Genomic DNA, 57,673 nt, shown 5'->3' with positions numbered 1-57,673 from the left:
TACGCTTTTCGAGTGTATGAAATTATTTTATTTATTTTTATGTAGCTGCTGTGCTTCTTCGGCGATAAGTTGCAGTGTAGGGGGCAGACAGTTGAAGTGGATTAAATGCGGATTGAATACGCGTAGGGCAGTTGCAGCTTACAGTATATAGGCCTTAGCACCTGAGTATACAATAATTTTTTTCTTCTTGAATTCTCTCACACCACAACTGGTAATTAACATTTTCCAAGAAATTAGTGATAACTTCGAGGGTTCTTCTTTGAGTCTGTCAACAATGAGTTTGCCAATGAAATGTCCACATATGTTCATAGTTTCGTCGATGGCTATCCACATATGGTAATTACTTTTATAGTGCCACACACTTTTCAAAACCTTGTGTTAACAAAAATCTAGTTTTCTTTTAATGTTGATTCATTAGGAATCTGTTGACCGCAGTACTTTTGTAAAAACGTGAGAAATTCAGACACTTGAGTTTTGTGCCCCGAAATGTTCGCAGCAAAAATGGAAAAATTCATTTATGGAGTTTGGATTCTTTTGTGCTTACGTCAGTAACATTTGTTCCTCAGACGCTTGCGCTGATTTGTTTTTCATGGGCTCATCACTACGCATATATTCCTGAAGTTGAGGCTTACAGACTCGGCATAGAATAATCTCTCCATCAGTAGTGCAAGTGTCGTCCATCCTAATCCAACAACTTAGACGATAATTTTGATGCAACAGAAGGCATGAAGGACGCAAATAGTCATGAACTCTTAAGAAGTGCGTATATAAAGCAAAACAGCTTCCCAAGGCCAGACTGAAAGTTGTTGACTTCATAAAATGGATTTCTCAACAAAAGTCTTAATATATTGTTAAATGCTAATATTTTGTTGCTGTGAGGAAATATTTGTGAACTGGTAAGTTTTGTTTGGAACTAAGCTATAGTAAACAAATGGAAAATAATTTACTTATGGTAGGTAGTAGTGAACTGACACATGGAAGACATGAGCAAATGTTGTGCATTATTTTTTATGCATAAGTCTTCAATTGTTATTTTCCGCATTTTGACAGTTTGTCATTTGTCATATCACTGTGTCACAAGCCAACGTTGTGTTGAAGTTATTGTCATCATATTTTGAAGGAAATTAGGAAATGTTTCTTTTATTTAACAGGTTGCAATGAATAGTACTGTTACATATTAAACCTAATTAATGGTTTTGAAGTCAAGTACAGAAGTGATGCGAATTCAAACGATGTTACTGTCAGTATGAGTGCAACAGAGGGAAGTCAGGAAATAGGAGTCTTGACAACACAGTTTCACATAGAAAGCACATAGATATAAATCACTAGAGTAAACTAACAATTATCAAGAACATGTTTCGACATGAGAAAATTTGAAAAATCTGTATCTCATGGTAAAAAAATTAAAAAGCGTGAGCAACACAATTAACATATATAATTTTACAAATTAACCAAAAAACGATCTGTTGCAATAACGTGCAGAAAACAAATAACAAATGTAACCAAAATCAGATTCACTCCATCATAGTAGTGGCCGACTAACTCTATTAATTATTCCTAGTAGTGACAGAAGGGGCAGCCGCTAGGCACTGAACATAAGTCATAAAATATTTTCGACTGCTGTATTATGACTAACAGACAGCTGCTTTAATTGAACAATATTCAATAAAATTACTGAAATCGTTAGAGTAATAGTTCTGATAAAAAAGAGAATTTTCCAAAATTTGAGAGTACAGACCAGTTTTTCACACACAACCTTATTTATGATCCATCAGTGTACTTTTGGAAGTGCTACTCCACAGAAAAGAGCATCCCGAAATTAAATAAGGAAAATCATAGAGCTAACAAGATCTGTAGCGTCTGTTAAAAAACTAAAGTCTTATGGTATCAATACCAACTCCTTGAACTGGCTGCTGCATTATGATATCAGTGAACAATCAAATGCTCATGTGGAAATATCTCTCAATGCAAATAAGAATCATCTACTAATGGGGAAAAATCAAGTATGAAATCATACAACGTTTGACATTTTATCAGCTCCTGTTCTCAATAAAAGTTATAATAAAGATATCAAAAGACTAACTTAAAAGACTAATAAATGATAGTGATTCATTCATAGTAATTCATTCATAAATGTATTCATTGTATATTTAAATATATAGTAGTTGAAATTTATTTACAGAGGACGAATAAGTGTGATAAAATATTCCAACGTTTTCTAGTTTTTGATAAAGTAAAATTTAAGAGAGTACTGACCAGTTTTCCAGGCACAGCCTTATTTATGATCCATCATGTACTATGTATACTTACCAGACACTGCAATGATAATAACTACTGAGACATACAAATAGTTCATCGACTTTTGATGTGACCTGTATAACGAAACGGTGGTGTGGATACAGTTTAAAGAATAAAGTGGTTCAAAACTAACAGAAAATGTAAAAAAAAATCAATAATTCAAGATATAACGCTAATAAAGGGAGTTTTCCAACAACGCACAAAAATAGGTATTATGTTTAATAGTGAGTAAATTAGTGTGTGAAAAAGTAAATATAAGTGATACTGTAGATCTTCCAGAGTTAATCTTAATCTGTATATAGCTACATGTGGTGAACAACAAAATGGAGTACGATTTAGACAGGCCACAAGTAATGCCATAAACGATGTGATTTTATGACTTACGGGAAACATAAAAACACACAATGGTGAATGCGTTACACCACTATACAAACTAGTCATTCAATTGAAACAATAATAGTCGCTTAAACTTAAACTTTTATAGAAATAACTTTACACATTGTTTAGAGATCTCATTCCTCTAACATCTACATCATGATGCATACAACTATTTTAGCTTCATTGGGTTTAATTTACGTGTATATTTTGGAACGTAGTAGTCGAAACTCTGGTACAAAATTCCTTGGGTCCTAGCAACGGCCAGCAAACTAAAATGCAAGAAGAAAAAAATATAATTAAGATAACCGAAATACTTAGAACAACTTACATTGAGACTAAATTTACCTTTATTCTGTTATGCAGCAGAGAAACCTAATATTGTTTGAAAAAATGGGTTTCTTGTTTGTCGAAGCGATAATTTTACAGGGAAATTCAGTTAGGGTCGATAATACACACATTATGCAAAGAGACTAATAACGCTATGTAAAGCTGACCACTGAATATATGGCACCTTCTAAAGACATTCACATGACAAAATATTTAATTTCCAATTGAATTCATCTAAATAAAGTAAATTACAGATTAAGAAATAGTCATAAAGCATGATTGATTGGGAGTTCGTGGATACCACTTCAGCGACTTCCATGACTTAAGCCGCCACCAGCTTGCTACCAGGGGAAGAGGATGTACAGTTTTACGTGGAATACCAAGTTGTTTTGTTCGTGATGTTCGTTCATATAACTGAGAGGTGAAGGTTAGGGTAAATACACACTCAAAAATTTTAATACCTGACCAGGATTAGATACCATCACCTTTCGGTTTCCAAGTATGTGCTTTACCTCTAGTCTACCGAGACCAACAGGTAAACTGTACGAAACAAACGTGACTCCAGATATAAAAATAATTTCAACGTTTTCGTCTAATGTTGAATGCAAAGTTTGGTAGTCCTATGTTGAAAACATGCTAGCTACAGACGCATATGATGTAACCGGAAACCTTGGGAATTTGATAAATTCAAACATTTTTTAAAAAAATTTTCTCTGTGTAAGCGCTCTTGAAGTAGAAGCACTTGTTTGTACTGTAGGGATAGAGCCACACCATCAGTAAAACCGACCTCCCTCCTTGCATTAAAAAATAAGTACTTACAACTAACAGCTGTGTACACTTCCAGTATCCTTGAAAGATAAAATCAGATAAATGGTATAGCTAGAAAGAGGGAATCTTTATACGAGGCACTAACGTTTCCGATTGTTCGGATGTCCTACTTATAACGTTTTACGAACCTAAATTACAGCGAACGTTCAATTAATACAGACCAAAATCAATGACGTCTGTTGGTGTAGTTGCTTTTCTCTGCTATTGTACTCCTTGATTAGTTTCATATCGGTGGAGTTCCTCCTGCATGACAAACTCTACAAATCGTTTATGTTGAGGCATTTAGTGCCAACTGATAACTACTTCGAATGTCAACTGGCTTTTCTGTCCACTGTGTTCAGTGATCTGTTATATTTTCTATAAAATAAGAGACAAATTATTAGTTCCTTGTTTCAGTGTCACAAGCACTCCAACTATCATCTGTGATTTTCACAAAATAATAATTTCATATAAAGTTATTGTTTCCTTAAAACCAATTCTTTCATATTCATAAACGTCAACTGTATATGCTCACAATGAACCATTTACTGATGGTCAATGGATTCTATTTGATTTCGAACTCTTTCTAAGGATAAGGTACACCTGATGTTTATGTAGTCAGCTGTATGATTATTTACAATTTAGAGGTATTATTTTTGTTGTCTGAAATAATGGGAAGTAAACAAGAGTATTCAGTAGATCAGTAATGTCGCTGGTGTTATATGAGTCATACGAGCTGAAAATATTTTCTTTGTCTGATTCTAAATTTGTTACTCATTTTATTTCACAAGAGTACATACGTATTTTTTAAATTTCTTTTTTGAAATGTTCTTTCTTTAGCTTTATTTTTGCCAATTAATATAATTCAGGACATGTGCACCTTCCTTCTGCACCGGTGAAGAATCTGTAGGTAATTGTTCGCCTATACGTTTCTCCAGGCATCAGGATGCAACTCGGAAAATTTTTCTGAAAAATAAGAAAAATAATACGAAATTGAATTTGCAGTTGATCAGTTAATTTATCACTGATAATGAGGCACCGTCTTTCGGGAAGAGGAACATGAAGATTTTTATAACACCTGGTGAATAACAGTAATCAAATGGCTAATAAAAAGATAATTGATTAGAAGTGCTTTCCTTGGCTTAATGTAATCATTGTGGCCTGAGCAAAGCACAGAGCTGGGTTTTCACATGCAGCAAAATTGAGGTTATTTGGCGGTGACTCGAGCGGCATCACTGAAGCTGCGTGTGGAAACGCCCAGATTCCTGTGGCGCCACTCGAATGACGCCAGTTTCCCCCACGTCACGAAAGTTAAAGACGACTTTATAACGCAGCATTCCTACCCCACCATCAATCAGCTTCCTACACCCACCACCAATTAGCGTCAGTCTATATTTCAGTGTTTTTGAAGGTAACATGTGAATTTGGTAGTTTTCGTATTTGCACACACCAAAAAAAAGTTTTGCATCACCCCGGTTCCGAGAACTCCTGAAGACAGACACTGACTGTGGATATTGTACCACAGACACAGTCCCTTTGACTATTCAGAGATGTCACTAAACCCTTCCAAAGATGTAAACAACCATGCATGAGCAGCGCCTATTAGACGGAGGGTGTCCGACAGCCGATCAGTTCCAGTCATTCCACCAGGAAGGAGGTACACAGCCTGTGTTGTCTGTAGTTCAATCATGCCTAGACGGTCAATATAGCGGTTCGATCGCTCAGGATTGGCATCACGTTCTTTTCACCGATGAGTGTCGCATATACCTTCAACACGACAATCGTCGGAGACGTGTTTGGAAGCAACCCGGTCAGGCTGAACGCCTTAGGTACACTGTCCAACGAGTGCAGCAAGGTGGAGGTTCCCTGCTGTCTTGGGTGGCATTATGTGGGACCGACGTACGCCACTGGTGATCATGGAAGGCACTGTAACGGCTGCACAATACGTAAATGCCATCCTCCGAACGATAGTGCAACCATATCGGCAGCATATTGGCGAGGCATTCGTCTTCATGGACGACAATTCGTGCCCCCATTTTGCACATCTTGTGAATGACTTCCTTCAGGATAACGACATCGCTCGACTAGAGTGGCCAGCATGTTCCCCAGACATGAACCCTATCGAACATGCCTGGGGTAGATTGAGAAGGGCTGTTTATGGACTACGTGACCCACCAACCACTCTGAGGGATCTACGCCGAATCGCCGTTGAGGAGTGGGACAATCTGGACCAACAGTGCTTTGATGAACTTGTTGATAGTATGCCACGACGAATACAGGCATGCATCAATGCAAGACGACGTGCTACTGGGTATTAGAGGTGTGTGTACAGCAATCTGGGCCACCAATTCTGAAGGTCTCGCTGTATGGTGGTACAACACGCAATGTGTGATTTTCATGAGCAATAAAAATGGCGGAAATGATGTTTATGTTGATCTCTATTCCAATTTTCTATATAGGTTCCGGAACTCCCGGAACCGAGGAGATGCAACACTTTTTTTGATGTGTATATAACTGCGTATTACGAAAATATGAAGTTTCAAACAAACATTACATTAATGATCTCTCATAAATGCGTCGTTTTTAGTCCACTTCGTTGTTATACAGTGACAGGAAGTGCGACTTTGATATATAAAAGCTTTCAGAGCACATAATGGTTAATTTGCGTGGCGAAAAGAATCTGCTGTTCCTATTTTATGATGTATGGATAAGAGTTGGGTGTGAGGAATCATTACTGAGTAATAAGAGAAAGTCGATTTGTAGTTTCACAGCAGTTCACTTAAGTCAACAAATGGTGAAAATGGATGCAATACTAGCAGCATATTCAGATTCTAATATACACTCCTGGAAATTGAAATAAGAACACCGTGAATTCATTGTCCCAGGAAGGGGAAACTTTATTGACACATTCCTGGGGTCAGATACATCACATGATCACACTGACAGAACCACAGGCACATAGACACAGGCAACAGAGCATGCACAATGTCGGCACTAGTACAGTGTATATCCACCTTTCGCAGCAATGCAGGCTGCTATTCTCCCATGGAGACGATCGTAGAGATGCTGGATGTAGTCCTGTGGAACGGCTTGCCATGCCATTTCCACCTGGCGCCTCAGTTGGACCAGCGTTCGTGCTGGACGTGCAGACCGCGTGAGACGGCGCTTCATCCAGTCCCAAACATGCTCAATGGGGGACAGATCCGGAGATCTTGCTGGCCAGGGTAGTTGACTTACACCTTCTAGAGCACGTTGGGTGGCACGGGATACATGCGGACGTGCATTGTCCTGTAGGAACAGCAAGTTCCCTTGCCGGTCTAGGAATGGTAGAACGATGGGTTCGATGACGGTTTGGATGTACCGTGCACTATTCAGTGTCCCCTCGACGATCACCAGTGGTGTACGGCCAGTGTAGGAGATCGCTCCCCACACCATGATGCCGGGTGTTGGCCCTGTGTGCCTCGGTCGTATGCAGTCCTGATTGTGGCGCTCACCTGCACGGCGCCAAACACGCATACGACCATCATTGGCACCAAGGCAGAAGCGACTCTCATCGCTGAAGACGACACGTCTCCATTCGTCCCTCCATTCACGCCTGTCGCGACACCACTAGAGGCGGGCTGCACGATGTTGGGGCGTGAGCGGAAGACGGCCTAACGGTGTGCGGGACCGTAGCCCAGCTTCATGGAGACGGTTGCGAATGGTCCTCGCCGATACCCCAGGAGCAACAGTGTCCCTAATTTGCTGGGAAGTGGCGGTGCGGTCCCCTACGGCAATGCGTAGGATCCTACGGTCTTGGTGTGCATCCGTGCGTCGCTACGGTCCGGTCCCACGTCGACGGGCACGTGCACCTTCCGCCGACCACTGGCGACAACATCGATGTACTGTGGAGACCTCACGCCCCACGTGTTGAGCAATTCGGCGGTACGTCCACCCGGCCTCCCGCATGCCCACTATACGCCCTTGCTCAAAGTCCGTCAACTGCACATACAGTTCACGTCCACGCTGTCGCGGCATGCTACCAGTGTTAAAGACTGCGATGGAGCTCCGTATGCCACGGCAAACTGGCTGACACTGACGGCGGCGGTGCACAAATGCTGCGCAGCTAGCGCCATTCGACGGCCAACACCGCGGTTCCTGGTGTGTCCGCTGTGCCGTGCATGTGATCATTGCTTGTACAGCCCTATCGCAGTGTCCGGAGCAAGTATGGTGGGTCTGACACACCGGTGTCAATGTGTTCTTTTTTCCATTTCCAGGAGTGTACATACTGGGAACTTCAATGCTCTTAAACACTTGTCCAGAGGATTTGAGAAAAGAAGTACCAAAGTTTCTGGTATAACTTGAGACTGAGTGTAGATTTCAGTAAAAAAAATAAAAACTACATTACATTGTCTTTTAGTGCACTTGTACAAAGTGTAATACTAGATTTCAGTACCAATATAGAATAACGTTTTTCGCCTCTGTAGCTGAGGGTTCAGCATGGCTGACTGCCATGTGGAGGACCCAAATTCGTTTCCCGATAGTGCCAGGAATTTTTCCGTGGTGGTAGGACTAGAATAGGATGCACTCAAATGCTTCAAATGGCTCTGAGCACTATGGGACTTAACATCTATGGTCATCAGTCCCCTAGAACTTAGAACTACTTAAACCTAACGAACCTAAGGACATCACACAACACCCAGTCATCACGAGGCAGAGAAAATCCCTGACCCCGCCGGGAATCGAACCCGGGCGCGAGATGTGAGAACGCTACCGCACGACCACGAGCTGCGGACAGGATGCACTCAACCTCGTGAGGACAACTGAAGAGCTACTTGACTAAATAGTAGCAGTTACAAAGTCAAGAAACCCGACAACGACCGGGAGAGTGGTCTGCTGACTACATGTCCCCCCATACGGCATGCAGTGACGTCATTGGCGGACGACCACACAGTGGTACATCAGGCCTGAATAGTCTGTCTAACGCCGGAAAGCGGAACTGTACCGTCACTTTTATAGAACAGCTTTAATATTTTGTCGTATTTAATTGCCGTGGGGCATACGTAAAAAATATTAGCTTTCAGATGAATATTTAGGATTTTTTTAATAGGATCCAAGACGTTAGACAAGAACAATGGAATTGTAGTTTTGAGAATGTGGTATAAATATTGGAGAGATGACACGTAGTCGCCAGATGCCAAGTATCAGTAGTGTCACTCGAGCAAGTACTGCAACTCTAATGTGACTATTTGAATTCTTAATAGAGTTCGATACACAGCTCAAAAAGTGAATAACATTTATTTTTTGTTATCCAAAAGTTGTTCAAGAATTGATTTTCATTTACGAGTGTTACTTCGACATGAACGAAAGTTAGTTGAGGCGGTTCTATATCTGAAAGACGATGCCTATTCGAATTTCTCGGCAGTCACATAAGAGCGGCGCTAGCAGTGTAACAGAGCTACGCAAACCTGGAAGTTCCTTCTGCGGTATTGCAGAGAGACTTGGCGGGAATGTAACACTGCACATGGTTTCTGGTAGCGGTGGTCACGTGGATGTGCGGTCGCAAGACGACCGGGCTCCGGACGAGCACGTGCCACTACCGAGAGGGGACACCATCGTGTTCTGAGCATGGGTCTGGGGCGTCGTACTGCATCTGAAGCATCAATCTGAGCAGCAGTTGGCGCCACAGTGACACAACGAACTTTACAAATCGATTACTTCAAGGACAGCTCAGAGCCAGACGTCCAGTTGCGTGCATTCCATTGACACCGAACCACCGCCATTTGGGACTTCAGTCGTGTCGTGCGAGAGCTCACTGAGAGGGTGGAGGCCTGTTGAAAGCTGGTTCAGCCTCGGAGGCACTGACGGCCGTGTGTCGCTAAGAGGAGGGCAGCTGCCGGCCTGTTTATGTGCTAGACACACTGAAGCTACACCTGGAGTTATGGTCTGCAGTGCGATTTCGTATGACAGCAGGAGCACTCTACAGGGCTATTACAAATGATTGAAGTGATTTCATAAATTCACTGTAGTTCCATTCATTGACATATGGTCACGACACACTACAGATACGTAGAAAAACTCATAAAGTTTTGTTCGACTGAAGCCGCACTTCAGGTGTCTGCCGCCAGAGCGCTCGAGAGCGCAGTGAGACAAAATGGCGACAGGAGCCGAGAAAGCGTATGTCGTGCTTGAAATGCACTCACATCAGTCAGTCATAACAGTGCAACGCCACTTCAGTACGAAGTTCAACAAAGATCCACCAACTGCTAACTCCATTCGGCGATGGTATGCGCAGTTTAAAGCTTCTGGATGCCTCTGTAAGGGGAAATCAACGGGTCGGCCTGCAGTGAGCGAAGAAACGGTTGAATGCGTGCGGGCAAGTTTCACGCATAGTGATGTGAAAGATTCAGTGTTTAAACCTCCTCTACCAAGAAACGTGCCAGAACTGCGAGCTCGCATCAACAATGGTTTCGAACTCATTGATGGGGACATGCTGCGCCGAGTGTGAGAGGAACTTGATTATCGGCTTGATGTCTGCCGAATCACTAAAGGGGCACATATCGAACATTTGTGAATGCCTAAAAAAACTTTTTGAGCTTTTGTATGTGTGTGCAAAGCATTGTGAAAATATCTCAAATAATAAAGTTATTGTAGAGCTGTGAAATCGCTTCAATCATTTGTAATAACCCTGTACTTGTTACCCCACGCACGCCTACTGCAAATTTGTGCGACAGTCTGATAATTCGACCTGTTGTGCTGCCATTCACGAACAGGATTTTAGGGGGCAGGATAACTCCCTCCCACATACTGCTGTTGTCACCCAACATGCTCTACAGAGTGTCGGCATGTTGGCTCGGCGTGCTCGATCACCAAATCTACCTTCAATCAAGCTCATATGGGACGTCGTCGGACGACACCTTCAGCGTCATCCACAACCAGCGTTAACCGTCCGTGTACAAAAGTTGCAATGTTTGCCGACGTGGTACTAAATATGCTTTTCTCTGAATCCAGCTGTGAGATACAAGTATGCACTCAGTGTGGTTAAACAGCTGTGTCGAGGAAAAAATTCAAAGACAAACTGGTGCCGGTAGTGTCTGACATAATTTATGGTGGCTGGCCACCGGTAGCCCATTAACACCCAAAAAGCAAACCTGCATTCATTTTTATGAAATTTTGACAGCCAATGCCTGTGCTGAAAAATGATTCAATCCTATTGTATATGTGCCTGAATAAATGTACCCTTTTTTATGAGTTACAAAAATCACGAATGTTGTGTGTAACGAATTTCGTAATAAATGGACATTTCTGAGTTACAGTTGCTGTACGGTCATAAGTACCATATCGGCGTACATTTACTTTTTCTTGAGTGTACACCGTCAGTATTTTTCATAAATTTCCGCTATTTTCGAGATTTATATTCTGCATTTTTTTTAGTGGTGACGAAATAAAAAAGAGTGCCAAGTAACTTGTATCCCTGATTTCTCTGTTTTCATAATAGAGATCTTTTTTGCTGTGTGTAAATCGCGTCAGTTCGATAGGGACATGGTAAAATTCTTGTACCATAATAGACGCAGAAATTAAGAGATTCAGAGAACCTGTTTTAGAGTTATTTTTACTGTTCAGCAAAACACAGTACCAGGCCAAAATGTAACCTCGCTCTTAATGCTGATCTCGGGCCTGGGACGAGTTACTTGCTGTTTATGAGCAGCTGGAAATCGCCATAGCTACACTGTCCAGTCACATTAATGTGATCACCTGTCAAAAGCCCGAATAACCACCTTTAGCAGCACTGTAGTGCCTGGAGAATTTCGACGCAAATTCTAGAGACCCTCCGCTTTTCACCGACTCGAACACCGCATATTTTACGTACAAGCGTGAGAAACCGGAGAGTATCTACCTCACGCCGGTTTTCTGTGTGCGCAAGGTGCACGTGTGTCAAGGGAATGCCACAAGGTGAACGGTTGATCGACGCGGACAAGTGGTTGCCTCGCTCGTCACAGAAGTTACATGACCAGCAGTAGGAGCAAGAGCGCCTTACTCAAATCAAATGGTTCAAATGGCTCTAAGCACTATGGGACTTAACATCTGAGGTCATCAGTCCCCTAGAACAACTTAAACCTAACTAACCTAAGGACATCACACACATCCATGCCCGAGGCAGGATTCGAACGTGCGACCATAGCGGTCACGCGGTTCCGGACTGAAGCGCCTAGAACCGCTCGGCCACAGCGGCCGGCGCGCCTTACTTCATGACGGAGCAACGTCAGTCATTATTGTGAACAGCTGAATTGTCTAAAAGAAAAGAAAAGATACTTACTTTTACTTACGTACTTACTGATTCTATAGAGTTGCGGATGGTAGACTTGTGAGAACCTTGAGAGATTATTTGGAACTGGATTTATTGTAATAGTAATCAATAGCTTCTGACGGACCTGGAGTCATTGGATTTACGAAAGATGATTGATTGATGTGAAAGTGTTATGTGGTGTTCTGTTTGTGGAAGTGAAATATAGTAGGATTGATACAAAAGTATGAGTGTACGCAATCATTTTAAGAGTAGAGAAAATTCCTCCAAAAAGCATCATATCTTTGGAGAAGAAGTTGGGCAGATGATCGCAGCCGACTATCCTGAAAAGAAGATCGGCAAAGCACCTCCAAGCAAGTCCAATGATGAAGGGGAGATGTGAGTCTTGCACACCAGCACCACATTGCTTCCTCTAGTCGCCGGAACCGCCAGAGCACCTACCGCCGCCTGACGCACAGAAGAGAGTCAATGAGGTTCTGGAAGGTACCGACACAGATGTGGAGCCCTGCGCTAGGTTTCTCGGTTGATGATCGATGGCGCGAACAGTCCATCAACGTGGTCCTAGAGATTCTAGACTGGATTTAAATCTATAGAGTTTAGTGGCCAGGGGAGTAAGGTAAAATCCCGTTTATCTTAGAGATACACATTTACACTGCGAGCTATGTAACATCTTACACTGTCCTGCTGGCAGATGCTATTGTGCCGAGGAAAAACAAACTGCATGTAGGGGTAGGACAGATGCACACTTGCGTTGGTCCACTGTGCCTTCCAGAATCACAAGAGCAACCATGCAAAGGCTGCAGCCTGGACCGTTTCGACGATCGTTCCAGGGTGTTTGCTTTCAGACGTTTCACGTCATACCCCAACAACGGCCATCTTTCCGATGGAGCACAAAACGTGATTCATCAGGAAAGGCCACTTGCCGCTACTCAGTGGACCTCCAATTGCGATACTGGCGTGCATATTCCAGCCTTCGTCACTGATGAACAGCAGTCAGCATGGATGCACCAACCAGGCACCTGCTGCAGACGCCCAGAGGCAGCAACATTCGCTGAACGGTCGTTGAGGAGACACTTTTGATAGCCCTTGGTTTATCTGGGCGGTTAGTTGCTCAACAGTTGCAAGTCTATTCAGCCGTTTACATCTCTGCAGTCTTCGTTCACCCCTGTCATCTATGGCCCACGTTACAGCACAGGAGCGTCGGATTTGGTTAGCGACATTTTGCAGTGCACGGTGCCCTTTTGGACGTCAGATAAATCGCTCTCGACTGCACTATTTTCCGCGACCCCCCGACACGCCCTACATGGCTTCCCCTGCTAGTGCTGCCACCTGATGTCTGTGAGTGATTAGCCTATTGCACGTTGACATCGAACATAGGCGGTGGTCACATTTATGTGACTGGACCGTGTATGTTCGGCGCTTGCGAGCTGCTGTGTATGGCTGCATTCAGAGGCTACTGGGAGACATGTACCAGAGATACCTAAGGTATTCCAAATACTATTTCGTCTACAGGAAGTACAAGATCTATCGCTACTCGTCTATGTGACTGTAGGTGGCCTATCAATGATAGCGTTGGAGTTTCTATACAGGGAAGGCAGATCACGCAGAACTCTGGTTATTACACTCATTCCCCCAACCTCAAAGTAACAGTGGAAGATCCGAAGAAATGCCCCATCCCCCAATAGGCAAGAGTACTAAAATCCAAGTGATCAATTGCAAAACAATTTGTAGCGCACCCCGAATTGATAGCGGCAGATTTTTGGGGACACTTCTTCTGTTTATCGAAAGAACAGGTTAACCGCAAATGGAGGATATGTATTTGTATTAATAGGCAAGGAACTCAAATCAATCGAAATAGAAATTGAAGCAACATATATGACTGTTTGGGCAAAGATTCAGTACGGAGGAAGGACAGAAACGTATAATTAGATCCTACTTGCAGCTAGGAAACTTACCCCCAGATATAGACAAAAAAATTGGGGAATACCTCAGTTCCCTAGTATGTGTGTTCCCAAATCATACTGTATTCATTGTAGGAGACTTCAATAGTCCGAAAATAATATGGGAAATTACTGTGTCGCAAATAATAGATGTGACAAGACATCCTGTGTAACAATCCTAAGCATCTTCACTGAAAACTGCCTAGAGCAGAATGTCAGATCCTGATGGAGATGTATTAGATCTGCTGGCAACAGATAGACCTGTTTTAGGATGTCAACTTGAAACTGGTATCAATGAGTATCAGTCAGTTGTAACAACAACGTTTGCAAATGACAACTGAAACAACTAGAAGGATTTATAAGTTCAACAAGATAGATAAAGAGGCAGTAGTGACGTATCTCTGTTAGGAATTTGAAACGTTTAGCTATGGACAGAAACATGTAGAAGAACTGTGTCTCAAGTTTAAAAGACTAGTTGACAATGCACTGGATAGACAGATGTACCTAGCAGAACAGGGGGAAAGGGGGGGGGGAAGGATCATCCATTCATTAACGGTAAAGGAACTTCTGAAGAAACAGAGGTTATTGGATAACAGTTGTAAAACAAAGCATGGGGTTATAGATAGACGGTAAATGAAACGCGTTTGGCTGTAAAGGGGCAGTGCGTAACGCCCTCAACGACTTCTGTAGCAGAATATTATAGAAAGATCTTTAATAAAGCTATGAGAAATTCTGGTCTATGTAACGGCTGTTAGTGGTATCAAAATTTGTGTCCAAACACTCACAGATGACACAGAAACTGAAACCGAGGATAACATAGAAAAAGCAGAAATGCCAAACTCCGTTTCTAAACGTTCCTCTGAAAGGAAAATTCAGGAGTATTGCTCAGTTTAATTCTCACACCATTTCAAAGACGAATGAAATAGATATTAGTGACAGATGCTCTAAGGAACATCTCAAATCGCTAAAATTAAACAAAGCTCCAAGGCTCGATTAAGTTTCTATACCGAATTTGCGGCTGAGTTAACCCGTCTTTTAACTATAACATACCAAGATCCATCGATCCAAAAGCTGTGCCTAGTGCTTGGAAGAGAGCACTGATCAAACCCGCCTACAAGGACAGAAGAAGTGATCCACAAAACTACAGTCTAACATCATTGATGCCAGTCTATTCTAGTCCCTCAGAAAATAATTTAAGCTCAAATTTACGGAACAGAATAACCTCCTCCTTACCAACCAGCATGAACATCTGTCATGTGGAACCCAACACGCACATTTCTCACATGACATCCTGAAAATAATGGATACTGCCAGGCTGCTGGATGCTGTATTCCTTGACTTCTGAAAAGCATTAGGCGCAGCATTACCTACGTTTAATACTAGAAGTACAATTGTGGAGGGTATGAAGGGAAATTTTTAACTTAACTGAGTATTTCTTGGTAGGGAGATCGCAGCATGTTATCTTAAATGGGGAATGATTGACAGATGTAGAAGTGCCCCAGGAAGTGTATCAGGACTCTTGCCGTTCTTGTTGTACATCAATGATCTGACACGCAGTATTAATAGGAATCTCAGACTTTTTGCCATCTGAGGAAGCTGTCTAAATATTTATACAGATCTTGGTAAGATTTAAAAGTGGTGTAAAGATTGACAACTTGTGAAACTGTGCACTTCACAAAACGAAAAAATGTCATTTCCCATTACTTTAACAGCGGTGTATCCTCGATGTTTCTAATTGTTCGCCTTATCTCAAGGTCATAAATGAGAAAAGATCCACTTCCCACCCCCCGGACACAGTACCAATACTGGGAGAAAGGCACCCACGCTTCGCTCCCCCCCCCCCCCCCTCCCCACCATCTCTCTGGGCATGTGGCAAAGTCATCATGCCACAGTGAGAGTAATGGAACCGATAACTACATGCCCTCTTGGGTCTACAGGATTCAAGTTCTCCCTCCCCTCCCACTTCTTAATATAAATGCAATTGTACGAGCGTCATCACACCCTTGTAAGTGCCAACAGCTGCAGAGATCGGCCAAAAACAGAAGAAGACTTTCTGGTCGCATCTTGAAGTAGCTAATCAGTCTGTGTTTGAGTGTACAGGAGGCAGACATCTTACTCAAGGTACAGAGTAAAACACATCTCTCATGCACAGGAAGAGAGTTTGATATTGTATAAGAATGTTCATTTCTGTGTTTTCTAGAAGCATGTATGAGGTCCTCCTTGACTGTCAAAGATTCCAAACCATATACAACCGATGTGTTCCGAAGGAACCCACATTTCGGATGAACTGTTGTAGTCGAATTCGTATTGTTGCCTCTGGTAATTTCAATCTTCACTGCACAATGCCCTACTACGAGTTGTATGTAACTTTTACGTAATTGTTAATGAAAAACCACCACTATCACAGCACGGGCTCAGACAGTGTGCCATTGGAGAATGCACTTGCAGTTATTCCACCGGAGTCCTCTATGTATGTGAGGGGGCTTGAGAAAGAGAAGCGGATTAAAGACTTCTTGCCGGAATGTGAAGTGCATAGTACTGAGGACAAGGGGTGTCTCTCTCTTCCTGCACTGCGATCGAAACTGCACGTCATCAAACACGAAGCAGTGACTGGAGAGTTAAATGTGACAGTGTTGGAACAACGGTGGCGTAAATTCCACGTGCGAATTTTCCCGTATGATGGCAATGAGTGGAATGGAACTAGTTGAACAATGAAAGAAATGTAATGTTCAGAATGATTGTAAATATCAGATAAAGTACAAAAAACGATAATGACTCCTACAAAATTGTTATAATATCTCGCCAACCTGCCACTAAAACGTTTTATGTAGCCACATATCGCCGTTGAGAGACAGAGACAGAGACAGAGAGAGAGAGAGAGAGAGAGAGAGAGAGAGATCGAGCGAGAGAGGTGGTGGGACACTTGGTCATTACGGCATGTGGCAGAATTACTGTAATAAAATGACGCCATAACTTATTCTGCAGAAGGTGATATAATTTGCGATGAAAGAGATATTGACGTTACAGTATTTTGCTGAATTATCATAAAATAAAGTCATTACGCCATTTACTCTAAGCACAAATGTGCTATAATGTTCCCAAAATATCCCAACATCCATTCTAAGGTGTCTGTGAATATATGACTAAACAACTAGCACAGCACAATACTTAAGCAAAATATTCTCTTAAACAAACAGCACAGCCTGATATAAGTGAATACATAGCTTAACAGCTAGCACAACGCGGTATTTCGACAAAATAGAGCATTAAATGAAATTATACAACACAACAAAATATAGGTAGCCTGTGTTTTTACTGTGAGACTGCCCCTGGTAGACTCGTAAATAACCACACACAACATATTGATGAATCTATATATTAAGTAATTTTTATCGTCGTGGGAAAGGAATGCACTTTTATTTAAAACCGCAAGGAGGGGGTCGCTGCCTGACTGCCCAGGACGCGACGCCCAACATTCGCCTGTGAGCCACGCAATGGAGAAGATGTTACAGGCTGTCTGATGTGTCTACAGCGAGGACGCTAACGACTCAGCCCGCTGAGCTAGTGTGTCTCCATGCGAGACTCCCGTCGGCCGAGGATGGAGCGATGCAGCTGCCCTTGATACTACATCTACATCTACATCTACATTTATACTCCGCGAGCCACCCAACGGTGTGTGGCGGAGGGCCCTTTGCGTGCCACTGTCATTACCTCCCTTTCGTGTTCCAGTCGCGTATGGTTAGCGGGAAGAACGACTGCCGGAAAGCCTCCGTGCGCGCTCGAATCTCTCTAATTTTACGTTCGTGATCTCCCCGGGAGGTATAAGTAGGGGTACGTAGAGTACCTCGTGCCTATCCATCTCTCCGACCTTGATAAGAAGCGGCAGGTGTAAGGTACAGTGATGCAGCTCAGATAGCCTCTCCTGTGTAAATTTCAACCTCACATTCCAGTGATGCATCCCGTTACCACATACCATTCTAATGCTTAAAATCAATGTACTGAAGAAACCAAGTGAAGCTGTCAGATGGACCAACAATGACAACATTTCGCATGAAGAAGGATACGATTATCGGACTCTGGAATGTTTGAACCTCACACCAAACTAGGAAACTATCAAACTTAGAGCAGTAAAAAAACTAAAACTAAACTCCACCCGAACAGGCTATGAAGGCTCAACAGTACCGACCGGCCACCGTGTCACCCTCAGCCCACAGGCGTCACCGAACGCGGATATGGAAGGGCATGTGGTCAGCACACCGCTCTCCCGGTAGTATGTCAGTTTACGACACCGGAGCCGCTACTTCTCAATCAAGTAGCTCCTCAGTTTGCCTCACAAGTGCTGGGTGCGCCCCGTTTGCCAATAGCGCCTGGCAGACGGGATGGTTACCCATCCAAGTGCTAGCCCAGCCCGACAGCGCTTAACTTCGGTGATTCGACAGGAACCGGCGTTACCACTGGCGGAAGGCCGTTAGCTGAAACTTGGAGCAGTAGCAGAGAGATATAGACTAGAGATACTAGGAGTAAGTGAAATGAGATGGGATGAATTTAGAGAGATGAAGACGTTAAGTGGACATACATTACTCTATACTGGAAAGCCAAATGGTGATGATTCACACATGGAGGGAGTGGGATAGCTCTTAACTAAACAATGAAGAACAGCTTGATGAACTGGAAGTCCATGTCTTCAAGAATTTTCTTGGCAAGATTCAAGGGAATCTAGAGCAGAGACTTTTCTCTAACATACCACAAGGTATGCAGCTGCCACCCTGCCCAACCTACCTGACAAAGAGAGTGTGTCATAACGAAGTACATTGTACTTTTCTCACAGTAGATGCAAACTACACGCAAATTTACGAATCATTTGATATATCACGAAGGTCGAGTCGATTAATATTCAGAAAGACGATTTAATTGATCGTCAATTAAACCGTATCAAACTAATTAACTCCGGCAGTCAGGTATCACTGTAGGCTTGCCTAACCAGGGGATTTTTGACTAATTTTCCGTCCCTTGATTTAAATACTTCGAATAATTTGCAATATGGAGAACAACCACAAATGCTGTACGAGCTATTATTTTGAATTACAGACCACGGCTTTTCATGGCACAGGAACACCAGTCTGTTCCTCCTCTTTTGACGAGTTGCTGCCACTCCAGAGAACCGAACTTCGGAATCGTGAGACCTGGCCTTGCACGCCAGAACAAAACATAATCGTCACTCTGGTTGGGTTGGCTACGGGCTCCTCTTTCTTCCGGCCGACGTTGACTGGGTTGCGATACTCTCCGTTACAAAACTGACGGGAGAGGCCCTCTCTCCTCATTTGGTTGCCGTGGTTAGTTGGAGCAGGTCCGTGGAGTTCTGTAGCATAAACGTTGCTGCCACTTGTATGTCTTTGTGTTTACCTGCTGTTCTCAGTAGCAGCGATAAACCTCACAACTCCGGTTCCAACTGTTTCGCATTAAAGACAACGCAACCGCGATTATTTCGGTCGTGAACCACCACAAATGTAATGGTTTGCATATAAATTGGTAGGCGCGACAAAGCTAACCGCGCTTGCTAGATAGTACTATGTACTGCCACTGCTTGGGCTTCAGATTTTTCTTTCTCATGAATAATAATAATCAATATAATTTATCTCCCAGTGTACACACTCTCTCACTCTTATCATCTCTCTCTCAGATCAAGGGCTGGACCAGTTAATAGAACGCTCGTTTGTATTGCAAATTGTCCCCTTTGTCTTGTTCTGCAGCAAGAAGCTTACTATATCAGGTTTGTGCTATTACTATGTGTGTAGTATCCGATATTTTAATTGAAACAGGCTGTCTCGCATTTCAATGTGTGTGTGTTGTTGGAGATATATACAGGTTTTTACCAGATCCGTGCGACTTGTAGTCTTTAAAACTCCCCTCTTGCCTCCTACAACCGTTTAATTAATAATCAGAAACCTCTGCTAGAAGAGATGCTGACCACGGTCAAGGCAACAGAAGATTAGCAGGTAAGGTCAAATAAGCCTGTTAACTGGGAATCGGAAGTCAAACAGCCATTTTAATTCCACCGCCCCCCCCCCCTAACGCCAAATTCGTTCCACTGGAACAGAACCGACGGAAGCTGTTACTTCTAGAGGAAGAGTGAGAAACATCTCTGGGTGCAATGTTATGCAGCAACTGAAAAAGCTAGTTAAGAGTTTAAAGCCAACTTCTGTGGGGAACTCCGGTAAATAGTCCAGAACACCAGCAGGAAAGATGTTCTAATTACGTTGGGTATTTTAATGCAAAAGTCGGTGCAGACAATATTGGATTGGCGCAAGTAATGGGACGACATGGAGTTGGCAACATGAATAATATGGAGAGTTTTTTTGTGGATTTTTATGCCAATAATAATCTAATTATTGGTGGCACAATTTTACCTCATAAAGAGTGTCATAAAATATCGTGGGTATCTCCAAATCTTCACACTCAGAATGAAGCTGACCATCTAGCTTTCAGCAGAAAAAGGAGAAAGCCCTTCGTAGACGGGAGAAAAAATGTTCAAATGTGTGTGAAATCTTATGGGACTTAACTGCCAAGGTCATCAGTTCCGAAGCTTACACACTACTTATCCTAAATTATCCTAAGGACAAACACACACACCCATGCCCGAGAGAGGACTCGAACCTCCGCCGGGATCAGCCGCACAGTCCATGACTGCAGCGCCTTAGACGGGAGAAACTGAAGGGGAGCAGACATAGGCGGTGTCCCTCCCCCCTCTCCCTCCCTTTATGACTGCATACGTTCGCGTCACGATAGTTGCTACGAGAAAATGTTTCCGCACTCAAAAGAAGAGATTTGATGTTGAAAATTTGAAAAATGAAAGTAGCGACCAAGACTTCAAACTAGTACAGAGAAACTGGCCTGAGGCTTTTGTTCGGATGAAGAAGAGGGCACCGATGAACGCTAGGAAAAGGTGAAAATAGCCTTTCCAGGCACAGGTGAAAAAGTTATTGGCTTCAGGAATCTAAGAAGTAAGGAATGGATGTCAGAAACAACCTGGAATTGTATTGAACAACGAAGAGAAGTAAAACTAAAACTGCACAGTAGCTAGAAACGGCTCCAGAAGATTAAACTACAGGACGAATATAAAGCTAAAGACATGGAGGTGGAAAAGAGTGCTAAAGGTGATCGCACGAAATGGACCTCAGACTTGGCTGCGAAGGCAGAGATGGCAGCAGGTGTTGGCAACATGAAGGAGCTCTGTGGTGTCACACGGACTCTCGCTGAAACTAAAGTCAGCAACAGTCCACCTATAAGGTACAAACAAGGACACCTTCTCGCCAACGATAATGCCAACAATCAAGGCGGCGTGAGAACTTTATGGAGCTGCTGAGTAGAGATGATGAGGGAGATTCTGAACAAGAAACCCGAAGAGGATGGTGATACTGAAATGGCATAAAATACGACTAGTTCAGCGTCACCTTACTTGTGCTGGATGAAGTTAGTAGAAGTAAAAAAAAATGCTACTTTTTAAAATCGAAGTAAGGACCTCATGAACGTTACACGTTCAGCAACTACCGATTCATTTAGTACGCTGCAAGATTTTTCTACTTAAGAGCGCTTGTAATCAAAGGCTTTTTTTCAGGTTTCCTTGAGAAGCACGTCGCACTGCTTTAGGAGGAAATTAACGTCCGTGAAATGACCTTCAACCCCTGCAAGTATGAAGTAATTCGAAAAGGGCCAGTCCGTAACGTCCCCTTGTGAGTCGCTTACCAAGAAGTTTCATTTGCAGAGGAGGCAGAGACTATCTTTTGTCCCACTTGCTTAGCATCAGAATCCCATCAGTATTAATGGGGATTCCTATCAGAGCTGGCACTGAGGAAAGTCTTTTCGACCCTTTATTGTTGTTGTCCTGGTGGTGGGATAGCTCCTACCGTTGCCCAGGATACGCCCAATCGTCTGTGATGGCATTTTTAGATACGTTTTGAATCTGTTAAAACTTTACTCTCCTGGATACGAAAATAATAATAATAGCTTAAGAACAGAAAGAGGCAGTGTGCGAGTAACCTTGTTGACGGCGTTGGGGTACCCCTGGGGCGTGATCATGATGGCGCCGTTCTTGTAGTAGGAGCTGCCGCCCTTGCCAGCCAGGCCGGGCAGCGTGGTGGCGCTGACGTGGCAGCTAACGTCAGACTTCTGCGTCGGCGGTCGTTCGCCCTCCTCCAGACACTCCGGCTGCTCGCCGGCCTCGGCCGCGTCGCCCGCGCCCTCCTCCTCCTCCTCCTCAGGACCCGCATACAAGTCCACGTAGTCCGGGAACAGCTCGTCCGCCGACGCCCGATTCTGCTCGCAAAACGGGATGGGATACACGATGAAGTTGAGGTTAGGAAGACTCGAACTCACATGGGGACCTACCAAAAACTCTGTGTATCCAGCGTAGTGAAGGGTGGGGGCTGGAGGATGGAAGGTGGAGGATGAGGCGGCAGAGGAAGCAGCTGCGTTCTCCTCCACCCACCACAAAAATTATCTTTCCAATCATAGCTCTCATTGTAACGTTTCGAAAGTTAAGGCACTGGGTCAAGTGTCAGACACAGTGGTCTACTGGTAAAGGTCAGGTCGCCTTCAGAAGGCTGTCATTTAAAAGCCATGCATGGGATGAGCTACAGATACCAGTTGAGCAGTATACAGCAGCGGCTGGCATAACAGATGGGCCACATGGGAACGTATGTTGTGAGAAGCAAGTGCTTATTATAATGTGTGCAGAAACCTCATCCTCCAAACAGCTAATGACATGAATGTAATCATGTTCAGAAACGATCACAATTTAGAAACACGAAACTCAGGGAAAGCCTCAGTGATCATAAGAAAGACTCCACAGTGATGTAGAAAGCTTCTATCTATTTAAAGCAGACTATATGCATGTATATCTGGGATCTCCTTGCAAAGCCCTGGATCGATTTCAACCAATATATAGCACAGAAATAGCAGGCTTCATGGGGCTTGTAACCTACTAGCTCCAATAGGAGCAGAGATATTGGCAAAAGCGTTTTTTTTTCAGCTTCTGCCATATAGGCTGTCCTGCACGTAGGAGGATTGTGTGGCAATAGTATCGGTCTACCTTACCACCCTGTTTTGCAGTGAAGCCTACACATCACAGTCAAGAAACGATTTTCCAATCCCCAACATGTTGGCTGCCCTGCACGACTGGTGTGTCATATGGCAGTACTATCAGCCAGCTTTATCGACCTCCTTTCCAGGGGTTACACCTGCGGATGGGCACTACTGATCAGTGAGAGAGGGGCAGAATGAGCTGGACAGAAAAATGTGAGAGGTGGAGATGGACAGAGAGAAGGGGCAGAGGAGGTGGACAGAAAGTTGGGTGATGTGTGGAAAGACAGAGAGATGAGGACGAGGAGATACACATTGAGAGGGATGAGAGGCAGGAGGTAGATGGAAGGGGTAGAGGGGTAGTGAGCAGGTGGAAAAGGAAGAGGGGCTGGAGGACATGAACAAGGGAAGGGAAAAAGATGTCATCGGAGTAGATAGACACATAGAGTTAGGAGGATGAGCTGGGCAGAGATATGAGAGAGAGGGAGTGATGAACACAGAGAGGGAGAAGGAGGAGGAGGAGACGTATGCAGTTATATATGTCGAAGATGTACACTCCTGGAAATTGAAATAAGAACACCGTGAATTCATTGTCCCAGGAAGGGGAAACTTTATTGACACATTCCTGGGGTCAGATACATCACATGATCACACTGACAGAACCACAGGCACATAGACACAGGCAACAGAGCATGCACAATGTCGGCACTAGTACAGTGTATATCCACCTTTCGCAGCAATGCAGGCTGCTATTCTCCCATGGAGACGATCGTAGAGATGCTGGATGTAGTCCTGTGGAACGGCTTGCCATGCCATTTCCACCTGGCGCCTCAGTTGGACCAGCGTTCGTGCTGGACGTGCAGACCGCGTGAGACGACGCTTCATCCAGTCCCAAACATACTCAATGGGAGACAGATCCGGAGATCTTGCTGGCCAGGGTAGTTGACTTACACCTTCTAGAGCACGTTGGGTGGCACGGGATACATGCGGACGTGCATTGTCCTGTTGGAACAGCAAGTTCCCTTGCCGGTCTAGGAATGGTAGAATGACGGTTTGGATGTACCGTGCACTATTCAGTGTCCCCTCGACGATCACCAGTGGTGTACGGCCAGTGTAGGAGATCGCTCCCCACACCATGATGCCGGGTGTTGGCCCTGTGTGCCTCGGTCGTATGCAGTCCTGATTGTGGCGCTCACCTGCACGGCGCCAAACACGCATACGACCATCATTGGCACCAAGGCAGAAGCGACTCTCATCGCTGAAGACGACACGTCTCCATTCGTCCCTCCATTCACGCCTGTCGCGACACCACTGGAGGTGGGCTGCACGATGTTGGGGCGTGAGCGGAAGACGGCCTAACGGTGTGCGGGACCGTAGCCCAGCTTCATGGAGACGGTTGCGAATGGTCCTCGCCGATACCCCAGGAGCAACAGTGTCCCTAATTTGCTGGGAAGTGGCGGTGCGGTCCCCTACGGTACTGCGTAGGATCCTACGGTCTTGGCGTGCATCCGTGCGTCGCTGCGGTCCGGTCCCAGGTCGACGGGCACGTGCACCTTCCGCCGACCACTGGCGACAACATCGATGTACTGTGGAGACCTCACGCCCCACGTGTTGAGCAATTCGGCGGTACGTCCACCCGGCCTCCCGCATGCCCACTATATGCCCTCGCTCAAAGTCCGTCAACTGCACATACGGTTCACGTCCACGCTGTCGCGGCATGCTACCAGTGTTAAAGACTGCGATGGAGCTCCGTATGCCACGGCAAACTGGCTGACACTGACGGCGGCGGTGCACAAATGCTGCGCAGCTAGCGCCATTCGACGGCCAACACCGCGGTTCCTGGTGTGTCCGCTGTGCCGTGCGTGTGATCATTGCTTGTACAGCCCTCTCGCAGTGTCCGGAGCAAGTATGGTGGGTCTGACACACCGGTGTCAATGTGTTCTTTTTTCCATTTCCAGGAGTGTATGTGAGTGAAGCTGTGGAGAAAGGCAAGTTGATAATAAATCCGGGTCATTAATAATAAGTCGAGATCGTATTGTGATACCGATCAGCCACAAGAGTTCTCCAAGATGCAAGAAATGAGTTCAAACTTATAACGATATCGATCTTAGTGCAAGGGAGCTGTGGCCCCTAGAGGTAGTGGGTGTACCACGTAATGTAATTGGGTTGGAGCCTCAATAAGCAGCGAAGCTGTTAATTGAATTGTACCAGTTTACACAGTTTAGTCTGTAATATACACTAAATGATCAAAAATATTCGGACACTCCTGTATAGGGCGGAACTGAGCACTGGATGTCATAGGCGGAGCTGACAGCTCACAGCAGGCGGGAGTATTATGTTTTCAGTGGAGAAGCAATAACAGCTGAATGGATCAGTCAGGAGAGCTTGGCGACTCCTAACGAGGATTAGTCATTGGATAACACATGAGCAACAAATATTTCAGCGATATTTCAAGTCTTCTAAAGTTGCACAAGTCGACTGCAGAAAAGTGAAGAACAACCACAGAGATGCGACAGACCTCATGTACTGATAGACAGGAACCGTCGAGCATTGCGGAGGATGATACTAAAAGATTGCATAAAATCAGGGGAAGGAGTTGTAAGTGGGCTGCTTTTGTGTTGGCAGCGCTGTGTAACGCTTTGTATTGGACCTCTGACTGCGCTTTCTTTGTAAGAGACTCTGTGGCTCGCGTTGTTGGAAGTTAATCGCCAGTAGTGTTGCGCAGTTGGAAGTTACGGTCGCTAGCACTGATGGAAGTACTGTTGGGCAGTTGGAGGTGAACAGCCAGCAGTGACGGATGTTAAATGTGAGAAGTTACCATTGATGAAGTGTTAGCGTAGGCTAATGATTTGGAAGTATCCGACTTGGAGACTGAAAATTGATTATATATCTTTGTACTGGATGTCGATGACGATTTATATTCGTGTTTGAACTGGATGTCACTTTATTAAGGTAAAAAATACATCATTTGGTTTGCAACAAAATCTTTCCTTTGCTAACCACATGCCTATTGGTAGTTAGAATCTTTTATTTAGCTGGCAGTATTGACGCTAGCTGTATTGCAGTAGTTCGCGTAATGAAGATTTTTGTGAGGTAAGTGCTTAATGAAATGTATAGGCTATTGTTAAGCTTCCTTTTTAGTCAGGGCCATTCTTTTGAATTAATTATTTGAAGTCAGGCTATCTTTTTTTTTTTTTGAGCAGTCAGATTGCGTTGCGCTAGGATATTGTGGGTCTCAGTCATTCAGCAATCAGCAATTTAAGTCACTCGCGAGTTCCAGAGTGCTACCGGCAGTCCACCTAACAGCATGGCTGTGTGTAGGGAGTTAAAAACTACGAGGTATAGTGGTCGCGCAGCTCCTCATAAGCTACAATTTCCTGTTGTCAGTGCTAAGCTGAGAGCGGCAGTTATATCTCTACATGAACACTCAGCCATACACAGAAGCTTTATTATACTGTTATTGTAGGGGTTCCTTGCTGCTGATTACCTCCACTCGCTGATTAACAAAATGAAGCCCAATAGGCCCTGCTGTTCTAAACCCATTTATGTCGAAGATCTTGTACGGAAGTATACTGAATAACAGCTACGCTGCATATTAATTTCGATTTAACAAAAAACAGTCGTTTAATGCAGTTATCATCTTTAAACATTTTACAGAAAAACCTCGATCTATAATATTACAAAAAATATAGTACGTTAAGTAATGTGCAAAGCTACTTAAGGGGAATTACTACGTGAGTAAGTCTCAAAAATCGATTTTTTAAAATTTTTGTCTTAAAAAATTCTTTGTACTATTCTGAACAAGGAAAATTTTCAGAATGAGATCTTCACTCTGCAGCGGAGTGTGCGCTGATATGAAACTTCTTGGCAGATTAAAACTGTGTGACGGACCGAGACTCGAACTCGGGACCTTTGCATTTCGCGGGCAAGTGTTCTAGAGCAAAGGTCCCGAGTTCGAATCTTGGTCCGGCACATAGTTTTAATCTGCTAGGAAGTTTCAAGGATAATTTTACTTCAATAAATGGTACCAAAGAAAGCCACAAAATTAAAGAAATTTAAAAGTGTTTGCAAACATGAAGATGCTCCCATGTCATGTGGACAGCTCTGTTAATAACAGAGTGCTCACTTGTTTGTTTTTTATCACTTTTTAAACTGTAATGCCGTAGTGACGCAATGTTATTAGAGAAGTAGTTACATGGTAGGATTCAAACCCCAAATGAGAGGTTTAAGAAACCCTGTTTGGGAACGGATAAGAAAAACTGTTCTGGTAGGTCTAAATATTTTGAAAATAGGTGCGCTGTATGCTCTACTACGTTTCAGTGATGGTGCGGTGTCAAGGTACAAGGTTATGGAACTGATGGGAGTGCCTGGTGGATTAGATATGCTAAGAACTTTATTGCCATTGTCCGTAGGAGACTCTTCAATGCAGAGAAATCAGTGTTGGAAGCTACCAAGAAGCAAGAACAAGAAGAAGGAGTCGGAAAAAGAAAAGGGAGGGAGAATAACATCAGAAACAAAATGAATATGGACCTGGGATGCGTTAGTGCTACGCAGGGTAGGTAAAGAAACAAGGTTTAACTTTAACGTGAATTTCCCAGTTCCGGTGCACATCGGTTAAAAACCAATGAAGATAGAGAACAGAAATTTTGCATATTTCTTCAGACATAGTTAACTTAAAAGTAGACTATTCTTACGACTTAAATTAGAAAATTAAAGACCTTTTTAAAGAAAGCAATTAGTTAATTGCTGAAATTTTTGATAATCAGCACTAAAAATTTTTTGAGCCATAATTTACGATAGAAACATCTTTTTAAAAGTCTGCTTTAAACATAATAGTGTAAAGAACTTCTAGAAAAAATCATGCTTCTACATTGCTTTTATTTCGAGATATGTGTACAAATGCTATACATAAATAAGTAACATGCTTTATTTCACTTGCAATACAAAGTACAATTCAGAAAAAAACGTGAGACCGAAAGTTGAGGTTCATAATCAAACTATCACCAAATGATCTGTTAAAAGATGATAAGAAATACGTGGGCTTACAACTCTAATTCTTTGCGCTCGCTATTTAGAAAACTGACAAATTCTTCAAGATTCTCCCTTGTATTCACGAATCAGTCCCCTTAAAGAGCCCTAAGGTCTACTGAGAAAGCGACATTGTAGTACCGTATGTTATGCATCGCGATCTTATCTGGTATTTTAATTATCTGATTGCTTAGCAACAGTAGTTACAACCTGCACCTTGTATACGCGACCGATAGCCAAGATTCCTTTGACTGTCATAGAAATTCAGATTTTATGAATACGATTAATACCAGATAGGACGAACGGTGTGCACTACTACATAAATTCCTTTTGCGTGATGTATACAGAGTGAGTCAGTAACTATTGCCACCGAGAATAACTCCAAAAGTATGATAGGACCTGAAAATTTTGTGGGACAAAAGTTGCATGAGACAACGGGGGCCATAATATGACGTTGGCTTTTTGTTGCCAGTTGGGGCGGCTTCAGAAATATGAAGGCCAACTTTGTTTTTATAAATGGGATGCATATAGTTTGGTACTTATTTTCTGATAGCGGCTATCAAGACGAATACAATGATGTGTAACAGTAAGGTCTTTGAACGTCATTGAAGGTCACAAAGATGCCATGAACGTCCATTTACAGAAGGTGTTCGAAGTGATGACCACTGGTATCAAAGCAGTACTGCAATCTTCTTATCACGGATTGAGCGGTATTCCTTATGGCATCGGCATTTATCAAAGCACATGCTCTGCCATTGACATGTAAACACCATTCGCCGGTTTCGCAATACCACGCTATAGGAACGGTAAGACTAGTATCGTTGAATCAAGCGAATGTGAATGATGTATTCCTTTGAAGAACAAGTCGATGTTGTAAGCATAGGCATAGGCGTTCATGACACCTTTGTGACCTTCGTTGGCCGGCTGGAGTGGCCGAGCGGTTCTAGGCGCTACAGTCTGGAGCTGCGCACCGCTACTGTCGCACGTTCGAATCCTGCCTCGGGCATGGATGTGTGTGATGTCCTTAGGTTAGTTAGGTTTAAGTAGTTCTAAGTTCTAGGGGACTGATGACCTCAGATGTTAAGTCCCATAGTGCTCAGAGCCATTTGAACCATTTTTTGAACAGTACAGAGTTGGTGGTGGTACAGTGTAACAGTGTTTCTCGTCGTTCTGTGTGCGGTAGAGGAGCACTACAGAGACTTTGACTGTATCAGCAAGACAATGGTCTCTGCTATAAAAAACCTTGTGTGAGATAGTGGCTTGTGGACAATAACATTCTTGAAATAGGCCGGTCTGCCCAGAGTTCCGGCCAAAACCCAATGGAACGCTTCTGGAATGAGTTAGAAGTTAGAAAGTAGACTTTGCTGCAAACCTCGGCGTCCAATATCATTACCTCCTCTCGTTTTTACTCTGAAGGAAGAATGGGGTGCCATTCTCCAAGAGACATTCAGACTTTATTGAAAGGGTCCCCAGCAGAATTCAGATAGACGTAAGGATGAAAGATAGCCACACTACATGTTAATGTTCACTAATAAGTGTCTAGATACTTTTCATCAGATACTGTAGAACTCCCCAACATAGTGATAGTTTTGAGCTCCCTTAATATTTCACGTGGAAGGCTGAGGATTCTACTCAACATAGCAACACATCTCTTCTTTCAAATCTGTCTTTTCAAAAAATCTGTCTCTTATAGGAGCGGATGAGAAATTTCATTTGAGTGTCACACTGTCGGGTGCGCGAGTCATCCAACTATGTGACATTCATCATTTTACCTACGACTTTCACCCATAGTGGATGTGTTACATTATTGTAGTGCTTTTATTTGAATCTGAGTATTTTACCTGCTACAAACTGTCAGTTTTAACGCACAACACATGAAAAACTAAACTCTCGGATAAATGCTTTGATACTCTACTTCCTATGTCTTCTCAAAAACGTCTCACCCCACTTTTTTCCAACCACATTACCCTTGAACTAAGGAACAGCGCGAGTGGCTTGTGTCAAATAATTCTTCACTATCAGACACAATTCGATTTAGTAAGTGGAAAACCATACGCAGTAGGCAATTACATAGGGACAAATTACATTTTCTTCTAGCTTTGATGATGTTGGTTATTTACCAGGGTTTCGAAGGGCAAAGATCCATTTTACTTTGTCATTTTCATCCTTTAAGAAATCACATTTCGTGTATTCGTGTACTCCATATCTGTAACTAGCACTACGAGCTGTGATCGTTTTATTTTTCACGTCGTCCTTTGATTTTCCAGCAATGCTGTTGAATAACTTGTAAGAGTTCGACTACCCAACTTTCTTCTACTCACTACCACACATGAAACCATTCCTGTAACAATCAATACAAAAATACGTCACGTAACTGTGTCAGACTTCGAAAAAACTAGTGTCTCATTGTTAGGTGCCTAACTTCTACTGTTTCATACAAACGACCACAAAACCTGATTCTACAAACTGTTCATATTGCCAAAGGCCGCATTTTGTAGCTGATATTATTGAGATGAACATACAAACTTACGAGGTTTCTCAGGACACTGGATATAATGAAGTCAGAGGCAACTGTGTGAATCACCTGAATACACTAACAACTCACATTGTAGAGTAAATCCCGGATGAACGGCTATACGGGAGAGATGGCCAACGCTTGCAGTTCTTCCATGATTCGTTGTACAGCACTGCCGGCCGATTAGTATTTAGTCAGAAGCGCGAGTGAGTGTTACTGCTCCGGATGGTTCTTTATATCTACTAAAAGCAAGTAATTTCCATGATTTCAGATTTCGGTGTACCATGAAATTATGTAGCACGTCATAACCTTTCGATTTCAACAGAACTTAGGCAGTGAGTAACGACGGAAACTTTAGAATTGTTCAGGTCTAACTGTATACCGGTACGTAGGTTTTGTCTGAGTTTGCGTCCACCATGGCTGATGACGCACTATGGCCGTCTCCCGGCTGATCAGGAGAGACGGCTATACCACCATCGGGACAGATGGCCCTCCCATAAACGTGTTATATATTAAAAGGTTGATGGCATGGTTATTTTTTACACATGCCAAACAAGTACATTCGAAAGGCCGGCTCTTCTAGGCGATCATGGGAAGAAGATCTTAAAAATGCTGTTAATAAACTAAACAATGATGGTTATTCTAGGAGGAAAGCTTCCACAGAGTTTAATATTCCCAGCAAACTCTTGAGATGAAATTAGAGACCAGCTGTAATTCCAAAATTCCAATGGGTCTTAGTTCTTGTTTTGGTTCAGCTAAGGAGTTGCGACCTGTTCACCACATAAAAAATTGAGGCCCATGATTTTCACTTAATAAGGGACAGTGTAGTTATGATTTTGCTCTGAAGCTTGTCCTTAAACATAAATTTAATAATGAAAAGGAAAAAATGTCACCAAACATCCCCTAGAAGAAGAGCAACGTCACCTCTATTAGGACCTTCTACCAGAACAGACGATAGATCTATTTGGCCAATGCTTTCAAATGAAACGAATCAAGTCACCATTACAAAAATTCTGAACAATTATTTCACCTTTGTCAGCTAGACCTGAATCTCAAACAAACACACGTAGGCCTAGAAAAGTTAAAGATAAAAACTTGACGTCAAAAAAAAAAATATATCAGAAAGTTAAAATTTAAACTTGATGAACAAGGAAAAAACTAGGTCTATTGAGAAAAAAGATAGTGAAAAAGGCTCAGATCAGGAAATTTAATGGTACTTCAGAGAGTTCAGACTCGTCAGATGACATTCACTGCAAGGAAGAGTCAAGTGACGAACTTATTGAAGAAGAGGACGCGTGCGCTTGATGCGGTGAAGACTACTCAAAACCAGAGAAACCTTTGATTCGATTCACCGTGGCAGGTGCAAGCATTGGTTACATGAATCCTGCACGTCATATGTTGATGTTTGCCATCGACAGAGTCAACTAACTGTATAATTGAGACAATTTCTCATTATTTTCTGTATGAAACTGGTATGTTCCTACGAATTCATAATAATGTTAAAAAATTTCGAGAATTATAAACTGCTTTTTACAAATAAGGTTCTGTTTCAGTTATAATTTACATAGAATTAATATCATTATGAATTTTTTTTACATCAAGAGATTCAATAAAATGTTTTCAAATTGCTGAAAAGTAAGTAATTTTCTCTTTGATTTTAAAGTATTTTGTCTGATGATCATCTATCCTGTACATGTCTGGCCATCTATCCCTGATACTCTGGTGAGATGGCCAAGTGTTGAATATTTTATAAGAATTTATAGATAGTATGAAATTTGGTATATATTTGTAAACGAAGTCGACTTTTGTTCTTTATGAATCGAAAGAGTAATTTAGGGAATTTTCAGGTTGTTCTTGTGTATTAGGTTGTGAAAATGGCTTTTGAAAAAATCTTGGCTATCTATCCCGGATTAACCCTATATTGTAAAAGTGTAGGAACTTGCAGTTAAGATAGATATCAAGTAGAATCTGTTCCCCTTCTTCGCCATAGGAACCTGGAGGATTTTTTTCTGAAACTCTAGCATGACCACCACAGGCGCTAGAGAGATCTGTATGGAAAACCCGTGAGTATCACGTAGTTCGGAGCCTGTCACACAGTTAGGAAGTTTTACGGTAATGTATGGGAAAGAAAAGTCAGGTGAAGAATACTGTATTTTATTTTGGTGATGCGATAGTGCCGATTCCCTGTATCTTGTGAATGTTCATAGATAATGAACTGCCTTCAGCACTAAACGCAAGGCTGAATGAAGGTGTGATGTATGAAATGTTTTCTGTACCAAGCATGGTAAAATATCTGATTTTTCAACCAAAGTCATTTTCATACATAGTTTGAAAGTCGCAGGAGGCCAAGGCACCACGAGACAGACTTTGCACAATGCGTCATAAGCAACGGTGCAAAGCTGCAGCTACAGTAGGCAGTGCCAACAGGTACGTCAAATAATACAGACTGCCCTATCGTTCCATAAGTCGGTGGGGAATAGGTAAATCAGTGCCATCGATGGACAGTGTAATAAGTAACAATAGAAGCAGCATGTAGCCTTACTAGTTACTGTATCAGTTCAGTGTCAGTCTGAAGTAAGGAGGAATAAGTGATGGATACGACTAGTGGCAAATGTACCCAGGAAGCATACTTCACCTTTTAGCAACAAATAATCACGAACAAATAGAGAGCATACAGGGTTTAGTGACCACAAGGTTGTTGTTACTAGACTGAACTCCGCAACATCCAAACCCACAGGTAGCAGTCTCAAAGTACATCTATTTGGAAAAGCAAATAAAAATTCGCCTGACTTCTTCCTAAGAGACAATCTCGACTGCTTCCAAATTAACAACGCCAATGTAGACCAGATATGGTTTGAATTCAAAGAAATAATATCGCGGCAGTTTAAAGATATATGCCAAATATATTAATAAGGGATGGCAATGTTCTCCCCTGGGACACAAAACAGGTCGGAACACTGTTGCAGAAGCACGAAAAAAGCATACCAAAATGGAAAGAACGCAGAACTCCGAAGGCTGTCGAAGTTTTGCAGGAGCCCGAAACTCAGCGCGAACTTCAATGCAAGATGCTTTTAATAGTTTCCACAGCGAAACTCTGTCTGAAATATGGCAGGAAATCCAAAGAGATTCTGGTCAAATGTAAAGTTCACCAGCGGCAAGACACAGCCAATACTATTATTGTGCATTATCAAAGATGATGTCACTGATGACAATGTTACTGAACAGAGTTACTAAACACGATTTTCCGAAACTTCTTCACCAAAGAAGACGAAGTAAATATCCCAGAATTCGAATCTAGAACAACCGCCAACACCAGTAACTTAGATATGCTCGGTGTAGGCAAGCAGCTTAGATCACCCAATAAAGGCAAAGCCTCCGGTCCAGATTGTATAGCAGTCAGGTTACCTTCAGAGTATGCTGATACAATAGTTTCATACTTAGCAATCACATACAACCGCTCGTTCTTAGAAACATCCATATCTAAAGACTGCAAAGTTCTCCAAGTCATACCACTACCTAAGAATGGAAATAAGTCATCCGCTGAATTACAGACCCATATCACTAACGTAGATTTGCAGTAGGATTTTGGAACATGTACTGTATTCGAATATTATAAATTATTAATTCCATTCACATCGAGATGGAACCAGTCGGCTATTCCAGTGATAAAGACGTCTGCTTTCCTAGCAGCAGCTGTCGCTGCGGCTAGTGTTTTTTTGAGACGAAGACGAATGTAATGTATATGTGAGTGTGGTGCGAGAGCTTACGATCAAAAGCAGTATTAACTGTAATCACTGGTGATCATCAAGATGGCGGCGGTCTTCAGAGAGGCTCTTTGCTTTGAAGAAAGGTGCCAGAAGCTCTGGGATACCTTGCAGGGAGGTAGCTGGCGGTTCGCACCAGCCAACTAACGGCAGCCTAACAGATCTGGCGGCTGGCGGCTTCCCTCAGAGTTTGCTTGTGAAACTAACATAGCTATTTCTAGAAACAAGCGTTTAGGGTGGCAATAGAAAATAGTGCCTACTCTGACAGTATTTTTTTTTCTTGCTGGGACCGAGTTTTTAAATAGGATTCAGGAGGGTGATTCAGCCCTGCCTTTGTCGATGTTCTGGAGCAGTCTACACGTAGAGTCCTCATAGTCAGTGCTCATTACAGAGGATATCGTGATAGGCGACATACTGGCATAAGTCTGGCTCTAAGGTCTCATACACTTATCGAAGTAGTATAGACTTTGGTAACCGAGTTTGACGTTTACTGTTTATGATACATAAATTGTCCATGCGATTCACACGACCGCAAGAAACTGCCGGCCGCTGTGTGAACACGGCGAGATGATTGATAAGTGTCATGTGTAGTTTTGGTATCTGAATCGATTGTGAGCGAGCAGCAATGTTGCAAAGCTGTATCACAGAAGTTATGTTATTATCTTTGGTGTGCGTGAAGGGCAGTAGCAGATAGTGGTTAGCTGTGTTAAAGTGGGGAAGCAGTTGTAATGTTATATCTCAAATGTAAAGTCTCAATGTATCGATGTGTTTAATTAAGATGATAATGTAAGCATAACTGATCTGAGAAGGAGGAAGTGTAACGAATTCTTTTATTTTTGTGTCTTATCATTTTCCATACTAATGTTTTATCTTTTCAAGAATGTTGCACATAGGTCATACTATGCTTAATTCGTCATATATTTAGAGACAGATTGTAGAGTGCTTTGCAATTTGTTATTACCTATATACAGTTCTATTGTACAGTAAGGCTTATTTTTCTTTGATGTTTATGGTGAACCTTAGTCTCGCAATTTTTTTACCATTAGCACATTATAATCCTATCCCATTTACTTAACTGTTACAGACCCACCTCGTGCTTGTAAATGTTTCCTTTTTGCCATCGTCTTACCATAATTTTGTTGAGGATTGACATATCTATATACTTTAGCAGCTTAGTACAGTCAGCTGGATAAATACAGAAGAAAATGGTAAGCGTTCAGATAATGGTAATGTGGCTGACACCAAGGCAAATCACGTATCGTGGTTTTGCAACTGATGAATTTTCAAAGTTTGTACTAATACATTTTTAACAGGTCTTCCCAGGTCGAGAATAGGTCAGGCACTGCCTTCGTCAGCAAATTGTATGATGTTTATCGTATTCTGTACGTGTTTTTTCCCTACAGGTTCACATTTTCGATTTGCTTCTTATGTAAGTTTACTCATTATTGTGGCCAAACTTTTCTTGTTGCGACATTGACTGACGCACGACGAATGACTTTAAATTATTTCTTTCCACATGTACTTTAGGACTAAGGCACTATGTAAACTTTCCTTTTACTCCTCGTGTCCTATTTGTTCCCGTAGTTAGTGGAGCTCTATTTTTCCCTTGGGCGTTCACTCTGCAGAGGTAGTTAGCCTAGATATTAATATAAATATTTCTTGTGTTAACGTAGAGATGTACTTGCAGTCACATATAAAATATTTTCATAAACTATTTTATACAACTGTGTTACTCATGTTACGGAATTTGACATACTTTGCTCTCGATATTTCACTGAATGAAATGGGATGTTCGCATGTCATTTGTATGTACCATGACATGTTGTACTTCGCAAATAGTTTTGAAAAACTGATTGTTTGCTTAGTTTTAAGCCATTTCATTAGTGTTAAGATGTACTGTATTCTGGTACTTTTTGTTCCATAAGGTATATCTTTCTCATTTTGTTTCTCGATGTAACATATATGCTTGCTTTACCTTTGTATTTCATTGCCTGGACGTACCCTCTTGTTTTATACGAAGTGTTGTACTTTTCTTGCACTCTGCATGAATATTGAAGTACTTTCATTGGGAGCAGCTGTTAGTTCTCGTATGTTATTTTATCAGAGACTGTAGTCTCTTATACCCTGGCTTGTGATTAACCTGTACTGCACTTGAGGGTATACATACTGTGGATGTTGTTGTGGAGACATGTCTGTAATGTGTGGTTAGGTTCTTGCTACAGTGTGAATGGGCTATTTTTTCTAGCACATTTTGAGTTTACAACCTCTTCATTACTGCTACTACCAAATTTTTCTGATGTCGGTGCCAGTAGGACTGCTTCTGCACTGGTGAATTATACCAAATAATCTGATGAGAGTGCCAGTGGGTCTGCCAGATTGTCTCACTGTGCTTCTCTAATAATATTTATACTGTCATTTTCTGTGGGACTGCAAGATTTTCCCTCAATGTGTCATATACTTTGCCTACAAACTTGTGGTTGGCGGTTAATTAGAAGTTTTACTGCTCTGAGGACACTTTTTGTGCCATTTAGTTCACAAGCGTGTTGCAGCCTATGGCGGTGATAAACATTTTCTTTGTACTTAGTACACTACTATGTGCAGTACATATTTGTATTCTATCGCTTCTATTTTGCTCTCTGTACTAACGGTCTACAAATGTAATGCAGTGTGCACTACCGTGAGTGTACCCTAATATTTAGCAAATGCTATACTTGTTACAATATGTTTATGTCCAGCAATGATTTGTACTTATTTCAGCTATGTCTAACAATAATTTTTACTTATTTTCTGTCACGCATATTTTTATTGTTACCTGTGTACTTTTATTGCATATTTAAACTTTTATACTCACCTTTCTACATATTTTTATCAGGATATTGTTTTCGTGAAGAAACAATTCCCCAGTCTCAGCAATGTCACTGACATCACCTCGCCTGTGAAATTTTGGTCTGCCGGGCCACAGGGTAATGATAGGTGTCATCTACAATTTTGGTATCTGAATCGATTGTGAGCAAGCAGCGATGTTGTAAAGCTATATCGCGGAAGTTAGACCATTATCTTCGGTGTGCGCGAAGGGCAGTAGCAGATAGTGGTTAGCGGCATTAAAGTGAGGAAGCAGTTGTAATGTTATGTTTCAAATGTAAAGCCTCAGTTTATCGATGTGTTTAATTAAGATGATTATGTAATCATGTAACTGATCTGAGAAGGAGAAAGTGTAATGGAATCTTTTATTTACGCTAAGAGGAATTATAAGGTAATTTTTTGAAGTCATTCTTCTATTGCTGCAGTGCCATTTTTCACCAAGCTTTGTCTCACAAATTTTAATTGATCATGGTTTTCTCAAAAATAGAAACGGAACCAAGTGTGTTCTGAAAACATTCCGATTTGCAAGTAACAGAGAAATCATGGCACCTCACGAGTGTCTCTATGCAGATGTAGTAATTTGCAGCTTTAGCATAGCGGCGTGCAAGACAGAGCAGTACTGCAACCCGTTAAGCAGATTTGTGCAGAATGGAGGTAAGGACCAAATATTTTGATGTATATTTTATTCAATCAGGGCTAACTTATGTCATTCGGAGACAGATTTTTCTGTGTAGCGTATCAGCTTTAGTTTTGGGATCTGTGATCAGTTTTGCAAAACTAATTATCGTAGCTTTTATGTCAAAGTTCATTAGTCAGGCAGTTTATACTGTTCAAAATTCTTGCAGTCAGACTGCAGACTTTTACAATATGAAAGACTTCCCTTTACATTACGACAATTACTATTACAGTGCAGCTCTGCCTACTGTTTACGACAGTACAAGTTTCATTACGACAGTTCATTTATTATTACAACTCACATCTTACAATCAGAAACAGTACTTCAGTCTTATTTTTATTTATTTAGATATCTTTCGCGGTAAGGCACACAGGATAAGTAACAAGACATATTGCTCCACTGTTGCTATTCATTCCCAATACACTGTCCAGTTATATTAATACGACCATCTGTCAGAAGCCTGAATAACCACCTTTTGCAGCGCGAGACATGCAAGAAGAGAGTCAATAAGGTTCTGGAATGTACTGACAGGGATATGGAGCCATGTGGAGTCCACTGTCGTGGCCAACTGTGCTAGGTTTCTCGGTTGAGGATCCATGGTGTGAACAGCCCGATCGAGGTGGACCCACGGGTTCCAGATTGGGTTTAAATCCTGGTACTTTTGTGGCCATAGGAGTACGCTGAACTCATCCTGGCCGCTCTTCTAACAACTCACACACATTGTGAGCTGTGTGACACATTGCATTGTCCTGCTGGTAGATGACATGGTGCCGAGGAAAAACAAGCAGCATGCAGGGGTGCACATAGTCCGCAAGGATAGATGCATACTTCTGTTCATCCATTGTGCCTTCCAGAATGGCGAGGCCACCCAGGGAACGCCAGAAAAACAGCCCCAGACCATAATGCTCCAGGACCATTTCGACCATTGTTGCAAGATGTATGCTTTGACATGTTTCACGCCGTACACGCCAAAAGCCATCTTTCTGATGGAGCATAAAACGTGGTTTATCTGAAAAGACCACCGGCTGCCAAGCAGTGGATGTCCAATTGCAGTATCGCCGACGAACAGCCGTCAGCATGGCTGTTTGAACAAGGTGCCAGCTGTGGATGTCGATGTGCAGCAACGTTTGTTGTACGGTCATTGAAGAGACACGTTTGGTAACTCCTTGGTTCATCTGGGCAGTCGGTTTCTCGATCATTGCCTGTCTATTCGCTCATACACATTTCCACAGCCATCGTTTACCCTGTCATCTATTGTCTGTAGTACACCATAGCTGCCAGATTTTGGATTTCACCATTTGGCCATCCATGATATACCTTAACCACAACGCATACAAACAGTTTACATACTTAGCCCTTGGCCTGAAATCCATTGATCTTGCTCTTTTGGACGTCAGGTAAATAGCTCCCCCCCAAAGTGCTTTATATACTGTCCACTGCTAGTGCTGCCACCTGCTGTCTGTGAGTAATCATTGCATGTTGGCGTCAGTCAGTCAGCAGCAGCTGGCCAAGACACAAGCAGCAACACAGAAGCAATCGATTTTGTGACATTTTACGAGTTCCTGACGTATATAATTTCATCTGTGTGCTTTGTAGTTTAGTTTCTTGAATTTCTGCATGTTAAATTACTATTTAATACATACATTCTCATGTTTTCGTTTGTGTTGGAAAGTAAACCGATTTTGTGACGTAATACAAGTTTCTATTCAGAACCGAATAATTTAGTCTCGCCTGAGTGCTTTTGTAGATTAGTTTTTCAATCTATGTGTGTTAATATAATTTATTAGGCACAGTTCTTGTCTCTTCGTCAGTGACTATAGCAGAGTTCCACAGCACCTGTCGATAGTCCTTTGTTTGTCTGTGTAATGTACTTCCCCATGGTCTTTAGTATGGAGAGTGTCTGTGATTGCTGTGCACATATGCAAGCTGAGTTCGTGACACTTCGCTCTCAGCTCCAGGCTGTGATGGCTTCGCTTACACGGGTTGAGGGCACAGTGGATGGGCATTACTGCTGTGTGCCGGCCATAGGGATTCAATGGATGTCCAGCACGACCCAAAAGTTCGCTGATTGGTCCACATCGGTGGCCTACCCAGTTACTGCTCGTACTGAGGCTGACACATCACCCGTAGTAGAATGGCAGGTCGCCTCAGGGCATCGCAGCTGGCAAAGACTTCCCAGGGGGCTGAACTTAAGGTATACCCGGTTAGTCTGACAAACAGGTTCCAGTTGCTTTCTATGGCTGACACTGTCCCTCAGCCAGATGCTGTCGCTTGTCCCATTTCAGAGGAAACCTTTCAGCGTCCAAGATCTGCACAGTCGCAGAAGACGTTGTTATTGGTATTTGGGAGTTCCACTGTTAGGCCTGTTATGGGGCTCCTTAGGGACATGGCTGCCAAGAAGGGGAAGAAAGCCAATGTGCACTCCATGTGCATACCAGGTGGAATCATTCCAGTCCCGTCTACTTTGGTTCTGTTCATGATATGCAAATAACTTTTACAGTGGCAACATGGGTTATTACGGATGGTCCTTGACATTTTTATACTGAACCTATAAGCACACAAATACACAAGGTGCACCATCTGAACGTTACGAAAATTACAGTCACATTAAGGGCGAATGTACGTGGACGAGGGCCGAGAGCAGGTAGGTCGAGACGAAAATTACCCATTTATAGTCCGACGTGTCGGGTGACCCCCTTGCCAACCATAGCCGCAACCCATTCGACATCGTGTGTGTAGACGCCGCCGACCACTTGGCGTGCGATACCTGGCCGTACTGACGTAGTGTGGTCTGGCAGAAAGCATTCGCAGTACAAGTAGGGCGCTCACCGGTAGAAACGACAAACCTGAACCACGAATTCAACCATGTGCCCATCGCGCGTACACTGGCGTGCGGGTCGGCGGACCGGTGTATGGCGGCCTTTAGTGAGCAGGTAGTCTGCGGGAGTACTGGGTGCAAATTTCGCAGATTTTCGTACGGGCACAAATTTCACTGGGTGCTATTTTCGTATACGTGTTACGAACATTGTTCCACTTGCCTCCTTGTAGAAGTGTCCCTCGGGCGCGGGCTCCGTCCGGCCGACATCGTCCCCTGTACCCGCACCCTGGTCCATCACCCACGGAGGCGACAGGTCCCAGAAGGAGTACACGCGCGCAGCACAGTGGTCTGACCGCACCTCTACAGCGCGGCCCGACATCGGGTGCTCCAGCCTGCGCAATTAATTAGGGGACTGCTGATACGAAGGTTGAGAATTTTGAAGAGTAAAAAGAGAAGAAAGCAGAATGTAGAATATAGGTGATAATGAATGGGCAAATGGTGGCGCTATCTACAAATGATGGGGGCATTAAAACTCAGTATAGAATATCAGGACCTGCAAGAGCAGCTGAACGGAATGGACAGTGTCGTGAAAGGAGGATATAAGATGAACACCAACAAAAGCAAAACGAGGATAATCGTATGTAGTCGAATTAAATTGGGTGATGCTGCGGGAATTATATTAGGAAATGAGGTGCTTAAAGTAGTAAGTGAGTTTTGCTATTTGGGGAGCAAAATAACTGATGATGGTTGAAGTAGAGAGGATACAAAATGTATATTAGTAATGGCAAGGAAAGCATTTCTGAAGAAGAGAAATTTGTTAACATGGAGTATTGATTTAAGTGCCAGGAAGTCGTTTCTGAAAGTATTTGTATGGAGTGTAGCCATGCATGGAACTGAAACATGGACGATAAATAGTTTAGACAAGAAGAGAATAGAAGTTTTCGAAATGTGGTGCTACAAAAGAATGCTGAAGATTAGATGGGTAGATAACATAACTAACGAGGAGGTATTGAATAGAATTGGAGAGAAAAGAAATTTGTGGCACAACTTGACGAGAAGAAGGGATCGGTTGGTAGGGCATATTCTGAGGCATCAAGGGATAACGAATTTAGTATTGGAGGGCAGCGCGGAGGGTAAAAATTGTAGAGGGAGACCAAGAGATGAATACACTAAACAAATTCAGAAGGATGTAGGTTGCAGTAGGTACGGGGAGATGAAAAAGCTTGCACAGGATAGAGTAGCATGGAGAGCTGCATCAAACCAGTCTCTGGACTGAAGACCAAACACACACACACACACACACACACACACACACATAGAATGTGGGTGTCTAGAATCTTCACAGTGGTACGTTGTTCTGGGAGATGATGCCTTCCCCAGAAAATACTGCTTAATGTCTTAGTCATGGCGTGGTCAAATGATTATTAGATTGCGAGAACAATTTCCACTATATATACCAAAAGAGTGATGGAAAAAGAGCTTCGTATACTTGCTAATTGTTCTCATATTTATAAAAGAACAACGCAATTAAATCCGGGAAAAGTAGATTGTTCACCTTTCGTGTCAACTGAAAATCTGTGCCACCTCTGAATGTGAATCAGAATGTCCCACCAATCATAAGCTAAATCACTTTGACCACCCATGACCATCTCTAGGCTTCACGCAATCCATCAACGTCAAAGAAGTTTCTCTCGAATTTTCGAATACTTACACCCAAACCTCAAGATGTCAGACACTCAGATCTGTACCAAACGTTGTATGTCGATAGATTATCGACCAAAATACCGATTTAGTTCGTGCTACGGAGCACAGAAAAAAGTATCTGTGAGCGATTAATTTGCAGACCTCGCGTCGGTGAGTTGGCTGAGCGTGAGACTGTCGTACCGAAGGTCCCACGTCCAAGCCCCACTGCTGATAATTATTTGTTTTTAACTGTTTACGCGTGAAAATGTTACATGGGAGTACATTTTCCTGACATGTAAAAGGACTTTTTGGAGTTCTTGGCGATGTTCTTTTGGCAGTCTACTTTCGCTTCGTCAGTTGAAAGCAGTAAAACTATGGAGTACATTCATATGGATAGGTGTGGTGTTATGTCGCACGTGTGTCTGCTACTTTCAACTACCGAAGCGGACCCAGACTGACATTGCTACGAACTCCCAAAATCCCTTTTAAATGTCTGGAAAATGTTCTCGCACAAACAGTTTCACGAGTAAACAGTGAAAAGAAATTGTCATCAGTGGAGTGTGAAGGCGGGACCTTAGGTACGATGACCTCACGCTCTACCAACTCAGCCATACTTGATCTACAAAACAATTGCTCACAGATACTCTTTTCCTGTGCTCCGTAGTCCTAGTGCTACTTTTAATTACCGTTTGCGCATTTTCTAGTGAACGACAGCACATGGCACGAACTAAATCGGTGTTTTGGTTGATACTCTTTCGACGTACGACGTTTGGTACCGATCTCAGTATTTGACATCTGGAGGTTTGGGTGTAAGAAACGTTCCTTTCTCCCATTCTAGAACCTTCCGTGACATTACGCGAAATATCACTCGCGGCCTTTGCCTGAATTCACAGTTTGTTGATGATGTGTAATGTACGAAACCGATGACGCGGCTTACTGCTCCGTGGTTTTAATCTGAATCATCTTTGGCTGACCCGGATTAATTGTCTACTGTACCACATTGTCTAGTCACATGAAATAAGGGTCGTCAGCTTCACTTTGCTTAATAATTAAAAACGCTCTTCCTACTTCATTATCTTCAGCTAAGATTCCTAAACTCGTACCGCCCAGATAGCTGAGCTCTTCACTCATCGAAAACGTCCACACTCATTACTCCACAGCTCTCACTCAGAACAATAAGAAAACGTCTAAGCAGCATTCGACGCCCACGCACGGGAACGCACTTTTGAATACTTTCCGTACCGGAAAATTAACTCCGTTGATCGCAGATGTACTCCTCACTCAAGAACTCCGAAATAATAACTACATTAAAACACAAACTACGCCCCAGAGAGCCTTGACTCGCCGCCTCAACCACGCGAGGGCTGGTCTCTCCACTTCTTCACGAAATTGTCTAAAATGTCAGTTTTGCAGCCATCAGGAAACGGGAGCGAAACTAGACACCGACCTTGTACATTTACCTGCTCCTGCTTACAGTGCTTCTGAAAGTCACTGCCATCCAACAGGATGTTAACAACCCCTTCTGTATCGGCCGTCATGGAGAAACTTCGATCCACGTGAAACCAACCGCTTAGAAAGATTAGGGAAAATCCATCCCATTCTCTTCAAGATGAGAAAACCTCCTTCCCCCAGCCGTAGGAAACTGACTGAAGTGATTACCACACCGAAATAGAGCTACAGCACCTGGGCAGCTTGGAAGTGATATGTTACAACTATAACCAGAGGTTCTCTAGCGAGGTTTTTTAGAATAACGTCACTGAAGAAATGGATTTGGTAGAGGGCCCGGTCTCTATCATTCTATCTGTGGTTACCGTATTTTTCCGGTCGGCATAACTATCGTTAAATACGAAGAGTAGTCATAAAGTTTTAATTATCACACCGAAAAAGTGAGGCCCTAACAATGAAGCGTGGTGAGGATATGGGTGCTTGTCACCATATTCATCTTTCAATGCGTTACATTTTCCCCAGCGATGGATGACTTAGTGGAGGTAGCAGTTGTAGAAGTCCGTATTTTCGCTGTACAGGAAACGGACCACCTCAAAAATCACCTCGTCGTCATTCTGGAAGTGCCTGCCACAGGATGATTTGTGCATACGAGGAAAGTGGAAGAAGTCAGTGGGTGCCATAGCAGGAGGACACTGGGGCGTGGTCAAGGAGCATAAACACTACCCTGGACAGCTCTCCGCTACGCTTCGTCTTGGCAACCTCCTGCACTGGCACCGGTAGATTTCGGTAGTGTACTCCTGTATCCTCCTGCCACAGTGTGCCTCTTATGAGCGTAATCTATTATAGTGGATCTGTTAAAATGCTAGTTGAAGTTCCTTATTAGTTGTTAACTATCCATGTGATTGCAACTAAAAAGAAGTAAAACTATTGGCTACGCTAAGGTTGGTTTGAGCACAGCAGTGCTTTACGAGGCATACTCGTATTGGAGGTGAGTTTCCTCCGACCTTCCATGTGTCATAGAACTGTCCTAGACAGTCAGTTGCAAGGGCACCTGCAATCTCACTACCAAATGACTCTCAGAGGTGAAGGAAGTCATAAATTATAAAGGAAACATAGGACCGAAGAAGGATTGAAACACAGACCTGTGGATTTGACGTATTTTTTTTAAATACATATTTTTCTTCGAAGGGGATCCTTTACGGTTCTACGTCTCATCCTGCGCAGGAGCCAACTAATCTTCTCTGCATCATTTCAGATTTTTTTTAAAAAAAAAATTTACCTCCGAAGCCAGTACTAGATCCACTAATTAACTGCATTGAATCATTAGTTACCTATCACTGATAAGCCAAAACATAATGACCACTGCCCTCCGCCAGTTTAGATATCGCCCTGGTGTCGTTGCGGCAACGTGACACGGTAAGGAAAGTTAATAAGTGGATCAAAGACGGATAGGGAGTCATTCTAGTGACAACGCGGGCCGCAAATGGGGAAATCTACTGACATAAGCGACTATGACAAAGTGCAGATTATTATTACTCAGGGCCTGTGAACGGATATCTCGAATTCTGCGTAGTTAGTCAAATGTTCACGCACTACTGTAGTGAGCATTTATGGAAAGTGGTAGAATGACAGTGAAACTACCACTGGTCGGTAAGTGGTTGGACGTCCACGACTCTTCACGGAAAGTGGGATTTGGAGGCTCGTCTGCTCTGTAAAGCAGTATAGGTGACAATCTGTGGCATCTCTGCCGAAAGAGCACACATTTCATCGTACGTGGGCCTCCGCAGCAGATGTCACCTACGTGCTCACGTGGTGGCCCCACGACATCGTCAATTACGATTTCAGTGGCTTCGGGATAGTAGAGATTGGACCGAGGATCAATGTATACGTGTTGACTCGTCGGAGAAATCACGTTTATGCTACATCAGGTCAATGGTTGTCTCCACAAATGTTGTCATCCACGTAAACGGCGATGCGATACGTGCACCGCGCCAAGGACATAGGCTGGTGGGGCAGTATTATGCTATGGGGGACGCTCGCATCATGGGACCTGTGGTAGCAATCGAAGACACGCTGACAGCTGTGAACCATCTGCACCCATTTATGCTCGATGTCTTCCCCTCCGGCGATGTCGTATTCCAGTAGGATAATTGTCCGTGTCTGAAAGCGAGAACCGTGCTACAGTGGTTTGAGATGCATGATAGCGTGCTCACGTTGATGCCTTGGCCACGAAATTCGCTTGATTTGAATCCAATGGAACTCGCTGGGGTGGCTATCAGGCACCATCGCCGCGTACAAAGATCAGCTGCCAGTTGTTTAGGGAAATTACACGAGTTGTGAGTGGACGTCTGGTGCGACATACCTCCACAAACCTACCAACAAACTTCGAATCCGTGATACGCAGAACCGGTGACGTATTGCGTTCCAAAGATGGATCAACAAGTTACTATGCACGTGGTCGTAATGTTTTGGCTCGTCAGCGTATGTAGTAGTGGTGGCTGTAAGAGGAAAGGAATGTCTTGTGGTTTAGCTTCTTCTGATTTCGTAAAACTCCCAAAGTTTTGTTCAGAATGAGAGTTCTCACTTCTTGATTTTGATTAGTATCTAGATACTTATCGTGTGAAAGGACAATAAGCGTTGGGTACTGATATCATGAATGTATAATGTGGAGAATTGTCACGACGCCACAAACTTGAAGCCGACGTCTGCTATGTTAGTCGTCCCAAATATTCGCTTCCAGTGGAAGTTTTTTGATAAAAACTACCAGCTTGCGTTATTAACAGGTGTACTAGGCGTTCTGATTGTAGCCTAAAGTGTGGAGGAACCACATTTCATTCGTAGGTGGACTCGTTCAAGCGATATTTTCTTTTCTATACATAAATTTTAGTTGTGCTAATTACTTTTACTGTAGTGGTTTTATTTCTGTAATTTGACATTAGATTTGCCGTCAGTACAGCTCGAAGAGCACTCGGGTTGAACGCTATGAGAAGGAAATACTGCAAACCGTCCAAACATAGCAAGGTATGTTCTCAGTATTTTAGCAAAGAGGTGATAGACAGAACATCAGTATAGTCATTTATACTAAGGAAACTGCTGGTTTATGAAGGCAGCCCTTTTTACATCACATACTTCACGTTCTCGTAATTCGAAACGTGTAACAGAATGAAAGTTACATTAACGAGGTCAAATTCATCGTATTACTGGATCAAATACGCCTTTAAAACGTCTAAAAATGCCTTCCTCACACCATGTTATTCACAAAGCACTGTAATATTTACTAGTTAAACAAGTGTTGCGCGGACACAACAGAAATTAAGAACGAGCAGCAACTGTGAACAGTAACCACCTCATGTGTAGCGGTTACTAACACGGCGGCGCCGGCTTCAAAGCAATGCAGCCGAAGTCTCTAGCGCCACCTGCCCTTATTATACTTCCATGATTGATATACACAAAGACGCTTACATCTTTTACTTGAGGTAACGTTGATATGTGTGATCTAACTTGTTGTAAACTCATATTACAATGAGCTCTATGATTGTAAATAAAGGGTTTTGTTAGACTGGAATCACTGCGTAGCACTGACATCACGACGATAAGTAGCCGTGTTTTACTGTGCATAAGACACTTGCACTCTTACAGCTGTTATGTTAACGCGGCAGCATTTACAAAACAAACGCTTCATGGAAACACGGTCACAGAGTTGCTTCGACGCCAGCTCTAGACTCGCAGAGTCATCAACACGCGTTAAGAATCACTCGGCGGCCGCGTGCAGTGTTTATCCGTTAACTGGCGCTCGCTGTGCGCTAATGACTTGCCCGCTGTCTTATCCCGGAGGCCAGCGCTACTGCCGGCGAGGTCTCGGGCACTTATCAGCAAGCGGCAGCGGCCTCGCACGCATAATGCAACCGAGAAAGGTTTTCTAATCACAAATTTATTTAGAAGGATCTGTAGATTGCGCGGGCTTTCAAATAAAAAAAAAATGTGGCCCTCAACTACGTACCCTCAGACCCAGCGTTGAAATACACTCCTGGAAATTGAAATAAGAACACCGTGAACTCATTGTCCCAGGAAGGGGAAACTTTATTGACACATTCCTGGGGTCAGATACATCACATGATCACACTGACAGAACCACAGGCACATAGACACAGGCAACAGAGCATGCACAATGTCGGCACTAGTACAGTGTATATCCACCTTTCGCAGCAATGCAGGCTGCTATTCTCCCATGGAGACGATCGTAGAGATGCTGGATGTAGTCTTGTGGAACGGCTTGCCATGCCATTTCCACCTGGCGCCTCAGTTGGACCAGCGTTCGTGCTGGACGTGCAGACCGCGTGAGACGACGCTTCATCCAGTCCCAAACATGCTCAATGGGGGACAGATCCGGAGATCTTGCTGGCCAGGGTAGTTGACTTACACCTTCTAGAGCACGCTGGGTGGCACGGGATACATGCGGACGTGCATTGTCCTGTTGGAACAGCAAGTTCCCTTGCCGGTCTAGGAATGGTAGAACGATGGGTTCGATGACGGTTTGGATGTACCGTGCACTATTCAGTGTCCCCTCGACGATCACCAGTGGTGTACGGCCAGTGTAGGAGATCGCTCCCCACACCATGTTGCCGGGTGTTGGCCCTGTGTGCCTCGGTCGTATGCAGTCCTGATTGTGGCGCTCACCTGCACGGCGCCAAGCACGCATACGACCATCATTGGCACCAAGGCAGAAGCGACTCTCATCGCTGAAGACGACACGTCTCCATTCGTCCCTCCATTCACGCCTGTCGCGACACCACTGGAGGCGGGCTGCACGATGGTTGGGCGTGAGCGGAAGACGGCCTAACGGTGTGCGGGACCGTAGCCCAGCTTCATGGAGACGGTTGCGAATGGTCCTCGCCGATACCCCAGGAGCAACAGTGTCCCTAATTTGCTGGGAAGTGGCGGTGCAGGCTCCCTACGGCACTGCGTAGGATCCTACGGTCTCGGCGTGCATCCGTGCGTCGCTGCGGTCCGGTCCCAGGTCGACGGGCACGTGCACCTTCCGCCGACCACTGGCGACAACATCGATGTACTGTGGAGACCTCACGCCCCACATGTTGAGCAATTCGGCGGTACGTCCACCCGGCCTCCCGCATGCCCACTATACGCCCTCGCTCAAAGTCCGTCAACTGCACATACGGTTCACGTCCACGCTGTCGCGGCATGCTACCAGTGTTAAAGACTGCGATGGAGCTCCGTATGCCACGGCAAACTGGCTGACACTGACGGCGGCGGTGCACAAATGCTGCGCAGCTAGCGCCATTCGACGGCCAACACCGCGGTTCCTGGTGTGTCCGCTGTGCCGTGCGTGTGATCATTGCTTGTACAGCCCTCTCGCAGTGTCCGGAGCAAGTATGGTGGGTCTGACACACCGGTGTCAATGTGTTCTTTTTTCCATTTCCAGGAGTGTATTAATAGTTTTGGCTGGTTTCGTTGTCTAGGGGGTGGGATTCGTAGTTGCCGCATTTCATCCCGAATACTGCTGAGTCTACAGTATACAATATGAATACACACCTGAATCGAATGGTCGAAGTTCAAAAATGGTTCAAATGGCTCTGAGCACTATGGGACTCAACATCTTAGGTCATAAGTCCCCTAGAACTTAGAAATACTTAAACCTAACTAACCTAACATCACACACACCCATGCCCGAGGCAGGATTCGAACCTGCGACCGTAGCAGTCCCACGGTTCCGGACTGCAGCGCCAGAACCGCACAATGGTCGAGGGTTCCTATCACTCAGCAATAGCGAATTTTGAATGTAACATAAAAATTCATAAATGAAAGACTGCAATTAAATAAAATCTGCAGGTCCTATTTTAACGACTTTAAATGATTAGTACGATAGCAGAATTACTTTTAAGAATGCCGTTTATTTCTGCAAAACACTCCAGCAATTAAATAAAATGTAAGTTGAGTAACAGGGAAACAATAGATTCCTACTTCACGTAATTAGTTATGAGCAACAATATAACTCTCTAGATATTCACTTCTAAACGCATACTACGTCTTCACTGCAGAAGCCACGGAAATCTCACAAGTGCACAAGTCGGCACTCCGAAGTACTTCTATCTCCCGCGACCACGCGCAAACTTCTCAACACTCTTCAAGTATTCCATGAGACCCTCCGTCGCGCCTTCCCGTCCAGAACTCCCCCGTCCTGTGCCACCCGATGCTACTCCCCCACCTCCATACAGTCTCTCCATTGACTTCGGTAGTCGCCTACCATAGTATCGAGCGCTGTGATTGGCTAAAGCGCTCCCACCATGTCTCCAAGCTAACGCACACTCACAAACATATTGATTCTAACACACAATATTAAATACATAAACAAATTACATTAACATACATCAAAGGAATAGAAACAAAAATGGCCAGTAGCCTAATGTGTCTGTCCTTTCTACAACACAGTCAATATTTGACCAATTTCTTCATGAATAGCACACATCGGATATAAACGAAGACATAGACGAATAAATGTATTTATAAGCATGCTGCTACCGTTTTTTCGTGTAACTGCGAAGTACTTATGCCCTGATGCGATCAAAAGTAATCGGCCACTTTCACCTCCAGTAACTCATGTAATATTCAAGTTACATGCCTGAAATTCATGCCAATTTAGGTTTACACTAATAGCTTTCTAAAGACACATCGATCGACTAAATCGGATGAACCGTTTAGATTTTGGAAATTCGTTGCTGGGTGTTACTTGTATAATTTACAGTCAGAGACTAAACTAATAAAGATACTGAAAATATGATTACACCATCAGAATTGTCGTGCAAATAATGATAATGTATATGTTTCTTTTTAAGGTATCATGATTCCTCTGGCTATTATTAATTTCTACATGAACTGTGAAATGTCTGCCATTATGGTTTCACTAAGTCCGCCCTGTTTGCCACGCCCGGCATACAAATCTCCTTCATCGACACAAAGCACAGTCCTCGACACAGCATCAACATGGAATTCCCAGCCACGTGATTGGCCTGGACCACGCGCTGGGGCTACTTCGGCCAACGTTCGGCACCATGCGGTTGCTGACGAGCCCCAGCTTGCCGAGCAGCCTGTCCAAACTTAGAAATTTTCAGGGCGCCACAATTCGCCCGTTACCTCACAATGGCAGTTGGAAGGTTCCAAATTTGACGTATAATATCCTTATTCCAACAATTCGTATATCCCAGTTTCTGACTGCCAAAGTTCCTTTGTGACCGGGCACGTAATTTTTGATGTAGCAGATCCAGAAGACTGGGGAAGTGATCGATAGTTACCCGCGTCTCGTGGTCGTGCGGTAGCGTTCTCGCTTCCCACGCCCGGGTTCGATTCCCGGCGGGGTCAGGGATTTTCTCTGCCTCGTGATGGCTGGGAGTTGTGTGCTGTCCTTAGGTTAGTTAGGTTTAAGTTGTTCTAGGGGACTGATGACCATAGATGTTAAGTCCCATAGTGCTCAGAGCCATTTTTTTTGATCGATAGTTACCGTTTTGTCATTTGCAAGACATATCATTTAGAACAGTCCGTTCTCCGCCCAAGAAAACACTGGTGATACCCTAGCAGGTAGATGTAATCATTTTATTTTATTTACTGATGTGACGCCCATTACTTAAACTGTTGCTTCGTCTCTGCCGTGAAGTGATGGATCCACGACTCATTGGTACTATGAAATTAAAAACCGGCTGAATTCTTTTTTGTCAGTATTTAACGAAGGTAACGTCCATCGTGACCATAGTTTTTTCAACTTTTTCTCTGCATTTTTTTCATTTGGTACTTAAATGGCAACAGCTATTTCATGCACCGTTATTTACGATATTGTACACTTTTTTGCTGTCTTAGTCTCTTGTTGCAGTTTTAGGATATTCTTCGCATGGATCATCTTCTACCTCTACATACATGCTCTGCAAACCAGTGTGAAATGTATGGCAGAGGGAACGTAGCATGGTACTACGTGTTCGGTTTTTTTCCCGTTCCAATTGCATATGGAGCGCTGGAAAACAGTACTGCTTCTGTGCCTATGTGCATGCCGTAATTAGTTTAACTTTGTCTTCACGAGAGCCCTTCCCAATATCCTGCCAATGAACCGAAGTCTGTATCCTGCCGTATCCGAGCTCGTTCCATTTCATATCTCAACAAACTGTTATACTCCCCGAGTCATAGAATACTACGTTTGTTTCGTTTAGTAAAGCACAAAATTTTACATTTGTGAACAATTAAAGCAAGCTGCCAATTTTTGCACCACTTCGAAAGCTTATCAAAAAGTGAGTGAATATTGGTGCAGCTTGTATCAGACAGTACTTCGCTATAGATAACTGCATAAATTGCTAAAAGTTTGAGGTTTTGTATTACCATTGTCTGCAAGGTCATTCATACACACTGACGTGACAAAAGTCATGGGATACCTCCTAATATCACATCGCGTCCACAACTGGGAAAGTGTAGCTGCTGCAGGATTTTGTGCACGAACTGACCTTTCGATTATGTCCTACAAATATTCGATTGGATTTATGTCAGGCGATGTGGGTGGCCATATCATTCGCTCGAATTGTTCAGAATGTTCTTCAAACCAATCGGCAACAATCGTGGCCCGATTACAAGGGGCATTGTCATCCATAAGAATTCCATTTCCAATCAATGATCGATTTAGTTGGACCAGAGGATTCAGTCCATTACATGTAAGCACAGCCCACACCATTATGGCGCCTCCACCAGCTTGCACAGTGCCTTGTTGACATCTTGAGTCGTGGCTTCGTGAGGCACGCGCCGCACTCGAACACTACCATCAGTTCTTACCAACTAAAATCGGAACTCATTTGATTACTCCACGGTTTTCCAGTCGTCTAGGGTCCAACCGATGTGGTCACGAGACCACGAGAGGTGTTGCAGGCGTTGTCGTGCTGTTAGCATAGGCACTGGCGTCAGTCGTTTGCTTCCATTGCCAATTAACGCCAAATTTCACCGCACTGTTGTAACGGGTACGTTCATAGTATGTCCCACATTGAGTTCTGTGATTATTTTCACACAGTATTGCTGGTCTGTTAGGACTGACAGTTCTACGCAAAACGCCGCTGTTCATGCTCGTTAAGTGAAGGCCGTCGGCCACTGCGTTGTCAGTTGTGAGAGGTAATGGCTGAAATGTGGTACTATCGACACACTCTTGACACTATTGATCTCGAAATACTGAATTCCCTAACGATTTCCGAAACTGAATGTCCCATACGCCTAGCTCCAACTATCATTCCGCGTACAAGGTCTCTTGATTCCAGTCGTGCGGGCATAATCACGTCGGAAACCTTTTCATTTGAATCACCTGAGTACAAATGACAGTTCCGCGAACGCACTGCCCTTTTATACCTCGTGTACGCGGTAGTACCGCCATCTGTATAAGTGCGTGTCGCTGGCCCATAACTTTTGTCACCTCGCTGCAATACTCTTGTCTTCCTCTTTTGTTGGCTTGGTTGTGGCACAGGGAATTTCTTTTTTGGTGGAGGGCTGATTATTGCATCTACATCATCTTCACTGTATTCTCTTGTGTTGTCACAGGTCCCTTTTTGAGTATGGTCCAACCACTCTGATATCCGAATCTTCAATTTAAGATAACCCGTTATTTATTGGCTCTTCATTTTCAGAGCACTGTAGTCCCGCACAGCCAAAATAAAGAAATAATATTGAGTTAACTGTCCACTTTCTAGTTCTTGCAGCTTGCGTGTATGCTACAATGATGCAGTCAAATGAATTGACACATTCCATATTTTCATTGCAACTGTCAATTATTTGTGGTCTTTTAATGCTGATATACTTTCTTTTTTTGATCACTACTTGCATTGTCCCACAGATATTTTGCCTTCTGCAGACGAAGTAGCGGCTATTCCTCTTTGACAACAGAAATCTGTTCATCTCCTCAAATGGACTAGTCGGTAACATCATGGCCTGTCTTTCTCATTTCATTGTCAGGTTGGAGCTTATTCTCAATTGGAATTCTGCTTGGCTGCATGTTTCCAGTTGCCTCCTAACTTCGCTCAGACTGAAGACAGTCCAACAGCTCAGTGGATCCAAATTATCTGTCGATGTAAATAACACGACCTGCAAAAGATAGTCACAATATCATCTGCAGATAATGTTTTTTCTAATATCATCACAACTTTGCCTCCATTATTTAAACATTCGTAGCTTCCTAGTATTGTGTCACCTTTTTCTTCGTACATAAAGAAATACAAGCTTGACATTTCATCAAATTATGACAGATTCATATCAAAGTCGAATGGCTTCTCCAGTTCATGACGTATCTCATCTTCTGGCAATAGGTAAAAGTTTTACTTATTTTGAATTAAATCAAATAATTATTTTTTATTATTACTGTCGTCATTATAATAAATATTTTATTATTATAGCTGCTTCCTTTACCATCGTTCAGTAATAGCGAAATGTGCTAACACTGATAGCAAGTTAGTGCTGAATATTTGCAACTGAACAAATGATTTAATGAGATACAAATTCTAAGTGCCGTGTATGACACATATAAAACTTATACTACAAAATAGCGGAAAGTACCATTTTAGTGCTGCAATGGACTAATATTTCTTTAATAATCTGTTGAAAATAAAATAGGACTGTTTCAAGAGAGATAGGATGTGACTAAATTAATAAATTCGACATCACTTTATTGTTCTTCCACTGCGGATCTCAGGGAAACAAAGGCTAACTTCACCTATTAACGACGCAGAGCGTTGAAACTGGATGCAATAGGTAGCGACACATTGCGGAACGTGAGAAAATTAGTGTCGCATGAATCTTTTGGGTTACGTGAGTTCTGGATGCTGACAAAAGTTACCAGTTCTGTGTTTCGTATACGATTAATGCGTGAAACAGAATTCGTGACCTTCATGGGTGAAATAATAAATGTTGCGGTCACACCTGCCGCACTGAGTTTGGAAACGGAGCGCAAAACGTGCCTCTTAAGATGCCGGATAGACAACTGCAACTATCTTTAGCGGGATACGGAAATATTTTACAAGTTAAGCACAAACAGTGAGCTGCCAACACTCAATTAACTGATTTCTAAGGCGAGAGTTTGGTACGGATAGATCTGTGTAAGCTTGCTCCATCGTTTATGGGGAGCTTTCAAATACTACTTGATGGGACTAAGAACGATCTTTTCCCAGATACTATGAGGAAACCAGCTTACGAGGTTGTATGTTCACATTATATTCAATCAAAAAACTTAGTTAACAACATACGGGAATTAAATCTCCCTCCTATCCAAAAGCACTTGTCACCCATCATATTATCAAGGACCTCTTCAACAGATTTTCAACAGGTGTACGGTAGGAGCGAAAAGTATAAAGACTTAGGACTATTAAGGCAACGCACATAATTAGTATAACCAAACGGGGACGAAACACTGTCACTTGAGTAATCAGGTACCCCATAACAGCAAACGATAGCTAAACGGAACCAAATTCACATCAAATAAAGTCACTAGACAATTTGCCAGAATTCATACGTATCTCTCAAAACGTAACACTACAAGGTCAACCTCGTTCCAATGCGTCACTGTGACCCCAACATAAATTCATCTGTCTGAAGTAAAACAAAACCAGTCAAACCAAAGTAAGAAAAGTCGAATAAAAAATCAGCCACTGATCCTTGTAAAGCAGTTGATAGATACGTCCCGGAGGAGAACAACAGTGTCGACTATACTACGTTAATACCACATTTAACTGGCTCAGTCAACCCACAAGAACTACAATATGACCCAAATATGCCCTGATTTGAATTATATCGCCACCCAACATTCCGACTAATGTCTCAACCACAGATGACGTAAGTAGAATAATTCAGCCATGAATATAATATGAACACCTGTGAGATACAGACATCGACATCGCTTTTCTACAGAAGGCTCTCTCTCCGTCGTTACCGACACCTCTCTTAATATTTACCCAAGGAGTGTACAGCAATCTCCTCTGGTCAAGATGTGTCTTAACAGCTAAGCTCCATCGGCTTTCAGTGCAGGGACGAACATGAAAGTACAAAACTTCCTGGCAGATTAATATAGTTTGCCAAACCGAGCCTCGAGACTGGAACCTTTGTCTTTCTTACGCAAATGTTCTATCGACTGAGGTATACAAACAGGAAAAGTACAACATGCTTAACTTCTTGTGAATTTTCAAGTGCATTCGTGCATAGTGGGAGACTTAAATTGCCTGGGAGAGCAGTGACACCAGCATCCAAATTTAAATTGCAGTTGAAGTACACCGGATATTTATTCATTTATTACTGTTAAACAATGCCTACAGTCTCGTCCCCCAGTGCAAGTCGAATAACCACTTAAAACTAAAAGTCAGTATTATGTTACTTTGAGTACATGTGCTATTTTGTATTGGAACTGTGACTTGGTATCGCTGGAGCAACTGGTCATCTGGCAGTCAGAATCTATGTTCAGCTATTAAAGAAAAACTAAGTGCAGGTGACTCAAACGAAAGTGGCCTGGAGAAAAGTATTCCAGGGCACAAAGAAACAGAGCAGAGCAAGGAAGTACAGTACTAACCTCACTATATCAGACGCTGAAAGTGATTACCATACATCTCTTGGCACTCTTGGACCTTGGTCAACAAGCTGCTGAAGGCTTAGACTGCCGGAATTCGTGCAGTCTCATCCGAAATGCTCTGCTGCACCTCTTGAAGACTATCTGCCTGCTTAGCTGGGTGGTAACGTGCTCGCCTCCGATGCAAGCGGGACTGGGTATTGTGTTGTCCTCATCATTTCATCCTCATCACCGGCGCACAAGTCGCCCCATGTGGCTTCGACTGAAATAAGCTTTGCGCTTGGCAGCCAAATTTCCCCGGATGGGGCCTCCCGGCAAATGATGCCATACACTCATTTAATTTTCTTGAAGACTATGAGGGTTGTTGCGATACACCTTAGACTTGGGGGCTCCCCATACAAAGTAATCGCACACTGACAAATCAGGTAACCTGGGTGGCCTGCTAGGGCCGTGACCAGACAGATCTCCGCCAAGAACTCCGTCAGGCGGGAAGGTTGTGTAAATGTGCTGTGTGGGTAGTTGTTCCATCCAGTTGGCAGTAACTGTTGGTCATGGGGTGTGGTTATATGCGTATTTTCACGTCCAGTCGTATCCACTCGTCAGGGCCACTTTTCTTTGTGCCACCCTGTATAACTAATCCCTATAACTATACAGGATGTTCCAGGAATGTTGCGACAGACATCGAAGTGTTGTGGAGGGTGACTTGAGGAACAAATCGAGGACAGGACCCCGTGTTCGAAAACGTCATCCAATAACGCTACTGAGCATCAAGTCTGTAGACGCCGGCGCCTGGCGCTAGGCAACCCCTTTAGCAGCAAACGTGAATTTGCACTCTGACAGGCAGTAGGCAAAACGTCTCGCAATGTTGTTTGTTATTTAGTGATCGCATCTATTCGCCACGATCGCCAGTGGAAAAGATGGAGTTAGCTGCTGCATAGAAAGGCCCCATGCCCTATGAAAGCGATGCTCTGTTGTCCTGATGGTTGACGATTTCGACATGGGTTTCCATTTGTTACTAAAAGCGCCTGTCACCCTAAGCAGTATTCTTCTCTGGACGTGACGCAGTTTGACGGCGACATTTTTACTTCGTAGTTTCCAGTCCCATACACATGCAGCCAGTTTCATCATTTCTGTCAAAATAGTAGAGCGATGTACTGTAAACGCGCATACTGCTGATAACCTATATTCGTTTATA

General features: G+C 43.2%; 1 protein-coding gene across 1 annotated transcript; it reads right to left on the bottom strand.

The window, feature by feature from the left end:
• Window positions 1-4,616: 4,616 nt before the first annotated feature.
• Window positions 4,617-47,592, bottom strand: LOC126146225 (uncharacterized). Its single transcript, XM_049915607.1, has 4 exons — window positions 47,251-47,592; window positions 40,996-41,167; window positions 22,072-22,347; window positions 4,617-4,776 (listed from the first exon to the last, which is right to left on the bottom strand). Exons 1-4 carry the CDS (start codon window positions 47,253-47,255, stop codon window positions 4,666-4,668), a joined length of 564 nt encoding a protein of 187 aa, XP_049771564.1. The 5' UTR covers window positions 47,256-47,592; the 3' UTR covers window positions 4,617-4,665.
• Between the last annotated feature and the right edge of the window lie 10,081 nt (window positions 47,593-57,673).

Source organism: Schistocerca cancellata, chromosome 2 (genome assembly GCF_023864275.1).
Source record: "Schistocerca cancellata isolate TAMUIC-IGC-003103 chromosome 2, iqSchCanc2.1, whole genome shotgun sequence".
NCBI classification, from domain to species: domain Eukaryota; kingdom Metazoa; phylum Arthropoda; class Insecta; order Orthoptera; family Acrididae; genus Schistocerca; species Schistocerca cancellata.
Note: the sequence above shows the minus strand (reverse complement) of the source record. Positions and strands in the feature narration are given on the sequence as shown.

Coding starts and splice junctions, on each gene's coding strand:
- LOC126146225 (XM_049915607.1), bottom strand. Junction 22,348..40,995: donor AGGGACACTTCTACAAGGAG/GCAAGTGGAACA, acceptor TTTTGCGAGCAG/AATCGGGCGTCGGCGGACGA. Junction 4,777..22,071: donor ACCCCAACGCCGTCAACAAG/GTTACTCGCACA, acceptor CTTATTTTTCAG/AAAAATTTTCCGAGTTGCAT.